A 72,089-nucleotide genomic window follows, 5' to 3' on the forward strand; every position below is an offset into this window, starting at 1 on the left:
GTTTTTAAGGGAAAACAAATATAACTACGATGTCTGGAAATCTGTCTGAGTATGACAATATTCCAACTATCAGGATGATGAAGAAAATATAAAGAGGAGATGTCACAACTTGGTTTCCCTTAAACTTAGTACGTGACACTTTACGGGAAGCGTGGGACGTTAGAAACCACGCCCTCTCTATTTTCCATCACGCAGACGCATACTACATAAACGTTGCCAATCGTCCACATTTTAATGTGCCATTTTCTGGGCGCTTATGACCTATCTACTGTATCTACACCTTTTTTATGGTATTAGCCGGAAAACGAGCAGACGGATCACCTGATGGTAATCAATCGCCGCCGGCCATTGACGCCCAAAACACCAAAGGCTATTAAAAGTGCGTTGCCGGGGATTGGGAAATTGGGCCTCCTGTAACCCCACTCACATAACGTAGCATAATGCAAGTGTTGTTTCACGTCGGTTTTCTGTGAGGCCGCGTTATACAACATTAAGGATATAAACATGCGTGAAGGTTGGCTATGTTTACTAAATGGCATAATAATATATTTCACTACAAAACAAATGTTGTTTTATCATTAGCGTAACAAAGTAATGTAATCTGTCTAGACTGTTGCTAATTTACACTTTGTGTCTGCCAGGAATAGACTCTAATTAATTCTAAATCAATAAGTCTAAATGACAACGTTGTGTCGTACAACCTGGCTAGATTTAAAATAATCAAATACATTAATGAATTTATTAAATTGAGTTATATTTGCTTTACGACAATACCGATATATCCATCAAAGCCATAAAACTTCCTTCACTCAAAAACAAGATACCAACAGCCATATATCAAAAATCTCCACTCACTCCTAAATTCAGGCAATAGGATTTACAACCCTTTGTTACTAAAAAATAAAGAACAATTTTCCTCTTATCAGTGCGGCGATACCGAGAGAATTAACGTTCCCTACGTGACTCGGGTCTCAAAGACCGAATTATACAATTTTTTCCCTCAAAACCCCGGTCTTGTATTTGCGAAGCAAACTGACTGGCCATATCTGATTCGATAGGCTTTTCAATGATATGAACAAACAAGGTTTTTGGGACCGAATTTGTGGAGCGATTTTGCCCGAATATTGTCTTGTTTTGGGGGTTTAGACGACATTTTCACTTGTACGACGAAACATTATATTGCTTTTCGATATATTTTAACTTTCGTGTACAAATCCTTGCAATTTATTTGGTTTTTGTTCAATACAATGTAGTTTAGTTATTGTTGATGAACTAAATTTAGTTTATAACGTCTTTAAATAACCTTTACTGTTACAAAACTTCTCATTGAAGGCCCAATGGTAATGAAGGTCTAGTAAATTGACAACCTTAAAATACTCAATCCCAAAATATCAATGCTTAAAACGTCCCAAGAATTTAAGTTAAAAATCAAGAATGAAAGTGACATCAAAACGTAATTGGTGCCAAAAAATCTGTCAAATCAACTTTCAAAGGATTTTAAATAAAGAAAAAGGTTGAAAATTCATCGCTTTAAAAAGAAGGCTTTAATACAGCTCTTTCAAAAACTTGAGAGCGTAATAAGCAAAGTGATACGTCGTTGTTCTCCCTTGAAAAGGCACCTGCGCGTCACCCCCTTCAATTATTCACAAAATCTTTCTCTTACATTTTGGTTAATGAAAATTTAATCATTTCTCGTTCTTAAGTCAGCACTTCTCAGACTATGTAGATGATTATTTTTTTATGTCCCTCAAAATTTTCGGTGTAACGTGAGACAAAAAAACATGCTATGGATTACGGGTAAAGATTTTTTTAATGTATGCAATTTCTACGTAATTCATTAGTACGCGTCTTGAAGCCACTACGATTAATTTTGAAAGCAAAAAGTGACTTGTAATATCAGCCAGAACTCGTCCTTTTACCTGTTAAATAAATACTCCAAGTGTCTCCAAAAGTATTAATTAATTTCATCTACTTAAACCTACGTCCCTTTGCCCCGATAAAACCTTCTTTTAATTCTAGAATAATTATTAAATTACAAATTGTACCTAGCAACGGGCTAAGTATGTATTAAGCCAGCGCTAGACAGTGCGCCTCAAAGAGCCATCAGACCGCCACAGATGGGGCCCAGTAGGGTTGATGCCTGATTCAGAGCTGCGGACTACCTAGCGGGTTTACCGGAGCTCTGGCTCGAAAAGCAGGAGTAGGAACGGGGTGGTTTTTAGTCAGTATGAGTCTGATACTCCCTCTCACCTCGCCTCAGACGAGAGAAAGCATTGGATGATTTTCCTCCTTAAAAAAAAAGAAAAGCGCTAGACAGTTGTGTACTTCTTTATGCACATAAGTGTTAATAGTGTGTGGCGCCAACATTTTATGCTATGTTGTCTGTGTCACACAATGTGAACACTTATGTGAACGAACAAGTGCGCACACGTCTGGCACCAGCTTTACAAGTTTTAAGCTTCACAATATTTGAAATAGCCAACTACTCTTGCTATGGCTACAGAGGCAGTGTTTTGGGGTTTAATTAGTCCCGCAGAAGACCTGTTGGGTCACGATAAGCAATTTTACGTTTATTTGTCAAACGGGACGGCCTGGACAAATATCCTTCGTATAATATAGCAGCCGTTGGGTTGAATTCCCTTTTGGTTGTATTGGGTCAAAATCAGACAACTTATTATGTATATTTCGTGTTTGTATGACACTCGGCGAGGGTTGAAATGTTGGTCCTTTGATACAAGAAATGCGGAACATCTTATTGAAAGAAATATTTTATGCTTAGAGTATTGAGATGTAAATTTTGATAAGCCAGTGTGAGTATGATATTGTGTTTAACTATTCAAATTCTAACAATGAAGATTTTTGCGTTTTCTATTTTACTGTTCTATAATTTTCTTGAATTATTGTTACGTTTAAAGAACACAAAAATGAACCAGCAATATTTTAACTATTATCAATGAGAAAAACACAATCGTCGCTCTTTCTTAATTTGTCGCCTATATTATTACAAAACCGTATCAGTCCTTAACATGTGTTAAACTATTTGAATACTAGCTTCTGCCAGCGACTTCACTCGTGTTCCCGTGGGATAAAATATATTGTATCCCCCAAGTAAACTCATACTCCAAAATCCGTTCAGTACTTTCAGCGTAATTGACGGACAAACATCCAAACATCAGTGTGTGTGATGAATGTGATACTTAAACCATTTTATTTATTCAAAATTAAACTGGACTGCCTCAAATACTCGGGGTAAGCCATCGCCATCTTTAATATTATGCTAACTGAGCAGAACGATAAATAGTACCTATTTCATTAAAGCAAAGCAAACTTGCTTCGAAAGCCGTACACTACAACTGTACAGAATACTGAAATGTTACAGAGTAGTTCAACTATGGAGGGCTAATCATTACTCTACCTTTCCTTTGCCTTTTCCTTATATTTTTTTGCGGATCACTCTTGGGTTTAAACCGAAGAACATTCAACCATGTTTGGTTAAAACTCAACAGTGATTCGTATTAGTATCTTTTGGATCATTCAACGATCAGAACTACGTTACATGTATTTTATTTCTTCCTTATGGTGCCACTTCATTCTTGAAAGTTGTCCGTCAACTTCCTATATTGGCCCTTGTCATTGGCCAAGCGGAAAAGTTGTTCGACAATGTTGATGATGTTTTATTTAGATACGATACAAGAAATATATAATATTTCAAGATCTCGCCTCGTCCAAGGCAGGAGAAGTCATTGGATGATATTTCCCCCTCAAAAAAAAAAAAAACAAAGATGTCATTATAAGTGTGATGTGGAGATATATTCAGTTTAGAGCCTCAGAGTGTAAAATTTATTACGATATTTTAGCCTACATTGACAATTATAAAGAGAATTTAAATGTAATCCACTCTTAGCTTAAACCTCTGACTTCTCTATCATCTGTGTCCCTAGTACTTGCAATGCACATCGGATTGCAGCAGACTGTTTCGTAAAGGATCATTTGGAAGGATTATCCGCGCTATAGTTCATTTATTTGAAGAGTCCGCGATGTTATGAAAATTTATTTTATTCGTTTTTATCTTTAATGCTTTTTTTTTTTCATTTAGTTAAAGTTAATATAATAGTGTAGCCGATAAATGAACATACGGATTACCTGATGGTAAGCAATTGCTGTCGCCCATAGACACCCGAAACACCAGAGGCGTCACAAATGCGTTGCTGGCCTTTAAGGGGTTGGGAATTTACGGGTTGTCGGGGAATCGGAGTAGGGAAGATTGGGAAGGAGAGTAATTGGCCCTTCGGTAATCTCACTCACACAATAAATCACAAAGCAAGCGTTGTTTCACGACAGTTTTCTGTGAGGCCATGGTATTACTCCGGTCGAGCCGGACAATTCGTGTCAAAGCATGACTCTCCCACACTTAACAAAGATTCCTTAGTAACGATTTTATTCCAAAAACAATTGTTAAGGACTATAGTGGTAAAACAGACTCTTTTAATTTTAGATTTTTTATTCCGTACTAAACAGTTACCATATGAATACGATCCTAATTTCCATAAGAGATACCTGATAAAAGGATCGTAAAATGTACCAGAAAAAGGGCAGGGATGATTTATTTCAACAGTGGAAAGAAGTCAACCATCCCCATGTAAGTCTTACATATGACAAAATTATCATACGAGCCACATTACCTTATAACCGTAGCAGTAACACCACAGGTATTGTTTTGATACCCTTAAAAATATTCAACCTTACTAAATTATTATTATCAATTCAAAATCTTTATCTTTTTACCCTTTGATTAATCGAAGTATTAATGTCCGACAATAAGGTCGCTTAATACACACGTTCCTAAAATAAAAAGCTTGTCACAATGTGAAAGGAAACATTTGGCAAATGAATGAAAAACACATGTTTTAGGGTTCAATTCTCTTTGTTTCAACCTTTTAACCATCTAATGCTGTTACCTGTACCTAATGAGTTTGAACGAAACGAGGTCAGTTTTGAACTCCCAACGAATTCAATGGATAAACTAAGTCTTATCTCCTAAAGGTCTATTGAGATGAGTTTTCTCGACTGACTCATTGACAATTTTGTTCATTTTCCAACCAGAAAATAAAGTTATTGAGTTGCTGTTTTTAATGTGCGGACTGTTTTTTTTTTTTGCCCACAGTCAATTTCTAATAATTTAGTACTGCTTTAACTAGCTCGTTTCAGAAGCTATCTTGTCTTAGATTACTGTATACAAAGCCAATATTTTATATCCTAAGTGAGTCAAATTACCGAGCAAAAAACTACGACGTGTCTTTCAAATGTGGTTACTTTTATTTCAGTCAAACTGCATGCTAATACTGAAAATAATCAAGGAAAATCTTAAAAACAGTTTAACACTTTTAATCTTGAACTTAAGATCCCAACTTCGCTGTCACGTTCAACCTCCCAACTTATCACCAAACAGAATAAAACTTAACACATTAAAATAACATGTTTCTAAAACTATTTTACTAATTTAGTGACTACTCCCCACTAATCGCTATAAAGTGAGTTCCTGTGAGTTCCTCGCTAAAACATGTACTCTAACTTTCTGAGTGGATATTACAATTAGCTTCTAAGAAGTTGTTACGAAACATTATGAATATTGCACCTGTATTGGACGCAGATCGCTACAAATTAGCCTATCTGGAAGTCATTGTATTCAGTGGTCCACACGCGGTCAGTGCGTGGCAAACGTGGGAGTAGCGAGTTGTCAACTAGTGGGCCACCCGTTGTCCACCCGCGGTCAACGCGGTGAGAGAGGTAATCGTCTGTTGATGTAAAGAACGCGTATCCATAGAAGTTCATATAAAGAATACTAACCGCTGAAGGCGAGGCAGTGCTGGTCGGTTGCCAGCCTTTATGTTAAGCACAAGCTCTGTCAAACTGAGTTTGTTAACTACAAGAACGAATTCGGTAAAAAAGGCGTTTATTAAAACTAATTTCCTTGTATAAAGTCATAAATGCGGTAGTTAATTATAACGTCACATGCAAGGAAAATTAGGTAACTGCTAAAGCACTAGAAACCATTAAACTGTCCCACAAAACTAACCACCTATCAACCGACCAAGAGCAGTTTGCTAAAAACTTTAATTCACTAGCAAATAATCTAACTACGTACTTTATTATTCAGACGCCAACGGTGCTACATTTTGACTGTTCAATTCTCCTCAGATCTCATTACAACTTCGCACAGTTTGTTTAATTGGCTACCCACTACACTGAATTGAAGCACCTGGACCAATTTAAATTGATCTCCCCCTCCTCTCCCACAACCCGTTATCATACACGCATAAGGGGGATATGCGCAAAATAAAGAGATCTCAATTAAATGGTTATTTAAATGCAACTGTGTTGGTATAGCTTTTGCAAGTGTAATTGTTGTTTTCAGTGGTTTTCAGCGCATGAAATTGTTGTATGGTCTCCGTGAATAATGGCTTTACAGCCTTTGCTGTGGTTTTGAAATATATTAATATAGAAATAGGATCACAGTCAAATGTTCGTATTTGAATGTTATTTGACCATTGTGGAATTAAGTTTAAATTGCTTTGGATAGGTGTCGGATTTCAAGTAATTCGTTTTGTGAATTATGTGTCGTAATTCTCTATTATGGTTGAATTCAAATTTAATAGGGTAGAAGAAGACTAATTTTTATTTTAATGTCCGTCTTGTAGATTATTTTAAAACATTAAACACGTATTTTTTATTTTGTTATGGAAACAAAACAATACTTTTGAAGTTACTTATCTATTTGAAATATCGTATATAGTCATTTCTAGATACATTTTATACCTAGAAATAACGTATTTGCCCCCACAGGTAATTGCTATCTTATATGTCTAATATTTTTTCATTACCTAAGTGACGGACTAAATAGATTTTTAATTTTCATACCCTATCATCATCCCTATTAATGATAATGATGTCATCAATTCAAATTAAAAAGTATCCTAAAAACATAAGTAATTGTTTAAAAAAAATATTTTATAAAACTAAAAACTTATGGCCTCATCTAGTTATTTAAGACATTGGCGTGTAATTTATAACCTATTTGCAAAAAAATATCATTTATTTATTTAACCCTTAAAAATATAAAAATATACGGTACCGAACTATTTTATTTGACAGAAAGAACAGTCGGTCAGACAGACAGTTTTATTTCTTAAAAAAATTGCTTTAAAAATGTCTTCGACGTTGTCGGATGTAATTCCGTCCAGTAACGCCCAGTTGACGTTTGTCCTATTACCGACCGGTATTAGGATTTAGGATACATCTATATTAAATAATTGAACCACAGACTACTGTGATGATGGCTTGCAGATGGAGTTTATGACAGTTTTTGGATTTATATAAAGCTGCTATTTATTTTTATTTTGTATCTATTACAACGAATTTTATCCTTCAAAAGAGAATAGCATGAGGTTTCAGTTATGTATATTTTATGTATACACAGTTATGTATATACATAATTAGTACAACTAGCCAGACTTATAAAAGAAATCGCACCACAACTACCACCACATCCTACTGAACAAACAATTCAAGAGTATCATAAATACTTCGATGTGTCTCATAAAATATGTACTTATACTTATCATTAAAAATGTATTAATTTTAGGATATTGTATTCCATCATTTATGTTTCTCAATAAAATTAAAAAGGAGTTTAATCTAATATTCGTGATAATAGCACGTAGTACGCAGTAAAAAAAGAAACAAAACACCACTTACTTATTCACGTACGAAAAACATCATCTATTCACGCCACCTTGTACTAAAACATAATTTTCTGAAGCTTGCCTATTCATAAAATATTTTCAAAAAAGAATTGAGTTTCTATTCAACGCGTCTAGCGTTTTTTCATACGTAACATGTAATTATCTTTAACAAGTTTTCTTTTATAACACCGATAATACGTAAACGTAACAATATTGTCTGTCTAGCATTTTATGTGAGTTAATATATCAATAGTATAATAATGATTAAAACCATAAATTTTTATAGAATATGTGGCATGTGGACATTTGACAGAAATTGTACAACAGCGCTTTATGAATAACTTCAACTTTTTAGATTGCTATCTTCAATCCAACATGTACCATGATGCCATAGGTCAATATTGGTATAAGGTATGTTTGAGAATAATATCTTTTAATAATTTCATGGATGTCAGCAAACAAACAAATGCGTTTGATGGTAATTGAGGTGTGCATTACTCCTAAACACCCGCAAAACCAAAGGTTACATAATATGCATTGCCGTTGTTTTAGGAATGGAAAAGATTAGGTGGAGACCTAATCTTACTTGATAACAAGTATCATCAATAGGGATGATGACTGGGTAAGAAAATTAAAAATCTATTTAGTCCGTGAGTTAGGTAATGAGAAAATATTAGAAATGTATTTTTTTATTTTGAGATAAAGATTAGGTGGAGACCTAATCTTTTCTCCACATAGTATCATTCATTACGTAATAAATATTTTTTTCTAAGAACACGGTATTAACATCTCTATAACAATCTCCACTGATTGCCTCTACCCGGGGCGTGTCCGTAGGCGGGACACCACTCAACACATTAGGAAGCAGCCTAGACGGTGATGGAAAGTATGTATTAAGCTGTAAGCAACAACATCGCTCGTTATACATATTATGTTCATTAAAATTGTATTAGCTGTTCCCTGTGACCTCGTTCCCAAAATGTCATGACTCTTCGTCCTTTAGCCTAAAGTAGTGTGTACTAAAGTGAAAGTTAAGTTGATAATTTATAGTTCTTTATTATGTGACCTGAAAAGGCTCTTTTGACTACTTACTACACTGCCTTATTTTTTCCACTATATTTTATGGCTTCTGCGATCTAATGACCGGTAGCATGACTTAAACAATAGGGATGATGATGGTGTATGAAAAATTAGACCGTCAGTTAGGTAATGAAAAAATGTTACATACGTATTTTTTTATTTTGATTATAAGATAACACACAATACTTAGTAAGACCTTGTTAAAGAATAAGTCATTTTTTCGACATCACGTGACATTTCAAATCTTCGAAATATTGTAATATGTATTTGAAAATAATCTACAAGTCGGACATTTACATAAAAAATTGTCATCTACACTATTCTAAGTATTAGGGTAGATGACAATTGTTGTGTTATAAATAACACATCATATCCATGTTGAAATCACGCAACATTCCTTACTCTAATTCAAAATTAGTAATTTTGTCTTGTCTTTTTTACTTACCAAAACAAAGCACCACTAAGAAAATCTAAATAGGTTTCTTGAAAACGGATGGACCAACAATTTGTCCTAAGAAACTCTCAATAACACTTTGTATGTGTTAGTTAGTACGCTACGCTGTACACCCACTAGGGTGACCAGTCAACAAGTTATGTGGAGACACCACAAACAAACTATAGTGCTCTGTAACACAAAGTTTATAACGTCTTTGTACTTCCATAGAGTAAGATTGATGCAGATATGCAATGTATTTGTTTATGTTTGGTAGTTCAGTGTAAACAAAGTCGAGTTGAATAAAAACTTCATTTCAGATCCTAAGTAATATAATTTTATAGATTTAATCTATATATATAAAAATCAATTGCTATTCCTTTGTCTCGCTAAAACTCGAGAACGGCTGGACCGATTTGGCAAATTTTTGTCTTGAATTATTTGTAGAAGTCCAGGGAAGGTTTAAAAGGTGAGAAAATATCAAATAATTGACGGAAAAACCCTAAAAACTGCCCTTTCCTTTATCCCATACAAACGTTTTCTAACTAATACGTAGAGTCAATTTGAGCTTTATTGCTATTGGATAAAGTTCATTGTTGGATAAATGCTATTGGATACTAAAAAACAAATGCTATTGAATAAGTGTGCGTTGGTGACTTGGAGCACAGAATCCCTACTAATATTATAAATGCGAAAGTAACTCTGTCTGTCTGTAATTACGCTTTCAAGCCTAAACCAGTGAACCGATTTTGATGGAATTTAGTACTGAGATAGAATAGACCTTGATACTTTTTATTGCAAAAAAATAGCGGAGAATGGGTAAAAATAAGGGATAAATGGTCATATGGAAATTCGTCATTTTTAAAGCTGTAACAGTGAAATTTTGTATTTAGACACTTAATGAGGAGCGAAAGAACATAGGCTACTTTTTAATAAAAAGGGTAGAAGGCGTAGTATGTTTGATAGAGGAGATTAATGTTTGCTTGAAAATTCGTCATTTTCGTTAATACGTTGCCTGTGCCTTCACTCGCGTTCGATTCTTATTTAAATACACATATACTTATTTAAATCGCCAATATCCCTACTACCATACTAATGTTATGAATGCGAAAGTAATCCTGTTTGTGTTGAGGTTACGCTTGCACGAATGATTTTTTTTTTGGAATATAACAACGAAACAATGTATTTTTTTATTGATAGGCAAAATATAGGAAATTAAAGGAAAATAATATAGATAACCTTGGCTACTTTTCATCATGATTATAAAATGATGAATCGGCGGTCGTGGTTTCTTTGGAATACATATCTTTAAAAATGCTAACAGTAACATATTCTCAAGTAATTCACATTTTAGATGACATACGGCAGCATTTTGACCACTAACACCACTACGCAGACAAAGTCGCGGGCAAAAGCTAGATTCGATAAATTTTCATTTGTACATGTCAAATATTTGTTGTTTCTAAATTCAAATTCTGTAAATAATGATTGACATTTATGCATAAACTATGAAAAGGGTGAATAAACAATTGTCTGTATTTTTTTAATCTATTGAAAATGTTGAAAAGTGCATTAAGCATTAATAGAAATTCCTCAAATATTAATTAATAGCACGCATAATTATGCGTGCGTTCAGAAATAATGACAAATTATCAACAGTTACGCGTGTGTTCAGAAATTTATTTTGTGTAAATTAAAGTTTCTATTCACGTTTTCGAACAAACGATGCTCTTTCAATATAGTCTATTGGTGTGAATGACATTGACATTCGTATTGCGCGTTTTTTAAAATATGCAAAATTAAATGTATATTTTTCAATATTTCTGAGAGATTATCTTAATATTTCTTCGAGTTTTAAAGACTAAGAAGATTTTTATTTGCTAATAAGTGTTTGTTAATCAAGGTAAGTTCACATCTTCATTATTGATTTTTAGTAACTTTTGGTGACTACACAATACTACAATTTGGTATACACGGTTATGCAGAAAATGTATGAGAGCTTTTTATTTTCAGTTGGAATTTCGTTTTTAACAATGCTACCAACCAGACGTACAAGCTTAGGCCGCAGAACTCGAAATACGGCAAGTCAAAGAAATACAAGAGCAAATCAAACTGATGAGCAACGCGAAGCGCGAAATGAACTTGAACTGAATCGATATCAAGATAGAAATGTTGTGTTTAATCCCCACAAAGCTGCATTCAGTTATAATGTGGCAATTGATTACAGTTCAGAGCAAATTGTTGCTATTGGACTAATGAACATTGTGTGTCCACATTGGGATTGAAATTAAAAAATGAAGCCTCTGGATTATGTTGCGCCAGCGGCCAAGTCAAATTGACGCCATTGGTACCGCCACCAGAGCCACTACATTCATTGGTTCATTTTTTGACTCATATCCAGCAGTACAATAATTGCTTTCAAATGACATCATTTGGGGCAACAAAAGTTATACGAGACAATTTTTTGGCTACTTTTAGCAAGTAAGTATAATGGCAAACGTTTTTTTTTAGTTTTAAAACCATGTAGCTGGTGCAAAATATGTCGAGTCAGTGATGTGTTTATTTTGTAAACAATAAATCAAATACATAATAATAGTCTATAATCCGAAGACTTAATCAGCAACATTTATAACATGTTGTATTTTATAGTGGCATGAGCAAGATGTTCTTGGTAAAGCCTACTACCTAAAGCTCCCGTGGAAGGCTGTTTACTGTCGAGGTTAAAAGTAGTTTTAATTTGAAATGATGTAAAGTATTGTGGCAGTATTTTGCGAGCCACATGGTGGTACAATTTGCTATACAATTGCCTATTTATACAGGGTGTCCCTGAAATCGACGTCCAACAGGCACCAGATGATCGGCAAGGTTCCAACTGTTATCAGAAAAATATAAAAAAAAATCTAACTCCTACAGTTTTTAAATTACAGTGACTTATGTGTTATCCACGAAAAAGTACACCCTGTGCCAGTTTTTTGACTGTTTTTGCTACAAATCTTTATTTTTTCGTCTGCAATCTTTCTTACTTTATGCTGAATAGTGTTCCAGTAATATGGAATCATAAATTCTTAGCCAACTGCTTTAGATTGGAAAACATTGTTAGTTTTAGAGGAACCAAGTACTCTGAATAAAATTTTCACCTTACTTTAAGTGACTGTACTGAATAAATTATGTATGGCGCTAGTAGTGGCAAATTTCACCAAAGTTGGCGCATTTAATAAGGATTATAAAATGGTATAGCACTTGGCACATTTTTTCTTAAATTCGACACAAAAAAAGATTTTCCATCGAAACTCCGTTTCGATGAATTTATTTGAACTTACTAAAATTTCTTCTAGTGTACTCAAATCATACGTTACAACCTCGTATGCACTAGACAACACTTTGCACGCGATTTGTTATCATCATGTTGAAAATCAGCGAGGATCTCTTATGATCTTGTCAAACAACATTGTCTGTCTACTCATTATTTCGCTTGCAGCATTCGTCGGCAATATTATCGCTAGAGGAACTGTTGTTATGTATCGTGTTTCACTAAATAATATTGAATGATTGCAATATGATGTTCATAGTGCATCAAACACATTATCAAGTGTGTAGTAAAATCAAAAGGAACGGACGCGGCAGATTCATGTACACAGCATATCGACGCGGTAGTTGTATGGTGTACATGAGGCCTTACGCACAATTGCTCGTCATATCACCATCAAAAAAAAAAAAAAATTTGGGTGAATCCTCCGATTAAGTTACGTGTTCATGCTTTGTGATCAAAGGCGGTATGAAGCATCAAAATGTTCTTTAGTTTGACGAGAATGATTTATTTGCACCGTTACAAGAAATTGCAGGTAAAGTAAAAAATAATTTAAAAATAAAATAATCAACACGGTGCAAAAAAGCCAGTGCTCAGCTAAAATCCCGTAGCCCTAGTACGATGGCTCGAGATGCACAACACCAGTTCCTCTAGCGATAATATTGCCGACGAATGCTGCAAGCGAAATCATGAGTAGACAGACAATGTTGTTTGACAAGATCATAAGAGATCCTCGCTGATTTTCAACATGATGATAACAAATCGCGTGCAAAGTGTTGTCTAGTGCATACGAGGTTGTAACGTATGATTTGAGTACACTAGAAGAAATTTTAGTAAGTTCAAATAAATTCATCGAAACGGAGTTTCGTTGAAAAATCTTTTTTTGTGTCGAATTTAAGAAAAATGTGCAAAGTGCTATACCATTTTATAATCCTTATTAAATGCGCCAACTTTGGTGAAATTTGCCACTACCAGCGCCATACATAATTTATTCAGTACAGTCAATTAAAGTAAGGTGAAAATTTTATTCAGAGTAATTGGTTCCTCTAAAACTAACAATGTTTTCCAATTTAAAGCAGTTGGCTAAGAATTTATGATTCCATATTACTGGAGCACTATTCAGGATAATGTAAGGAAGACTGCAGACGAAAACATAAGGATTTGTAGCAACAAGAGTCAAAAGACTGGCACAGGGATGTAGTTTTTCGTAGATAACATACAAGTCACTGTAATTTTAAAACTGTAGGACTTAGAATTTTTATTATATTTTTCTGATCACAGTTAGAACCTTGCCAATCACCTGGTGCCTGTTGGACGTCGACTTCAGGGACACCCTGTATACATATTTATATTCTTGCAGATTCAGGGATTCAAATATATCATCAAACAGGTTCCTTATTGCCAGTGCCTGTTGAAGACTATACATTTTTGCAAATATATTTTATGGACAATTCAGCAAGAGAAGTCGATCAGCGTTGCGCGCACCACAACTCAGTAAAGAGATCCATTGTGATGAACAACTTCAAACATTTTTCCTTCAACACAATGAATTAGTTGCATTAGACCGATGCATTAGACATTCACAAATGCATTAGACCGCATGCCATCAGATAATCACAAAATTGGCATCAGAGCCGATAAGGCGCCTGCAGGACAGTGAAATGATTGAATCCTATGAAATAAACACTATTATGAAAATATATTTTGTTTTTTTTTTAAATTAGTAAAGTCCTTTTCAGGTAAAGTGAGATCAGGAAATTATGGATTCATTTTTATATGGAGGATATTTATAGATTCCAATTAAAATTGAATAGGGACTCATACATAACTCAGCTATACAAAATAAAGTAGAGCATCATTGCTACGCCAAAGCGGTACGAAGTTCGCTGGGTCAGCTAGTACTTAATACATTTGAATCCAAACAAAAGGCAGATATGTACCTTAGCACTGGGGATCTTTCTAATATTACAAATAGTAATAAGTAGTGTTTGTGTGTATGTATAAATATTGAGCAAAAGAAAAGCTAATAATATAATTTTAAAATTGACACACAACGCACAACGTCACGCCTTTTTTATCCCCGAAGGGGTAGGCAGAGGTGCACATTACGACACGTAATTCCGCTATGTACACCCACTTTTCACCATTTGTGTTATAAGTCCCATGTAATAGGGGGTGAGCCTATTGCCATATCCTGGACACAATTCCAGACTCCGTGCTACCACCGAGAAATTTTCGAAAATCCGAAAAAAGCCCAGTAGTACTTTGCCCGACCCGGGAATCGAACCCGAGACCCCTTGTTCGGCAGTCGCACTTGCGACCACTCGACCAACGAGGCAGTCAATTTTAAAATTGAAATAACATAATTCATCGTAACTCATAGAAACGACATATACCGAAGCCTAAATGTGGCACGACATTTTAATTTTGACTTTTCACATACAACATTTATTCTTTTTTTACGCACTTTCAAAGTAATATCGACTACACAGTTGGCTGCAGTGGAATGGTTCGATTCTCTCACAGAGCAACTCTTTGTGTGTTCCGCAGATTTTTGTTTCAGATCAGGGTGTCATTTAAATGTGACATTGTAAGTTTGTAAACGCACCCACGACACAGGAGAAAATCCTTTTGAGAGATTCTTGTGAGACGATGTATTTCTTTAAGAAATCAAAGAAAAAAGAAAAGAATATTACTCGCAAGTAACAAAAATTCAGAAAACAATTCGTTCCTTATTTAATTCTCTTTTGAGATAAAGACAGTATAATTTAAACGTCATCATGTCATAACCAATTGCATGCAAAAATACTTATTTAATTTTTTACTTAAAAACGAGAAGTCAATTCCAGACTCAAGCATCTGCCTACAAGATCAAAGGCGTTGACCATCTGTATACTTTATACTATGGCACGAGCTGAACCTGACATGCCTCACTTACGAGCCGTAGTAGTTTAGTTGGTAACTTACAGATCGATATGGTGTTTGCCTTGATGCTGTTTATTTTGGACTAATAATGTGTTACTCCATGTCCAACTTAATCTTCATGTAACATTAAGTAGAATTTACTTTGAATATGGATACGGATACATATCCGTACATACTTAATACATACCGTAAATACACTAATACGTACCGTACATATTAATATTTTTTTCGGTGATTTGATACAGATTGATACTGTCATGGTGACCTGGAGGTTTAATACGCTTGATTGTAATGAATGAGAGTGCGGGTTCGAAACCTACCAATGGCAAGAACCAATGTGACTTTTTCCGAGTTATATGTAGGTACTTTCTAAGATTATTTAGACACCACTGACAAACGGTGAAGAAAAACATCGTGGAGAAACCTGGGCTTATAATTTTTAATTATAAGTTTGAAATCGCCAACCCGCATTGAGGAAACGTGATGATTAATGCTCAACCTTCTCCATGTGAGAAGAGGCCTTGGTCAGCAGTGGCCACTTATAGGCTGGTGATGTGTGATATTAGAGAAACATATATCTAACTATAGACTGAAAACTGGGCAGATGATAACATACTTATATTTACTAGGTCTATTACTAGTGCCTTACAGCAAACAATCTTGGGGGATATACGTCAGTTAGCAAAATCAAGAAAAATCTCATAGCGTAACTTACTACAAAATGAGTGCTGACTATAAATACAAATCCACTTACTCTCTCAAAGAATAACCAATGTAATGTTATGTTAATTTTATCAATTAGTATTTAATTAAAAGTAAAACGTATTCTAAGGATGCTTCTGAGAATTCTAAATTAGTCTTCAGTGAACAGCAGGAATCTTGCGTCCTTAAACCTAATTAAAGAAAAGTGGAACTGCTATGTGGGTTTGGCCTTCGCGGAAAATTACACGTGGTATTTTAAAAACTGTATTTAATGGTAAATTAATAAAATTAAGAGGTTTTGCAATGGTCTGGGCGTGTTTTCTTTTTCGTTTAAAAAATGTTTCAGTGTATTTGGAAACCAATTCAATATAGGGTATACCGTCACAGTTATTATGAAATTCTTCCACGCCACTTTCTACGAATCTTACATATATCTTTCGCTTCATCAACAGTCATCAGTATTTTCATGCATGCTCATCAGTTAAGGGTACTTTTAATTTGGCCCTTCTTTAATATATATTTTGAGTGCAATAATATCCCATCCATTTATTAATTTCTATGATTTTTCGATTTCGCTTGCAACAGTGCCGAAATTATAAATGTGTATAAATATCCCGATTCAAGTTCTAATGATAATGTACTCATTATCTTTACAAGGAAGAAATACAAGAGCATGTTATAATCACCCACTTATTATACCAAGTCTAATGTAATGCATACCGTAACAGTGCACTGAAGAAAGTTAATTATGAACGCTTGCATGACTGTGATTGAAAGTGGGTACCATCGGTCCATCGTTCATCGTTTCCACATGCAATCACCAGCCAGGCGTTACAGAGCGAAATTGAGAAAATTAGCCGATTGACCGATATAACTTTATAGGTGCAAAGACATTTGTCTATCTTTTTTTATGTAACCAATTGTGTCATTATAAGCTGCACCATTTTTTTTAATAGGTAATTACTTAGATATTTTAGTTTTGTATTGGGCGTAACATGATTCGTGCTGTGTGTCGCGTTCCGTGTGCGCTTCAAAGAGCCATTAGATCACCACAGATGGGGCCCAGTAGGGCTGATCTCTGATCCGGAGCTGCAGACTGCATAGCTGGTTTACTGGGGCTCTGGCTCGAAAAGCTGGAGTAGGAACGGGGAGTCTGAAACTCCCTCTCGCCTCGCTCAAGATGATTTTCCACCATTAAAAAGAGTTGGTCGGTTGGCATGGATACATTTATCGGGTCGATTTTTACATAATATACATAATGGCTATTGGGTATCTTTAACGAAATAATTTAAGAAAATCGTGTTTATTTCTGAAAATTTTCTTAAATTGGTAACAACAGCTGAGTTGGCAGTAGTATTTTAATTCCGTTCTATTTTTATGGCAAACGACGACACGAATCACAAGAAAACGAAACTTCTACTAAAGGCTCGCAGCATCCGATGAATTAGATGTGTTAGTAGCCTTTTGAGTAAGGGATATTCAAAGAGCCACAAAGAACATGAATGAAAGGTAATATCTTCATCAATATAGTACAAAATCTAACATAATATACTATACAAGATTGGCATTATAACGAACCAACGGATGTGGTACAGACAAGCAGATTACATTGTGTATGTACCATTAATTTATCAGGTTTCAATAATATTACATATCGAGAACTAATGGGTGGTCTGACATCTCGTTAGGATCTAGATTGTAGTTTATTATTATATACTAGCTGTCGCCCGGGACTTCGTCTGCGTGGAATAATGACTTCTATATAATTTCGAATTTTTGAAACTTTTTACGATTTTTCAAATTCTCTAAAAACTAAAAAACGGCCTGTAATACCTTGCACGACCCGGAAATCGAACCCGATACCTTCTGCCGGGCAATCGCACTTAGGACCACTTGAAAAAACGAGGCAGTCAAAGTCTTTTTTTAAAAAGTAAACACGTTAAACCTCATATTACAAAAACTGACGACATTTTGTTGGCTCAAATAATAAAATAAAATTTAATACTTGTTGTTGTTGACGAGTTTGATACATAATTTAACATACAATTATCCTTTAATACGGAAAATGCATTAAAACCGACCACGTGCCGCAATGAATAGCGGTCAAAACTTCGCGGTTAAAACGATTTGAGGTAAGTAATTTTCAATAAGAGCAAAATTCATTTGTTAAAATTGAAAATTCAGAACATTATAAACTCTTCTAATTATTTATGGTTTATGTTTTAATACGGGTTAATCTTATTCTAAACATCGTATTACTAGTAAATTGGAAAAAATTGATGAATAATGCCTATTTTCACCAACCTATGAGTTACAAGTAAGGGGTTTGTTCTACGTCACAATAAATAACTTTTAATTAAGACATATTTTAGGGGTATTTTTGAGGGTGGAAAATCATTTATGCGTTTTCTCGCCTTGGGCGAGTCGAAAGGTACCCCTATGTCAAAATTTTACTGACTAAAAACTACCCCGTTGCTTTAGCAAAAACTTTTTAAGCCGGAGCCCCGGTAAACCCGTTAGGTAGTTCGCAGCTTCGCATCAGGCATCAGCTCTACTGGGCCCCATCTGTGGTGGTCTGATGTCGCTTTGAGCCCACGGATAGGTAGGTCAGGTGGCAAGCTACCCTTACTCGCCGATGGTTTACTACTGGTGGATGAAAATGGAGATTAATAAAGTGATTAATTCTAAACAGAAATCCCTACATTTAAAACTCCTAGATGTCAATTGTCAATCCCAATTAGGAAACACGAAGAACATTTTAAGTATTAATCATCATTAATCACATTATTTTGTAATTCGTCGCTCATTAACAAAAACAGCTTATAAATAATTTAAATTTTACTTAACTTGTACTCCGATGTCATCGTCCCACTTTTCCGACCGACGCGACGAAATCCCGAGCGTAGCTAGAATTATAAAATATGCCTAATTTTGCATGTATAATAAATTACTCGTATATCCTCATAAATTATAATTGTTTAGTGAAGTAGGCGTTGTAAAAATAATGGTAGGTCCCTTCTAAGCCTTGTTGAAACATTGTACTCTGGTTATTTAGCAAGGTAATTTTAATAAAAATACTGAAAATTGAGCCGCTCTTTGAATATTGTGGAATAACCTAATAAATCGTGGTTTTAGTTCTTTTTTTGTCTACTTATCTCTGTCTGGAGGTGAAAAAAGAATGTGTTTGGTTAGGTCGAAAGGTTGTCTATTCATAAAAGTGCTTAGCCATTTCGTAGGTATCGTAGAACTTCATTGAAGATTTGAATACAAGGCTTTCTTTCACGTGAATTTTCTGTGTCGTGCAATTGTGCCAGAACATTTATGCCGAAAGATGGCTTTTTTATGTATATAATTTAAGATACACAATTCTATTGACATCGTAAGGCTATACGGCCCCTCGCCCACGGCGACTTTTTTCGATGCTGTCGCACTTCTGCATGGATACATTCGCAAAGTGCAAATAAAAGTAACATGCGTTAGTAGAAATGCTGTCACGCGACAGCAACGCTGCAAACTATTAGAAGATATATTAGTACTATAATATATCATTCAAATGTAAAATTTAAATTTAAATTCAAACAAACCTATTAATCTTAAAACAATAAAGAAATATACGAAATGTTTATTTCTAGTTAAACTCTTCTATTATTGACAAGTTCAAAAAACAAAGTTACGTAAAACCGCTAAGCAATATAACAATTGAAATACTAAAAAAAGACTTTCGAAACTAATACTAAAACAACAAGAATGACTAGAAAAGTTCCACCGAAAGATTTTTCCCGTTATAATAACACAAACGGACCGACGATTCGTTTTTTTACCCACAAAACTCGTTCACTTAGGTATTTTCGAAATTGCTGAAAACAAATCCAATCGCCAAGTTGGATGCTGAATCCGAATCAATACCGAGTGAAGATTCAATTTGGAAGTCTTTCGTAGGCAGACGCGAACAGTTTCCACTAGTTTATGGAATTTTAAAGGTAAAAATCTGTGGTAAGATTGAAATGTCAGCTGGGTTTCCAATAAGCTTGTACATGTTATGTCGGACGATATAGTAGAAATATAAAAACTCTGAACGTCTTTTATGTCTTGTGTGTTGTATAGAAGGGGAAGGATCACGTCTTTTCTTTCTAAAAAGAAATAGGATTTTAATTATTTTGGGATAAATATGGTCGCAAGTGCTGCTGGGCAAGGGGTTTCAGGTTCGATTCCCAAGTCATGCGAATTTGTGGAATTGAGCACACGCCCTATTATATGGGACTTATAACACAAATGGTGAAAAGTGGGTATACATTATACAGTGACATTACGTGCCGTAATGTGCACCTCTGCCTATCCCTTCGGGGATAAAAGGTGTAACGTTAATGGGTTAAATATATCTCCAAGTATTTTAATTGATTCATTTCTAAAAATAGCACCCAATACGGGTTCTATAGACAACATGTCTGATAAAAGGATAGAAGCCTAATCTCATTCATTGTTTGTTGACGGGATACGCAATACTCCTTATTGTTATTAGTTCCATGTGTCTATAATTTCACGTAATAATATAATTCTGTAGAGTATTGTACGAGTATGAGTACTTATAATTATCACACACTACATGTACATACAATTTTAGACAATTACACTACTAATATTAACTTGTAATTGAAATGCCTTGTTATTATAAACGCCTTATAAACAGGGAGATGCCCTGTATTTGATAATTTGATTTTGATTTTGATCATCACAAATAAGTATAGTATGTGGAGATAATTGCAGAGAAAGCAAGTACAAATATTAGTGGATCCTTGTTTTTAAGGGGGAAAATCATACATTTACTGATTAAAAACCACCTCGTTCCTACGCCTGTTTTTCGAGACAGAGCCCCGGTAATCAGCAGCAGCAGACAGTCCGCAGCTCATTAATAGATACTAGTTCCATTCTTTAATATGATAAATTTTGATATCATACTTCTCCGTAACATCATGTAGTTTAGTATTGGATCTACTCGTTAAATGACAAAAATATGTTTATTCATTAAATAAACGGAATAACTTTGGAGAATAAAAGCAAATAAAAACATTATATTATGGCACATGTAATACAAAACAAGTTTAAAGCCGGAATTAAAATGAAAATAACAAAGTTAATTCATATGAACATTTATAAAGGCAAAACCATATGTGGTTCGGAGAACGGGCGCACGTTAATGAAAACTAAAAGCTGATACAAATATGAATTTAAGTCGATCGGAAAACTCGTCTCGTTTACGTAGCGTATTGGAAAATTTTGCACTACCGTCCAATTGTATTTTACTGGAAATAAATATTTTAATGAATATGTTTTGGTTTGCTCTTAATTACTATTCGTGTTTGTGAAATATTTTCACAATGTTTTATGTATGAATGAGTTCGCAGAATTTTTGTTTTGAATTGTGATTAATTAGTGATAGTTTTGTGCACATGTTGGAATATGCATAGATTAAAATAACTGTATCTACATAAAATATATTAGCATAGTAAGTAATGTTTTCAATTCATTAATGAGTATACATTCTATAGATTTTAATAACTGTTTTAAATTTATTTTCTTTATTGATAAACAACGTCACGCTTTTTATCCCCGACGTATCCATCTATACTCCATACACAACGATAGCACTGCTGACGAAATGCCTCTTGGAGTACGGAGAAGATTTGTACATTATTTATTAATTTCTAATAGTTTCCTCTTTACCGTTTGTCAGTGGTGTCTAAATAGTCTTAGAAATTACATATAACTCATAAAAAAGTTACATTGGTACATGCCGTTAGTAGAAGCGGGCGTCATAAACCTCCGGTCACTCCGATTATTTTGGTCGACATCGGTTGGCTCATTTTAATTCTTCCACCTTTACTCTCACTCTTTATTCTGCACTTAATCATTAGACTAGAGAAACAAGTTATGTGAAATGTACACAGTAACCTAAACATTGCATGTAAACCGTTCTTCACAAAGAGCATGCTTCAAATTTGAATTTCAAATTGGCTCATAATTATACAGGTGAGAATAATGAAGATAAGCGTAACATTTCTATTTCACGATCAAAACTTACCACACAGTCAACCATACATTATTTTTGTAGTACGTTTGTAAATTCTCTTAGTTAAAATTATCGCTCAAGAGGGCGGCAACCCGGCGATTGCTTACCATCAGTTGATCCGTCTGCTCGTTTACCGGCTTATGCCATACAAAAAATCTGAGTACGGCAGTTAGCTTTTCATTATACTTTTAACTTTAAAATGCTTTTTTGCGTTATAGGCCAGCATCGCATCACTATCTTCGAAGATAGTACCTAAACGATGACGTAGCATAATATGTTTGGGTCCTAAAGTTTATAATAAAATACCTAAATCCATACAAGTGCTAAATTAAAATTTGTTTAAAACTAAACTTAAAAAATTGTTATACAAGAAATGTTATTATAGCTTGAAGATTTTTTAAATGTTTTTTGTTGTTTTTTTTTTTTCTTTTTAATAAAAAACGTTGCCCCACACTAGGATTTTCTCCTGTGTCGTGGGTGCGTTTACTAACATACAAGTTCACATACACATGACGCCCAGACCCGAAACAACAATTTGTGGATCACACAAAGAGTTGCTCTGTGCGGGAATCGAACCCACTACAAGTTACGCCGCAGCCAGTTGCCCAGTCACCGCACCAACGCCACCAACCGTGCAGTCTATTATAGTTATAGTATATAAATGATAACCTAGATTTTTAATTATTGATATTTTTTTTTTAATAGTTTTGTAATATAATTTAATAATATAATAATTCTTATTAATTTCTAACTTTTGTTGTTTATGATTACATTGCCATATATTGTGATAACTTATTGTTAGATTATCTTCCATTGTTTTGTTTATTTAAGTTTAATAATTTTATTTTTTTGTATGATTAAGAATTAAAATTACAAATATTTGTACGCCTAGACGGCATAACACGTAGCTCATACCTATTCTGCCACCATTGCATACATTTCTTATGTGTAATATCACTCATTTTAATGCAAATAAAAATATCTTTATCTTTATCTGTAGTTGCCAATGAAACAGACAATAGCCTTGTACCCGCCCTGTAAGAAGGTCGTACTTTCCTAGGTACATCATACAATTATCACACTTGTACCTTTCTATTTAAAGTTGATAATAATTTGTTACAGCGACACATTAAAACATCAAAGAAACTACAAAGATTATTTATAGGACCCAGCCCGAAGATCATACAAGGCTTATAATAATGCACTGCATGCAGCAGAACTTGTCAAGTATAAACAAATTTCAACAACTTCGACGACAAGCTCGCGACGTTGCCAAACTTCTCCGTATGCCATCATTATGAATTTTTCCTCCACTTCATATTGAGAAGTTTTAGTTCTGAAGTTTTGTTTGAAGTATCCGTTCTGTGATTCATTGGATTAGTGACGGATTTATTTCATTTTATATTGAACATTGTTTAGTTATCTATTTAGGTACACACAATGCACACAATTCACACAAACACACTTTTTATCTCGAAGGGGTAGGCAGAGACGCGCATATCGGCATGTAATGCCGCTACACAATGTACACCCACTTTTCACCTGTTGTGTTATAAGTCCCATGTAATAGGGGGTGAGCCTATTGCCATATACTGGACACAGTTCCGGACTCCGAGCTACTACTGAGACATTTTCGAAAAACCGGAAATAGACGAGCAATACTTTGCCCGACCCGAAAATCGAACTCGAGTTCTCTTTACATTGCAGAAATAACTTCAATTACTTGAATCACAAAGTTTAGTATTCAATGAATGTTACCCACTACAACTAAAACAAAGTGAATAAACAACAAACAACCGCATTGACTTAAAGTAGTCCTCGTTTTGCGGAAAGGACCATGTTGGGCCTTGAAACAATACCACCGACCCTCTTCACTAAATGTTTACTTATTTGGTTCACAAATGATTATTATGCGATTGTCTCAACTACCAACATATCCGAGCCACCCGGAAAAAGGTAGGACCTATAAAATCTTCATATCATCGGGGAAATGATACAGGACTTTAAGCAGAAATCCGCCAATAAATAGTAATGCTAGTAATGCTAGCTCAAACAGTTTTGGAAAGGTCTGCAGAAATCGATGAAAAAGTTCGCGGCGCGGCCACTCAAACTGTGGCTATTTACATAACTCGGGATCGGAGAAAGGTCACAAATGGCTTGAGCCATTCATCATTCCAACGTCACTCAATTTTGTTAGCATTATATGTAAATAACGCTATATCCTTCTGAGAAACTAACGTTTACGTAACCTATATCAATTTGGTTACGCTTCGAATGAAATGGACATCTTTATGTTGAACCTTTTTGTGAGCCCACTAACGGAAATAGACTAGCAAGTTTACGTTCACAACTTCGTTTCTGAATTGAAATTACAATTCAACGTATTTTTTATCCGTCAGCTGAATGATTTTATCTAGATTCGATATTTTGTTCTTTATATTATATTCTAAGTCTATATTCATCCGCATTTTTCTTTCAATTTTGCTTCTAAGTGAATTACATTTGACGCAGCATCTTTCAGTACAATTTGAAGATGTTTTCACGTCAGATTTTCCTTCAAGTTATTGGAACTGCTGCTTGTCGCTAGATATTTTGTAAATTCTTTATACTAGAGTAGGAGGTTATATGGCACATTCTATTTTTATTCCAATAGTATCGTGATCTTTTACACATTTTTTGGTAAGGAGAACCTAATGTAGGTTGTGTAGGTTGATACTTTCTGTGAACGAAAATATGGATAAAAAACTATTCTTTAAACTTAAGGGTGAGGACAGTTCCATATCTGTAGCTCCTTGAATAAATTTATGCCCTACAATTCAGGCTATAAGAGTAGTAATATTGTAGGGCATACGGTATAATTTATTATTACTATAATATCAATGCCAGTAGTTCTAAAAAATACAAATTTCAAAAAGCCTCCACTTAGGTTAGTTAGCACTTAAGTCTACAAACCACACCACGCATTTCCATAATGCGTTGCTTTATACGATGACACAGCAATATATTCTATGACGTCATCGTGTTTGAGTGACATAATACTCGTCTAGATAAAACGGTTTCACGCGAGAATAGAATCGCGCGTAGCACCCATATCTAGCGGTAATCCTATGCGCTGCGCACTGGAATATTAAACTCGTGAACTGCAGTTTACAGTTATTCTGTTATTCACTGTTACATATTCGCGTTATATGATTTTGAGGTGGTGTCGTGATTTTTGCCTAGGTTTAAAAATATTATATTACATAGGAAAAGTAATAAAAATTGTTTTTTTTAATGGGGCAACCTCGCCACAAACCCGTAATACCGCTACAACTCCTGTTAAGCCAGAATCTACAGTAGATATAACCATAAAAACACCGGAACAGTGAAGACCAGTGCGTCACAAGGACATGAAAGTTTGTCTTGGATCCTGTAACGAAATAAAAAAATGCTTAGAGCTGAATATTTGCTATTAATGGCAAGCAATGGCTCTGCGTTATTAAAATAAGTGTATGCTTATCCATAATGGAGGTATTGTGGCTGAGATTATGATGATAATATAATAAAACGCTTGGTATTCCGTATACTTTGGAAATTGAACCAGTTCTATTGGTAACCATTTAAATTTAAAAAAGTTCCACATACTTTTAAATATTTGCGCATTATTTCAGCAACCTGATCTGTACACGGTCTTATAGAGAACCCGCAGTGAATGATCCGACCGCAATTTTCCAATGTACTACAACATTTTCTTCTACATAATTAAGCAGTGCAGTGCAATATTCCGAAGTATTAACTTTATTGTAGCGAAAAATTAAGTATTCCAGATTATTTCAGAGGAAAACAGACGTTTATTTTTTGATCTGTATGTTAATGAGAATTGCTTTATAAAAAATACATGCTGTTTGATCTTTAATTTAATGCAAATACATAATTGATTATGCTCAAATATTAAAACTATTAGAATAATAGGCAAGTTCAGAAATTCGTGCTTTTGTGAAGTAAATATTTTTATTTTTTGTGAAATTCTAAAAGACTACTAATAGTTTTTAATTGTAAGTTCCCATGTTATTAACCCATTAACCACCTCATATTCCTTCGTGTCCCTGTCGTTCATATCGTATTACTGCGACAGGGAACATATAATAATGATTGTTCGTTACCTATTCACACAATTGCTCTTTTTTTTTGTAGCCGCATACTAAGGGCACGGTAATTGTTATTTAACTGGGCGCTTAAAAGGTTAGTATTGTAGGGATAATATTGTTTATGCTGATTCCTCCGAGTACAGACTGTTCATCAAAGAAAAATAGGACCAAGTTGTGCTGACCACCTGAAAGCAAGAATAAGAAAATTTAATCATTTAAAGTAACGATATGTCAGGTTTGATTCAAGTATCAAAATCTTATTCAGATCAATTTACATTGGAGGTTCAGTTACTTAAAGGAACTTAAATAATAACAACTCGAATTGACACAAAAAGAATCATTGGCCTGTAAATTGTATTTCGGTGTTCAATACTCACCCTAGTAAACATTTTCATAGAAACTTGAGCATACCTAATAGATGTTAAACAGCAGGGCTTTTGAGACCTGAAACAATAATTAATTCTTAGCTATTACTTATAAAGTAGGATTTTCTCTCGTGTCGTGGGTGCGTTTTCAAAAATACAAGTTTACATACAAATGACACTTAGATCCGAAACAAACATTTGTGGATCACACAAAGAGTTGCTCCGAGCGGGAATCGAACCCGCAACATGTTGCGCGGTAGCCACCACAACAACTGTGTAGTCGAATATGAAAATTATTTTCAAGTCAAGCAAAGAAATATTTAATTTTCCGTAGTTTTTTATAATAAATACTGAAGATTTTGATCAATAATACTAATCTAACGTTAAAAAAGTAGATATATGATGAATATCCAAAGATGTCACTCACTAGACTTCAAAATAAAAATAAAACGAGATATAACGTGCTTTTATTTATTGCTTTTGAAAAACTAAAACAGACATTTAACTTTTTATGATGTCCAAAGGACATCCAACTTCATACAGCGACGATAAATCAATTTTATGGTCTCGTGCACTATAAAAGAGTTCAAGGAACTTTATAAAACGAGACAATTAATTTGATAGCGATATACTTGTGAAACTCCTACTATAAAAATGTGAATGTGTTTTGTTGCGTTTTAATTTCTAAATTAGTGAATCGATTTTGATATAATTCTAACACTATGTTTGAAAAATCCGGCTTCAATACATTTAACACGTGTTAAAATGTAAACCTCAATTTTTTAAGTCGAGTATTATACCTAAGTAATATACCGTCTTCTAATATGCTGAAAAACCGTATCAAAATCAGTTTAGCTATAATCGTGCACAAACATACTTACATACAGATTTTTTATGGAATAGGGAGCAAACGAGTAGACGGGTCATCTGATGGTAAGCGATGAGCGCTGCCCATGGACACCCGCAACATCAGAGGAGTCACAGTTGCGTTATCGGCATTTTAAAAACCTCTTTTCTTGAAGTCGGTAAAAAATGTCTCGTAGGTTGAATGGTTGTAAGTGACACTGCCGATCAATTACAGGTCTCGGGTTTGGGCAGAGCGCCTCTTTTAATTAAATAAGTGAAAAGTGCAAGCTTCATCCAATTTACCTACGTGTATCTCTACTTACTTTTCTTCATACGAATTTTCATTTTGGAACAAATGCATAATTTTACTGACGAACAAACTGACATATTCATTCTGTTTGGACGTTTCAAAAGCCAATGAATGAATTGAAATGAATATTCGAGCATTTGGAATCACAGGACATATTAAAAAATAAAGCTGTGTAATGAGAGAGTGATCGAAATAAAAGCAGGATAATACTCGTATTATGTAGGTATTGAAATATCACCAATATTAATAGTATTATTTTAATCCCGTTTTAGTGAATTGGTTGTATTAATATTTATATAAAGGCTATTTATTCCGTTTTAGCCAATTAAATGACTCTTTTAAACTGTGTATTCATTAATATTATTACAATTAAAGTAATGGTACTTTTAATAAAATTATATATTATATAGGTTTGTATAATTTCTCACCTAACTATTATGCACTATTTAAACGTTTACGTGTTAGTTTCCATTGTTCTATAACTTTTTGTAAATAATCTGTTCTATAACCCCACACTAGATTATGTTCTATAAAAAATCACTCTGTATAAACAACACAAAGGCAAGATGTTGATGTGTGAATGGATTCGTTCATAGGTCATGTGAGTTAGCAATCATTTCGAAATTAATTTCGAATTACAACTGTATAGTGGCATTACGTGCCGTAATGTGCCCTCTGCCTATCCCTTCGGGGATAAAAGGCGTGACGTTGCTGCAGCAGTATTTTCGAATTCTAATCTCGCTTTAAAAAGAATATTTACATTTTAATTATGAAGAATATCGCCATTTTATACCGTCTGCATCCCTCGTACCACAAGTTTTCATACGCCGTGTCACCAATACTGGAACTCTGAAAAAATAAATATAAAAATACATAACATTTTATATATTACCCGAAAACTAAATTTAATTAGAAATTAAATTATAATACAAATGAATTTTAATAAATTACAAAGAGTTACTTCGTATAGTTAGTTTTACAAATTAAATCAAAATAAATTTGCCAACATAATTTGTAATCAAAAATTTTGATTAAAACGTAAATTGCTTTTGAAAATAATAATTTCAAAATTGATTCATTTGGAGATACTAAAAGTAATTTGTATACCTGCAGTGAAATGCACAATGGTCAGTTACTGTTTTGCTCATATCAACACAGATCAACACACAATATTACCGGGAAAACAAATTTCCCCACACAGCGGTTGCAAGCGACTACTATACAGCTATTTCGTTAATATGGATGATGACGGGGTATGATAATTAAAAATCTATTTAGTCCGTCAGTTAGGTAATGAAAATATATTAGATACGTATTTTTTTTAATTTCATCATATAAGATAATAATACTTAAATAAAACGAATCAAAGTTTCTCAGTGTGAGCAAATATGCATTTTCTACGGATAAAATTTACCTAGAAGTGACATCACGCGATATTTCTATAATATATCTTCGAAGGTATTTTCGTAAAATAGTTTCCATAAGACAATAAAAAATACGTGTCTAATGTTTTAAAATAATCTACAAGACGGATCCTAAACTAAAAATATTAGTGATTACGTAATAACTAAGTATTAAAAATTTTACCGCACTTGTGAGCAGCTCGCCATAGTAACACAAATACAAAACGGTGAACATGTTCGAGGCAATGCCTATATAACTGACCAACATGTAACCGGGACCTCGGGCGAACTGGAATGGACACAAAAATACAAAAGGTTAACAATTTAATATCGAAAGACTGCACGGTTGACGCTGTGGCTCGCTGCCGTGCAACCGGTAGCGTGTTCGATACCTTCATGGAGTAACTCTTTGTGTGATCCACAAATTGTTGTTTCGGGTCTGGGTTATGAGTGTGTGAACTCCGAGACACACAAGAAATCCGAGTGTTTTGTGCAATCATTCTAAATTGTATACCAACTGTTTACAATTAGTTTTTTTCTGATTAGGGTCTTCTTTTCAGATCGGGGTCTTTTTGATCTTTTGAGGCCAACAACCTATTCTTAGAGTTAATAGAAGTAAGACAGTAGGGCTGGCATAGATATTACAATAGAGTCTAATTAATTAATACTTTCCAAGGAACTGGAATAAAATCCAGTGTCCCGGTCTGGATTTCATTCCAGTTTTCACCAGACCATTTATAGATCCTAGACCAGAATTAAAGAGGCAGTCGCTTGATCTCATGCATCTAGTCAATGGACCAAAGACCATTCTGCATATCGGGCTTTGAACGTCTGGGCCTATCAGTATATACTTATCGATCAGCTACTTAGAAGACGTTGCACCCCTAGCGAGATTTCGGGGAGATCAGTCACTCTTTATATGTTGATTAGATAACTGAATAGAACTCAGTACCAACCTTTAGTCATGTTTGAAAATGACAGTGCTGTAGATATTTTGCATACTGCAATATAATATTGATAAAGACATTCAAATTTAAAAACGATTGTTATTTCAGATTCATACTGTCTTTGTGATTTTTATTACTATTTGTGTCGAGAGAAAAAGCAAACGTAGTCGCTCGGGTTTTATTTAAATCGCGTACAGGCAGTTCACACTCAAAGGAATTTTAAAATGTTTCACTTTTTCGACTTCACAAGTTTCATTTTTGCAACAAACTATCATAATGCAACTCTTCGCGTAAAGCTTCAAAGTTTGAAACTGCTGTGTCTTTCTGTCGTGTGACGTATTTTACTGACAAAACACAAGCTTTTGTGGAGTTTGTTAAACATTTTTATTCGAGCTCAATTGTTTGGGAATGTTCTTTCACTGTTTTGAGAACAGTTGAGCGTAGCACAAATTGAATACGTTGTAGTACACAAAATACACAAGTTTTTAATAAAGTGCAGATTCCACGAGCGTCCCCATTTTTTCCCCGCTCAAAGTGCCACGAATTGGGTGAAACATTAAACTTTTCGTAATTCCAACAGCTCTTTTAATAAAATGATTGTGGAATCTCAATTTACATACAAACGATTTGAATTGCGATGTCCTCTGAGGCCTGTTAAACTTTGGAATATTTTTCGTAGTTATGTATTTTTATCGATGGCATCCAAAGAGGGGTGAACGAAATTTCATTGTTCAGTTTTGTATTTATTTTACTCTGTATATTTGATTCGAAATTAATTTAATAAAGTTATACAGGGCGTTTCGGCGGTTTCTGTAAATAATTGGCTACATTAACTACAAGGTGGTTGTGTATTGAAACTACTAGGGATTCTGGAAGGAGGGAAACTTTTGAGTTTTAACAATTCATCAAGAAAAAATATATGTCTACTTCAATAATTACTAAAAGTGTTAAACACTTCAAAACTACACTTTATTTACATCTGCAATGTAATCGTTTCATTTACATTTTTACCCAAAAACTTTTCTCACCAAAACATAGACTTGATAAAACTTCAAACAGTTTGATCAAACTTTGCACCATATGGCACCCTCAAGTGAAGCATTAAACATGCAACAATAACTCACCTGTCCCATGAAACTGAAAGCACACGTTGTGATACCAACAAACAAAAGATCTATGAATACCATCCCGTTGAAAACGTTATCCAACTGGCGGGATAACCTGTCAACAAATAAAATACATGTTTTATTTATGTCCACCCCTATGTCGCCTTTGATGGCGTAAGGGGGTTAGACCGGAATACGGTTTAGATGCTAACAACACGTTTTAGAGACAGGAACATTGAATTTTGCTTGAAAAAGTGTTTGTTATATCGCCATGGCTATTAATTTAACTAACATGCCACGTTATAATATATTTTTAAGATAAAATAAAAATAAAGTGTCAGAAAATTCGTGATTCTAAAATAGACACACTTTCTTACATGTTTCCTAGTCATAGTAAGATTAATTATAATTTCAATTTTATTTTTGCAAATCGGACCATTATTGCTATGTTAAAATTCTCCTATCAGATGAAGATTAGACTTTTGAAAGAACCGAAGAAAGAAGGGTAAATATTTTCGTCACATCATAAAATAAGAAGAAGTAGCATCACTTATATTACATAGGCCATTGGTCTCACAGGATGAAGACCTCGTTATGTAGGAAAAACTTTGGATAATGTTGGCTCAGGACCAGAAAAAATGGCAGCTATAATAGAGATCGATTGGATGGGTTTCACCGAACTTGAAGTTGTCACAAACTTACATGTGGTACAAAACTTTGGGTTATACGGCTACTTACGTATTCAGCACAAAAAATATATGTACGTTGTGCTGAGAAAATAGTATGGGAGTTTCGCGAAAACTAGTATATACGAGAAATATTATATGACCAGCCCAAACTTTGTTGTAGTACACCAGTCTTCGTATATTTCGTCTTCGTGAATCCGCTTATTGTTTTCATTTAAGTCACATATTCTCTTTCTATAAAATAAAAACGGATACTAAAATTTTATGTTTTTTTTTACTGTCAAAGATGTTTCTTACCTCAACAGCTTTTGGTGTCTTTTCACAAATTCTTCAATAGTGAACTCAACGGCATTGTCATCATCTTCGTCAACATCGTCACTATTACTTATACCGTTATTGTTAAATGGCTTCACGTGAGCCAAATCATCTTTTAGCATCAAAAACTCTGCTCCCAATAGGGCACAAGACGATATCATTATCAACGCAGCACCAGTGTACATGGAAACTAGAAGGAACACTGAAATCAAAATTGTAGTTGTTCATACATTTATTTTAATTTATTTATTATTTCTTAATGGACTATTTGCTGAGGCATAACCACAAGACACAACAAAGATCTTAACATTAAAACAAGTTGATTGTAAGTAAAGATACTATGAAATTGTTTTCCAAGAAATGTTTTTGACCACCATTTTCTAAGCCATTCTTTGTTTACGTTTTAACTTAGATCCGATAGATTTGTCATAGCAGTACAATCTCATCAGATAGCAGTAGATTTATGTGATGTATACAACATGATCAAGCTACCACTAGGTGAGTGATGGACATCCAGACACAGAACTACGAGCAGCCATTAGCAGTTAGCAAAGTGCATTGACCGATCTTGAATCCGATACAACGTCCTTATCTGGGCATAATTTACCTACCATATATCTATTGAAATTCAAAATAAATGAGGACTCAGTAGATCCGATAAAATTTAATTTTACGATGCAACCCTGAAAGGCCTCACTGGATTCGATTACATTGAATTGTTTCCAAATATTATAAGACTAGTGTTTTGCTTCAGATTTTGTCTGTGTAGAATTCTAGCATGTGCATTTCTTTACGCAAAAGCCGTGCAGCTTTCGTCATATTTATTTGTCATTGAGTATGTTAGCTTGAAGCGTAAGAGTTTTATTTTAAATTTCGCATTCATTATCGTCGCATTCTATCCTTAATATTAAACAGCTCCAAATAAGTCGGTTGGGAGCAAACTACATCCAACAGCCACTTTCATTTAATTTACTATTTTATTTACTAACATAATAAATAATATACAAACAAGCTAATCCTTTCTCTCCATACTACTTAGAAACTTAGCACAATATTTAACTTCCATATTTTCTCAGTAAACTGAAACTAGTAAAATATCAATACAAAGAAATGTATGAGAATGTAAATATGTTTTACTAGCTGATGCCAGAGGCTTTGCTCGCGTGAATTACGGACTTTGTGACTAATAAAAGTAACCTAAGTGTCTCCTTAGTACATCAACTACCTGTGAATAATCCCGTCAAAATCGGTCCAGCTATTTCAGAAATTAGCTATATCAAATAGGCAGACAGACAAAAATTGTAAAGAATATTATTTTGGTGTATGTATCGTATATCCATGCACATGTAACAAAAAGCGGTTATTTCAATATTACAAAAAGACACTCCAATTTTATTTATTAGTCTAGATAAAACTAAACTTTAATAAACATTTCTACTTACTGGAGTATAACTGGAAAATGTATACGAGGATATAGAACATCCAGTTCTCGGTATGGTCAAGTGGAAAATCCGAAGCAAATGGTAGGAGTAGTTTACAATCCTGTTTTAATATAAATCTCCGGAACAAAGTTTCAAATAATGGCGATAGCAAGTATTGCGCTGAACCGCTCAGGCTTACCCAATAGCTGGCTGAAATATAAGAGCATATAAATTTTCTTGGGTACCGAAAATTCAATAATGGTACTGGTATCTTCGAAAATTTTTATAGAAGCATTCCTCATTTTACAAAGACTCAGTTTAAAATTTTAGCTTAGCTAGCCATTTTTGGACTTTGAGGTCGAAATGGTCAATATTGTGAATGAGTTTAACGTTTTTCTAATAAGTGAGCATATAAGGCTCATCCTGTTTTACATAGAATCTATAAAATATATATTTTTGCACAAAAAAACTAAGTATATTTTCTAAATTAACTATAATTTATTATAATGGATAATCTTCTTCATAGAAATCTGTAAATATAAATCTAAATTACCTCTATTGATAAAGTCGAGCCTCCACAATACAGCGTCTTTGTCTTCAAATTGTTTTTCAGTAAATTTAACTCTCCAGAGAGAGCCAAGCTCTGATATAAATGTTGATATTTGTCTCGTCATCGGTATTAGAACCATCGATTTAAGGATGGCTGCAATAAAGAAATGAAACAGGAACAAATATCAAGAAGAACTTTCTATGTATTATGAACATCTAAGCTTTGAAAATACTTTTCGAAATAAACTATAAATCTATCGCTGAGTATCACGTGGTGATTGAGATTAAACAAATATTACTAATGTTAATTTGCTACCAAAATCTGAATATTGGACTAAATATCAAATGTGCAAAACCGCAACAAAAAAAAACTTCCAAACGGTTGACAGACACATTTCGCATCTTGTCTGAAAACAAAAGACAATCAATGTTTGAATAAAGTACATGCCAATTTCAATCTTATTTACCATGAATAGTAACCAGAATAGAAGGTATCAGGTAAGCAAACTGCGTCATTTCGTCGCCTGTCAGCAATTCTGGCATGTGAATGCTCAATGAGAAGACATGAATGAAGATAGTGACGAATATGTAGGAGAAACGCCAGTACTTCTTGGTGAATGGCTGATGGTCTTCTAAATACCTGTGACCAAGGAAAATACTACAAATAATATTTTCACAAAAAAATTCGCATACGGCGACAGCAGAGTAAAATATATGAATCACGACCGCTACTCTTCTCGCGGGTATCTGAAGAGGGAAAAAATTAGACAGACTCTTTGGTTGCAAAATTCTCTGATAAGCCTGAACTTTTTAAACTAAGGTCCAACCATACCAAATGCGGAGATTACGGCAAATGGCTTTTACCTCTAAGAATATTAGTGTTGGGGCTAAATTTCACCGGGACACCATGGTGGTGCAACCAGTCGCGACACCGTAGTGTCTAGATACCATACGTACACCAGAGGCACCATACCACACTGTATCAAAATGGATCTTGATTAGATAACAATGGCGGCTAGACTGGCGGCTGAGTGAGTGACACCCCATACAGTGCTTTAGTATTTAGTATTAGTGGAAACGCGACCAGGGTGAATGCGCGACTAGTAATATTCTACGTTGCCGTCTGAGCTGATTGCGCTACCAGATTGATTGTGCTACCAAACTGACACCAGGTGAGTAACGGTGACTGGTTGCGCTGCCATGGTGTCCTAATGACATGTAGTCCTTATGTTTATAGTTATTATACCTCACGTTAAAATTCTTTAACATTTCAAAACTGGTTGTTAAAGCCTTTGCGAAATCTTCTGGGAAGTCTTTGAGAACCTCCATTGTGACAAAATCTGAGTGTGATCGAGTGTTGAATCTAAAATGATGTATTTTTCCCTGGGTACCTTTATTTTTATCAAACCAAGAAATTGTGTAGGTTTCAATAATTTCTGTCATTATTTTTTTAGGGATCAATAGATACTGCTTTTGTATCCGTAATTTTGAGCATGAAACTCAAGACTATTGTATCAATGAGGAATTGGAATGGTAACATTATTAACAAAACAGCTACAAAACATTTTTCGATCTGCGGACTGCCTTCCGGGGCTCCGGCTCGAACAGCAGGAGAGTCATTGATATTTCTCGCCTCTTCCTAAGACGGGAAAAGTTATTAGATGATTTTACCAACCAAAAAACAAACTTGATCCTGCATGTTTTTATTAAAATACATCTAATTTCTATATTTTAAACGGATTTGCAATAGAATTAAAATAACTTTTTAACTATTTACCCCTACAGAACCAATAGACTTTTCACTAATAAATGTGATAGTAGAAAAATTTGCTATATAATTCCACTAGTCCCCTACGGGGTGCACATTATTTTCTATTACCTTCGTGTCCTAGGCATATTATTTGTTCTAGACGTGTTATCTAAGAAATTGCGTATAAACAGTGTATTATGAACAACATGCTGTATTCTTGCAGCACACTGTAATCAAAATAAACGGTGAAAAGTAATCACTGTGCATATTTTATTAAGGTTGAATTTAAGTTTTATTTTTCTTTGTTTTCTTTACTCAAATCATGTTTGTTTTTAATTTGAGTATCGATGTATATTATGGCGTGTTTTTCTTTTAACGTACGTTTCCGTTTTTTGTTTGTCTTTTTCTGTTCATTTGTTGTAAAATACTCGTACAATTTCATTTCATGGTATTTTTCTCTCGTCGCAAAGAACGTCCTCAATATTAATATACATTTTTCAATTTTCTTAATTACGGTTGAGACTTTGCTGGAAACAAAAACAAACTAAAAAAAATAAAGAATTATTAACATATCGTGCATTGCATCGTTCAATCTTTCATTTCCTAGAATAAAATAATACTTCTAAACACTGGTATAATTATACTACTTTAATCTATACATATTCAACCTCAGAGAGGAATATCAAAAATGGATGTCTTTTGACTGTATGATGATGATGACATTCAAATTGCATTTCTATTAAGAACACAATAGAGTCCAGAACACCTAGCTCTTCAATATAACAATAACATGACGTAGGAGAAGGCACCAGCATAAATATGTACAGATATTTCAAAGCGAGATTCGATCAGAAATGAGATTTGCTGGAGAAATGCCGGACATACATTGTTGGAACAATGGTCTGTGTGACAAAGTTCGGAATTCTGACCGGACATGACATGTAGTATATAGAGGATGGAGGGTATATAACCTCTATTGTAGACAGCTTGTAGCTCGTACCTTGTTGCTAACCTGTAACTTGGGTTTGAAACGCAGTTAAAATGCTGATAAACTGATATAGGAATGATTTTATTCAGACCACCTCATTAAGAGTATAAACGAAACGATGAATTGCCTGATGGTAAGCGATCAGCATCACCAGAGGAGTCACGAGTGCGTTGCCGGAGATTTACAAAGTGGTTCGCTCTTTTTTTAATGTGTGACGGTCGTATCAGTTGGGAAATACCGGTGTCGACAGTTTATTCTAAACTTATTACATCTTAGCCTTAAAGTTTTAAAATTCAAACTTCTGTAACACTTATACCATATACCAAGATATTAAAAGCAAAATTACATTAATCTACCCATAACCTTATTTCGATTTACAGCGTGAAAAAAGCCAGTATATTTCCAGGGATTCGAGCTTGGCACATGACAAACGGGTACAATGTATTTACGATACAAAATGTATGATTTCAGATCAGTTGTTGTTGAAATATCGCCGAGAATCCGCTATTGCCGTTGGTAAATGCTCACTTTGAGGCATTACCGAGAGTTTTATACTTATTTTCCGTTTTATTTGGCAATTCAATAGAAGATAAGTTATCATTTTAGTATGGGGATGTTTGGAAGTGAGAGGTCTTTTTTGGCGAAATATCAATATTTTGGTTTTAGTTCTAATTATTGTAATTGATTTTCTTAATTGCATTTTTGATTGTCAAAAATATTGTTTCAATTATGTTTACCGTGCAAAGTTTACTTTTAGTTGCTAACTTTTTAGTTGCGACAAAGAAACTGAAATCGTATCAGATGAGTAGTCAAATTCCATTAAGCGTTTGTCTACAAATAGAGTAGAAAACGTATGAGATTTGACTTTAATTTTTACACTAGTCAGTGTCACCCCTTAAATTAAGTTATCTACATTCTTTTTAGACAAGCTCTAAACTGGGATTAGGCTAGAAGCTCAGATCACATTTCAAATCAAATCACGTTCATCAGTTATTGTCAATGATACAAGGGAACAGTAACATCATGTACTATAATTACTAGTTTAATTAATTAGTAGCATATTATTAAAAGCGGCTCATTATTTTTTTAGCCCCACAACAGATTATAAATATCTTCATAAGCTTTATATTATATTAAACTAAACACAAATTTCTAAGAAAATGTACTTCACAAATCAAAGACCCTACTAGAAAATTAATTAACACGAATAAATCATTGATTTATTAGCTCAGTCCAAAAACAATTCGTCTTTGCGAACCGTACACCTATTCTTTAGGCATACGCTTCTAAAATAATTTATTGGGTACGGTGTAACGTTGCCGAAATCCATTATGAAAATAATGGGACCCCAGTACGGGGCCTGAGGTAGGGGCCTCGGATGTCCGCCCCGATTAATGGAACGAACAACAAAACTAGTCATGGTTTTGAATAAATTTCTCGTGAATTCTGACCTCCTAGTACAGTAGCCGGCGATAAATACCGCATAGTGAATTTTGGCAAGAGACAATATTGTGTGCATGCACTGTTTGAACAAAAATCTACTAGTTTTACCTCATAAAAGGCTATCTTAAATAAAAAGTTACGTTATTTTTTACCGAGTTCAAGAAAAGAGGTTCTTAGTTTGAGCTGCATGTATGTGCGAATGTTTGTGCGTGCGTTTGTCTAAACCGATTTTGATGCGGTTTTCAGCATAGTATTTTTCAGACATAGGAGAAGGAATGGATATTAACCGCTTTAAAAAAAGTTTTATCATGTTTTAGACCATATCTGTACCGAATTTTATTTAATTAAAATGTTCTTTTTCAATCATTTTTATGAAAGGAGGAGGGTGCTCGATTAGTTTTAACGGCTTATAGATAATCATAAGCAGTATATACGTATATTTATCACCAGATACTGTAGTTTAGTAGTTACCCCTTGTTTATGCCATCTTCAGACTGTTTTATACCGAGTTTTATCTGTACTTTCATAAGTTATTACTTAGAAGACTGTTAGAGGTCAATGATCAGATGTTTATTACATTTTGTCTCGTTCACAACGCTACGGAATATGACGGATGAATATTATTTCTTTATTTATGTTTTAGTCACATTGTAAAACTGAAACTATTGTCAAGAACTGTATGAAGATTGTCAATTTCAAATCATAACTAAGGCCAAATTATAATGATTCAAACTCGGGAATCGTCCTTGTAACCTCATAACCACTAAGGCAAGCAAAACATAACGTTACTCAACTAATTCCCTTGTAATTAAAGGGTGGGCTTATTTACTATACATTGGAGTAAATACATACACCATTAGTCCTGTATAATTGATAGTGAGACTGTTGCTATGCACAAGGATACTATAGAAAACTATAATTTCATTATAACTTTTGTGAGACATACTAAATTAATTATTATGTTATCGGCTTACTCACGTAACTGTTTGACGAGGAAATCAACTAGTTTCAAGCCATGCTAGAGGCTCATATTCATGAGCAGCATTCCGCGACACACCACGCAGCGATTGTTGCGCTGCTACGCAGTAGCAGAAACTCGTTGGGATCCTCCTCAAATAGTCACATAAGTAAGCCGATAACATAATAATTTATACAGAAAACTATTCAGTTATCTTCTAAAATAAAAAGCCTAAAACACTTATTGAATTCAAGATTCACTCTAGTCAGCCGACACTAGAAGTGCCTAAAATATAATCAAAGTCCTCTATAACATAATTCTCGACGGTCCATTGTCTTAAAACTCTTAAACAACTAAACTTCAAATTAAATACTTGTCATTGATAAAATTAATAGCAAATCAAAACAATTAACTGAGAACCAAAAGTTTAGAGGGAAACGGTTAACTTTTCATCCATTCAAAAAGTTTTCAAAGTTATTATTGATATTTTCGCATCACGGACAAAATTGCGCTGAGTGAAACAATGCCTGGATTTTGCATCAATGGCAAAATGGCGCAGATTTATGAAGCGTAAGCCTTCTCCGCTTCAAGTATTGATTTTCAAAACTGTTTTAATTAGAATTAGCGTTGTCATTTTTTGGTTGAAGCAGAAAGCTTGTTTAATGGTAAAATATTTTTTTAAGAGCGAAAAATTTTAGATCAATATGCGACTTAGCTTTCAGGGCGACAGATAAGGGAGTGTAGGATTCCTAACTTACTAAAACCACCTTAGTGGTTACCATCAGTCACATATATAGGTTATTTTATTCAAACGACTTTAAGAAGATGTAAACATTTTCATATATTGATTTTATTGTAACTTTCGTGAGACATACTAAATTAATTATTATGTTATCGAGTTCCTCGTCACCGTGAGTCACCTATGCAAGTTATTTTATTCGAAGTAGTTTATGAAGACCTAAACAATTCAATATGTTAATGTTCAATATATTCGTTGTATTTTGGGAATAATATAAAAAGTTCGGAAATATGACAATAGGAACTCATGGATATGTCACAGCTTAGAAGGATCGGTTATGATGGATGATAGGTATTTGATGGATTGGTATAGTGGACTATCACAATAAAATAAGCGAAGTGTCATATAACCCGTCTCTTGTTGCATATTACTTTTGTAGATATTTTAATATAATACTTATAGCAACATATATATATGAGTCAAGTTTTATCTCAAAAATATTATTAGATTTCAAAGTATTAAAATTTTAACATCGTTAACGTCTTAGGTTTACGACTCAATTTCATTTAGCCATTTCATCTACCTATGTCTATGTATATTCTTTCGTAAGTTAATATAATTATGTCTATTAATATTTAGTCTTATTTCTAAATCAATAACGTTAAAACTTACTTATATGATTTTTTAAGTTAAAATAAATGGGAGTGAAAAATTATCCAATACCGTACATATTTTTCAACGTCCACGTCACACCTTTTTACCCACTGTATCAGGTACAACCACTTTTCACCATTTGTGTTATAAGTCCCATGTAACAGGGGGTAAGCCTATTGCCATTACTGAGCACAATTTTCACACATTTATCACACCCAAAAAATCAAAATGCCTTTCAACAAAGCGTAAATATAGCAAAATAATAATTTGCTTATGCAAATGCCTGCCGTTTTTATAATCGTTAATATAAATGAACAAAAACTGGTACAACTGTGACTGGATTACTAGCTTAAAATAGCGTATATTTTATATTAATAGCGCCACTTTAATAGGTAAAAGGCTTAAAGTTTGAATTTATTGAGGTCATTACGTATAATTTATAATGCTCAACCAATGAGTTTGAAAATTGTACGTAGGAACGTATTAAAGAAAAAAGTACTGAATTTTAATAAAGTTTCGTAGTAAAAGGAAAATTCACTAATACATAACGTAGCTCCATTTTATTTTACGATGGTGGGGGTGAATAGACTTTACATAACATATTTTTTTGTTATTTCTGCTATGATTAATAATTAAATGGGTGGTTGTAATTAGACTGTGCAATTAAGTACCTTCTAATAAACTAATAGGGATGATAACAGGGTATGAAAATTAAAAATCTATTTAGTTCGTCATAACTGACGAACTACTGGTAATGAAAAAATATTAAATAAAACGAATCAAAGTTTGAGAGAGGGAGCAAATAAATACGTTATACGATATTTCAAATCCATCAAAAATCAGATCGACCTATCGTCAGGAAGGGAACGATATTCCAATAACTTAATTTGACCCAAACAAACAAACTAGTCAAGCTTAATAAAAACATTTAATAAAATTAACCTACAAGCAATGAAAAGAAGATATTACGCACAAAATTATCCCAAACCAAAAAAAACATCTCATAATTTCATTAAAGACCCTCCCACTTAGACTAATCTCAATTCATAAACAAAAACATTCACAGCTAAACCGATCAACAAGAATTTCTGTATCTTAACCTCTAGACGAGCGTTTAACAAGATCGGGTACCTTGAAAGAACTTTGTTATCACTTTAACTTGCCAACTTTAGGGGTTCACTTAACGGGCCCTTATCTTCGGGACGCCACATCAATATACGTTACTATAGGTCCAGTGAGTTAATGTTTGGGCACAGCAGTCCAAGGAAATAAATGATAATGATTGTTGTCAATTGATCCTTATATCCTCGTAATAAGGTGTATCTAGTTTGGTGAAGATAGGAGAGGACGGTTTTTCAATTTGGTTGTGTGTCTATATATAGGTTAAACGGGGTTGTTCGGTGTTTTGATCGCAAACTAGTGTAGTGTAAGTTGAGTAAGTTCTAGATTTGGTAAGATTCGAAAGGGGATCATCGATTTTTGGGCGTTCTCAATATAATCAGTGTTTAGGTACATTTAGCTGTATACATATTTTATAGCTAAACGATGTGTGTTATGGCTGAGTACAATATTTTTATTACCAGTCCTACTATTTACATGGAAAATTCTGTTATCCCGAAGCTGCAAAACATGGAGATTATTGTATATTTATCTGTAGTAGATAATTCTACCAGTACATTAATGAAAAGATTTTGAACAAATAAATTTTAAGAAAAATCGCGAAGTAAAAGGAGTTTCTGTTTACGACAAAACATAAACATAAGACTAACGAAGTCCTATTCGGAATGCAAATAAGAATAAAATGAAACAAATAACCGTTCAATAGATTTCATGTGATAGTTGTGGTTATCCCGTACACAAACAAAATGTATTATTCGTCTAGACGCTAGTCAATTGGGACTCCAATCCTAGTCATTATTACTTTACTATTTCACTGGTTTTACGTGTCTAGAGTTTAACTACAGTTCAAAGTACTAGCTTAGGTTAGAGATAACTTTTATGGACCCCATATAAGCTTTAGTTAGTACTAAAATTTCATACGGTTTAGATATAAAGTTAGGTTTTATTTTATCACTTTGTGTGGACCCAGAAAATGGCCTCGTTGTCTGAAGGTCCAACGTGACTGCCCAACAATATGCCTTGAGGTTGACTCCGAAATCTGGTTAAATAATTGATATGGGTTTCAAAATTTTGAGTGCCAATAAATTGTTAAACTACTACTGTCCATTTATTAGAAAGAGACCATGGCACGGTAATCTAAGTTTACCAGAAATTCGTTTCCCATACATTTATTATTTATCAACACTGTGACAGTCCACTGTAGGACTCTAAACACTCCTCTAAGTAAGAGGGTTTGTCATAGAATAACAACTGGTCTAAAAAGATGTTGTAACACAAGAATCTAAGCTACAGTCTGCTTAGCGGGTTTACCGGGGCTCCGGCTCGAAAAGCAGGAGTTAGAACGGGGTGGTTTTTAGTCAGTAAGAGTCTGACACTTCCTCTCGCATCGTCCAAGGCGGGAGAAGTCATTGGATGATTTTCCACCCTTAAAAAAGGACTATAAGACTCCTCTACATAAGACAGTCTATCACCAAAATAATACAACTGGTCTAAAAAGACATTATAACACAAAAATCTAAGCACTATTGCCTCTCTGGGGAAGAAAAATCATTTCGGTCATAGACTTAATATTGATAGAACTTTAAAAAAATAAATCAAGTGAGTAATTGGCCGAGCAAGGGATCGGTCCTTAGTCTGAATGTGACATTAAATTTATCCTTTTAAGGGTCTGATTTTCAATACCTATTTGAAAAAGGTTTTTTATTAGGCATATACTGTCTTAGTGTCTACCTATGTCTGTTTTAGAAGTCTAGTGTAAGTAAATTTAAATGTACTTAATCCCTAGTTCGATGGTATAAGAGACAGTATTGAATTTTTGAGATGTAGGTTGGTGGTTGCTGTAATGAGCTAGGGATTAATGTTGATTTCCATCCTAATTGAAGAGAAGCCAATGCAGAATTGCAATTACACAATTAACAACACAAATATTTCTTAAAAACAATAAAAGTGTAAGCAATAGTCGACTGACTTACATCCACGTCGACTGCCTCATTGCCCGAGTGGTCGCAAATGCGACTGAAGGGCAACAGGTATCAGGTTTGATTCCCGGGTCGGGCAAAGTATTACTGGGCTTTTTTCGGATTTTGGAAAATGTATCAGTAGCACGGAATTTGGAAATGTGGCAATATGCTCACCCCTTATTACATGGGACTTATAACTCAAACGGTGAAAAGTGGGTATACATTTTACGTGCCATAATTTGCCTACCCCTCCAGGGATAAAAGGCGCGACGATACGACAATAATCGCCTAGTAACAAAATCCCTTCGTCCCAACTACACAGTTACACGCTAGTTTATTATGGACACTCCTTCGCTTAGTAACATCCACAAAATGGTAAACAGATTCAAAATTCGCGGAACAGTCCCTCGGTTCGTTCTTAATGGCATTCATACAAAAACTTCGGTGCTAAACACAATAATATAGGAAACGTTGACGGCACAATTTTTGAGGAAAACGCTCCAACTTTGTACATATGTATGCTTATTTAATTTAACGTGACAAGCTGTCTCCAACATGATGAGGGTACTAACAACAAAACCTTCTGGTAAATATCTAAATGTCCGTTCAAAACTCGGATATTACGACACCAAATATCATTTTGTTATGTACGAGTTTTAATGTCGTCGCATCGCCTTTTTTCCGGGGGCTTTGTTTTTTTTAATGACAATGATTTTGTATGGTGTTCACGGTAATGCTTTTGAATATGAGAAGAATGTAGAAATAGGAAAAAGAGATGAATAATGTTGTAATATGTTGTTTTGATGATTCGAATGATTCTTGATATGAGTAAAATTTAAATGTGAAAAGCAATGCTTGCGTTGAGCCGGCTCGACGCATGTAATACCACGGCCTCACAGATTGACGTGAAACAACGTTTGCGTTGTGTTTCAGTAGGCCCAATTATCCCTCCTTGCGAATCTTCTAATCCCCGATTTCCGAACAACCCTTAAATTTCTAACCCCCAAAAGGCTGTAACACATTTGTAACACTTCTAGTATTTCGGTTATCCATGGATGCGTCTGCTTCATTACCGGCTTATATCATAAAAAAGTATTATTTTCAAATTTTTAGCAACCAATTACTTAAAACCTGTATTGAATATTTTAATAAATATAACTAACGAAATGGGCAATACAAGAACAACAACAAACACACATTTCAGCTTCCTTCTTCCGAGATGATAACGATACAAAATCCAGTTTGGAAACAAACACAAACTGAATAAAACCGAGGCCTTATATAAGTTGTATCACCCGCAAATCTTCCAACACAATTTATTAGTAAACGAGGTAAATCTATTACGGTGCTACGAGCTCAGCTGTGGTAAATGGATTACTTCAGGCTTCGCCAGACCATAAAGCAGTACTAAACTACTTATTACTTGATCACACGCTGTGGTTGCCTAGCTAAACTCTGTTATACCGGTCTATTATTTACTCAGATATCTGGAATCAATGGTAAAAAATGAAGTTTTTGAGATTTGTACTTAATTAAAGCGCAAGTTGCATATTTTGGTCGTTGAAATGTTATTAAAATGACACCATAGGCAGATTTGATCGCATTCCTATTTGAAAAGCGTTAAACCTATTAAAAAGCTTGATAAACAGTCTTCAATCAAACACGCATTTTAACTTACTTCTTTATTCGGGAGATTTCCTGAATATTTCCTGATTTACCTGTCTTTCAGATTTCAAAGACAAAGTCAAGATAAAACATTTACATTTTAAATATTGTACACACGGTTCAGAACAAAAAGGTACCGTATTCATCTACCGTTTTTATCCCACTAGCGTTACCTACACCGAAATAATCAATACAAGTCTATTTATAGAATAGTTCAAGTAATCTATCTTTTTGGCACTAACATTTACAACGTAAACCTAGACCTTTTATCAACTTTACTCTCTAAAAAGTCTAACAGATAGACCAATCCACTGATATTTCAACGCGAATACCACTATTTGGTCTAGAAAAACTAAATTTAGTCCATACGTCTCTTGACTACAAAATGCACTAAGAAAGAAAACTTGAAAATCCCATTGGACCGGTCTACAAAATATCCGATGCACGTTTTTCCTTAAAACAAGTTGCTTGGGACGAGAATTTTCTCTATATTTTTCACGAATGACACTCAACCCAGAACAACTACCTGTAGATCATAAAGGCAGGAACCGCACCCGTCACGTACCTCAAGGTTAGCGTTAATCTGACATTGATACGAGTAAAGAAAGTGGTATCATAATTAATAATATTTATATTGAGTAGGGTCTCATTATGTAATCTATTGATGGTCTAATATAATTACTACATACATACATACATACAAACAAACATAATACATACGTACGAAAGGCACTGAGTGAGAGCCCAAGTTCGTTTTAGACGGGGATTAAAAACATAAGTTTTTTTAGAAGCATGGTACATTTCAGCCAGTCAAATTCAATACATTTTTTACGAAATTATGAGTCGCGGCATTTTGTTTTTTGCTTAAATTGAAAATTGGCAGTAATTTCAATGACCATTTGACAAGACATATTATTATTTTATTTTTAATAATTAATAGGAACAGCATATAATTACTTTATTTTTGCAGACTTTTAATACACCACTGATACAAAAGATAGTTTGGTTACATTATAAACTCAACTATACGTGTATTTACATTGTATAATACGTACATTTACTGTCTAAATAACCAAAATACTTCCCTGCACAGGTCCATAGTAGGGGGTATGTGGTCGAGGACTCTCATATGAAGGCACGTTGCTCTGTCGACGGTCAATTGACTTTGAAACTAGAATCCGATCGCTCTCTCCAACTTGGAGATGCTTCGAGTGGACTTCCCGCCCGTTATTTCTTTTGAACCACCATTCTGAAGAGATTTATTTTACGTTTACTCCTTTTTTCGTAATAAGCTTCTGTTATTGTGTTTTTTTTTTTTACCAAGTATATGTAAAAAAATATTAGTAGAACCTAGGCATACTACATTACAGCTGTATTTCGCAATTTTTTAACTATTTGCATTAAGTCTTTAACTGCCAATAGAAAACTGTTGAAGGCAAATCCTCCACTAACGTCGGTCACCGGTGACCACCACGGCGTTCAATGTGTTAAAGCGGCAGTGGATGCAAGTGACGGATTGTGATTCTACGTGGATGACTAAGGGGGAGGCTTTTGTTCAACAGTGAACTTCTCTCGGCTGATGATGATAATTGAGCGTCAGGCTACTTCTGGATTTCCAGGCTCCTTAAGTTATACTTAAAATTAGATAAGGTATGCGAAAATTCAGTAAAACTACGTCATTACTCATGAATGCTTGTATTGTGCCACTTTCTACTAATGTATCATTAGTAGTTCATTAGACAAAAACCCAAAACTACCACACACAATTTAACAAAATTCTGGTATAAATAAAAACCTAAATAAAAACGTAATAGTATTTTCACAATCTCACAGTGACTGTAAGCACTAATGTCTTTCAGTTGTGAATGAACAATAGACGTCATTATTTCGTAATGCCTTCATTGTCTCTCATGCAGATATGAAATGTTCAAGTCATGGCCGACGTAAACGATTTCAAGTAGAATGATTATTACTTTTTTGTTTACAACAATAGGAACTATTTTTGGTTGAATGTAGAATTTTGAAGTATTATTTCAGTAGAATAGAAACTTAGGTTATAGAAAAAAAAACAATGTATACTGACATGGTCACTAACACTAGTATTAGAACTCGAAACGGGAAATTTACCATGTTTTCATGTGTTACAAACTCATAGAAATAGAAAAACATAGGTAGTAAATATCCTGTTTCGAGTTCTAATACTAATGTGATATTATTAGTTTAGTATAAAAATTCTTCTGAATTATCGAGAGGAAAAGTGTTCTTAGAACACAGAACACAGAAAAGTAAATTGTTTGGTGTAACTGTTCGTGCAAATGTTTTCTTAGAAAACATAATACATGTAATAAAATATTTTATTTGTATATACGTAATATCAATAGAAGATAAAAGCAGTACCTTTATACAAAGTTAAACAAATAAAGAAACTTAACTGAGATCATCAACACACCTACCAACCATGAAAACCGTGACAATCATTGGCATCAATTTTTTTAATAAGGTATAAATATCAGTAGGCACACCGCGCACTCTCTACCCTTCTCCATGTTTTCCCTTACAGCATCCATCCAAAGTGTACTAAAAATTTCTGAATGTTTGTCTTTTGTATACAATAAAGAGTTTTCTAAGCTTCACTGGCAGACAGACTAACGGACAATTCAATTTGACGTTTCAAAAGTGCCTAATTTAGGATTAATTGAAGTAAATGCTTTGACTTTGACAATAGCTCATCACCGAGCATAATAACGATAGTGAAAAACCAAAATATTTTTGTTGTATCAAAAACTAATCTGGTCACTACAAACCCTTCACACACAACCACATAGTACAAACTAAAACCCTATTAATTCGAGCAAGATGGAAAGGCTCTCCGACACAAGATGGTATGACACCAGTTTCCTAAACTTTGATTACAACGTGACAGGCGCGTTCAAACTTCCGATAGATTCCACCAGTGAGACGTCGCCATATCTGATTAGCTTGTGAACTTGTTACAGTTTGCCACTACTATTGGTTGGGGATACGTAGTTTGTAACGGGATGAGAGAAAAGTTGTCGAAAATATTCGACATGTTCTTAGATTATGCCGATATTTTTTATAATATTCTATGTCATACTCTAATTTTTTTTCTACTTCTATGTCACAGTTACAGTATATGTACCAAAAATATCTAAAACATAAAAACCCGAAATATTTGCTTAAATATAATTACTTACGTGATAACTTGACTTAGAGGAGTATCAATAATTAAGGTAAATTGATAAAATTTGTGGTTTTGTATGCTACACGCAATATTTTTTAATGGAACGAGATAAAACTATGAACAAATCTCGTACTATTATCGCAAAACAGCAACTCAAATTACAGTTTAAAGGCCTTTATGACTAAACAACTCAAGGACAACAGCCTTAATGACAATATTCATTATTCAAATAAACCGCAGCAACTAAGGGTCAAGCTAACCTCAAATATTGGGCCTCGAGCTTGCAGGTCGAAATATTTCCGGGTGAATAGTCACATTATTTACATAATCCCTGGGATTTCATACTGCCGGCCTTGCTCGAGCTCACTGCAGACCAAACGGTAATACCCTCTTGTGTTTGTGTAATTACATACAAATAATAGTCGTGGATATTTAAAATGTTGTGTGAAGCGCTCTTTTATTTCGCCATTTCCTGGTAAATGAGAATTGCATTATTTAGAGACGCTTAAAATTTTTCTCGTCTGATTTTTTTGTTATGATATAAACCGGTAAACGAACCTACGGATCACCTGATGGTAAGCAAGCGCCGACGCCCAAGGAGATCCGAAACACCAGAGGTGTTACAAGTGCGTTGCCTTTTGGGGGTTAGGAATTTAAGGCTCGTTGGGGAATCGGGGATTGGGAAGGAGGGTAAATGGGTCTCCATTGGTGTGCACAAAAAGGCACTACGTGATCTCCAAGTGGTGAAAGGTATAGATATATTCTAATCCTTTATTTATTTTACGTAAGATCATATTAATTTAGTCTCATCTCCGTTAAAATTCCGCCCTAATATAAAAGGCACATTCCAAAATACTTCCTTATTTTCCCTGAAACATTTCGAAGACAGTTCTCTCTATTAAATTTCTAAACAATAAACGATAAAATGTTAAGTCACCAATTCTATAGCTCGTTCAATTTGTTTTGCTTTGATTCTCGTCTGTTGAACAAACAATATGGCCACGAAAGTTGGCCCATCGCTATTCACAGCACGTATTTGTTGCGCGAGGAAAGCAAACTGATCGCCAATATCGCATTTCAAGGTTCCATATCAAATCTTTACAAGTCATGGTTTGGGGAAACTAAAATATTGTTGTCTCTTACTAAAGAGGTGAATGGGAAAGTAATGGGGTGTATTTTGGGACAAAGAAACTGTTTGTTATATAGAAATCAGTGTTTTAGTAGGGGAAATGACCACTAAGAAAACATATAGGGATGCATAAATAATGAGATAGTGGTATTTGTGCTTCTTGATTATTATTCTTATTCAAATAGAGATTCACATAGTAACAACAACCAATCATACACTTGCCCGTACACTAGTATATAAAGCTGAAGAGTTTGTTTGTTGACGCGCTAGTCTTCGGAACTACTGGTCCATTTATCGATGAAGGTTATAAGTTATTAAACATCATACTACGATCAATAGGAGCAGAGCAGAGTGAAACCGCGCGGAAGTACCTAGAGGCTTACATAAATACATTATAGAGTATATCAGCTAAAAATTAACATTTATACAAACGTACAAAAATTTTAAAATTCAGTCTGCATGGAATCTGAACAGAGTGCTTATTTTTTTCTTATTCATTTGAATTTATTCCGATACTGTGGGGAAGTTTGTTAAGTTTCTCAGTTCGCAGTGGAAACTCGCATTTATTTTTATTATATTATCCGTTGCACATGACATTTTTAAATCGAAAATGGTTAACCAAAGCAACTGGGATGTCTTATATTTGTTATGACTATACAACGACTCTTATAGTACCTACTGTTTGTTCATTTTGTATACTCGTCGTAAGCTCAAGAATGTTACAAAAAAAACTTGAGTAGAAGGCTACTCAATTGTCATTTTGCCTAAATCAGAATTTTTGCACATAATTTAATGTGCTGATACAGAACTCCAAAAGTAACCTAAAAATCCTAATTTAACATTTGCCTGCACTACTCTACTACCAAAAATCACTTGGCAGTAAACCAAAACTACATTTTCCTAATCCAAAAATTCTAATAGAAAATGGATCCTTGCACAAATTTTTGCTCAACAAATAACTTACTAGAAAAAAATACCTTTAAAGAATTGTCAGCGTTTAGAAGTAGTGGATGTACGATTCTGTATTGTGGTATTTCAGACGAATGCACTTGAACTGTTTGACAACCACAATATCGAGGTTGGTAGCGCGCTCGGAATCTTGAAACGTGCCTCTCACAATTTTGACTAATCTCAAGTATCATATTCAGTTACATTTTGGTGCAGTTCCAAGATATTTGAGGAAACGTTGGATTTCTAGCCAGGAGCATCGTTAGTGAACATTGTGGATTTTGACTTGTGAGCTGTGTTATATAAGTATGGATACCACTATGTTTTCTAATTTCTTAATGCCAAAAGAATAAAAGAATAGCAATAGCAACAAGAAGACTAGGTTTGCTTTTCCATCAGAGATGTGCTATGTAACCATTTCCACTGATACTAAGCAATGTAGCTGTGCGTTGAAGATGCACATTTTGAAAATGCGATGTATCGTTAGTAAAGCCACCCATAGCACGCATCCATATCATGCATCTATAGTACGTATTTTTCCATATAAAAACATAGCTTAGCTGAGTCCGTTTTCACAAGTGCTAAGCTATGTGTACCAATGAATGTGATTGGTAAAAGTCAAGCGCATCCACAGCAATGTAGCATAACACATCTCTGGTGAAAAAGCACCCTAAGGGTCGGCCTACTTAAGGTTATGTATGAAATACCTAGATATTATTTATCAGCATTTCTGCCTCTTTACTTTTCACATGATAATCTTAAAAGACACTCTGTTAAAAAACTTTATTACCTACTACACTAACAAACCAAATTACACATCTAAATTTGAAAAAGGACCTTTTATAATATCTAAAAGTGAGTTCCATCAGTAGCACTAGTCCTAGGACATAAGTACGTACTTGGGGGCGTGAAATACACTTTGAAATAACATGTAAGCGAGTTTGTGGGAACAGCTGCGAATTATGCCAAGTGTTCATAATTTTGTTTGGCTGACGACGTGGATCGTGGAAACTTTAGAGATCAAATGACTGGCTTTAGTATGCACAAAATGGGTCTAATGATAAAATTTATGCTGAAAATTATCCGCTTGTAAATTAATGTAGTATGCTAATCTTGTTAATGATTGGCCGTATTAAAATATACTGCTTCGGGAACTGTGATGTTTGATGTTGTCGTTCAAAGTAATTTATTTTTGTTCGTTTATAGAATGAGTATTGATATATAAAAAACGCTTTGAAAGACCAAAGTTAAATACAATCAGGTTTATAAGCATTTTCAAGGTCATATTGGACATTATGATTACAAAATTTTATATAGTCTACACATCATCTTTATTTACTCTAGAACAGAATACTTCCACAACAATAGAAGCATCTGTTAATCTACATGTAATGCGTTTTAGTGCAACCTATTGCTATTGTCTTCCTATAATCCATCAGATACACAATTATGTGGACATGTAGCCATGAATTCAGGTAGTAAATTGATTCCCGGACGTTGATAAAGCCTTTCGTTCGATACGCAAAATAGATTCATTTGACGAGATTTATTCGAACAAGTAAGAGCTTACGCGGCTCTCCGATAATTCTCTCTGACTGTTTTAGTTCCCCAAATGCATTTGGTGGATAAATAAATTCACCTAACGTTATTGTTGTGGCCTTCCAAATGTACTCGTTTTAAGCTACAATAAGACAAAATATGTTCGTAAAATATTTGCTACATTTTTTATTAATCAAAAGTTTGAATCAGTCTAAATTCTTTCAATATTGCCATTCTATGGCAATTCAAATCAGGTCTTTTTGCCATAAGCTGATACAAAAACTGTGATGTTATATAACCATCAATAGATGAACTTAATTAATGTTCCAAATACAGCAAGTTGAATTTCTAAAAATAATTTAAATACAAATATAAACCAAACGTCAGGAAATTAAAAACACGTCATGTTACGTCACTGGTGGCTTCCATTCCGTCCGTAGTTCGTTTTTGAGGCCGTCAACTAAATACTGCGGTCATTTTCTGCTATGTTCGGCCTACACTCTAGTCCTAACGATGTTTGGTGACGACTGTCAGTTTTATTTATTGAAAATATTTGTCCGGCTTTCAATATCCGCACAGTATTGTGGGGTAAATAAAAGACAAATTGTGCAGAGTGTTTTTCTAAAACCAAGGCATGAATACTAAATACACAAAAGGATTCTTGTACGAGTGAACCTTTTGGCAAAAACTTGGCTCAAATCCAGGCTTTTTCCTAATACTCGAAATTTAGGAATCGAAATATGAATTTGCTCTTTGCCTGATTCGGTTCTGAAGACTAAAAACATTAAATACTTACTCAAAAGAGAGACACTATTGGATAATAAACAAAATGATAAAACACTTTTTATAGTCCTACCTGATATCCAAAAGATAATATTGTAAAAATAAAAGCTAATTGAGGTCCTAAACAAATTGCTTAATTCAGGAGATCGTTCTCAGCTCTATAATAATCATTATACGACTCTAGGCTTAAAGACCTGGCAGCAATTGTGACGGTTAGTGGGGAATTACACTAGGTCATTGTCCGTAGTAATCTTGTTTTACAAATACTTTGACGTTTAATGGTGGCTTTGTATCTAACGTTAACTGTCCCTTTGATTAGTAGTTGATACTTACTGTTGGTGATTTCCTCGTTGGTTTAGTTTTGGGAGATCTTGGGTTCTATGTTTATGCTTTTTGAAAGGGGAAAATCATCCAATTACTAATAAAAAGAGTGTCAGACTCTTACTAACTAAAAACCATCCAGTTTCTACTCTTATTTTTCGTGCCGGAACCCTGGTAACCGATACGATCTTCATACCTTCAAGAAAATAGACATATTTCTTTTTAAAAAGGTACGGTAGCAACGCACCTGTGATTCCTCTGGTGTTGCGGCTGTCCATGGGCGGCGCTAATGGCTTACCATAAAAAAGGTATTCCGCATCCATGCTGGAAAAGGGATATACTGGTTTTGGCTCTTAGTAATAGTAGGCTGTCGTAGATTTCTGTCAAGATATACATTCAGATGATAATTTACAATACAATTTAGATGATAATTAGTACCATAATAAGTTTTTTGGATTCTATCTCCCAGCAAGAACTTTCATATCTTCTTTAGAAATTGAAGCACAAGAACTTAGACTCCATATTACAGTCTAGTAACCAAACTAGGGCATCGTACTCAGTAAAAACATTCAAAACAACGAGAGACATAGAATGAGGGAACCTAAATTACATTATTCTTAACTAGCTTCCGCCCGCGACTCCGTCCGCGCGGATGCCTTCGCGTGGAAGTTTTATTTCTCCATTTTAAGTAACTCTGACATTGACATCTTATAAATATCTATTGGACCCAAATACGGCGAGGCCCATAATAATTAGGGAGATTCCTCTATTGGGCTACTGCTGTTGAGCTCGCGTTCTGTAGAATAAAACGTTAGTTTTCACGTAATGCCAGAACATACAGACAGACAGACAAAAAAAATCACATATTTGGGTTTGGTATCGATCCAGTAACACCCCCTGCTATTTATTTTTTCAATATTTTCAATGTACAGAATTGACCCTTCTACAGATTTATTATAATATGAATATGAATGAATGAATGAGAGTGTTATAAACGTAAGAGTAGACAAATATAATCAGAAAGCTCCGAACTGCTAAGCTATCGGGAGTTATACGTGTTATTGTGAGTCAACCATAAGAGATAGACATTTGCTGTCGTGGAATATTTTTTAAACAATTTTAAGGAGAACATTTCCGTCGTACATTATTTCTGTGTAGCTTTAACCATTAAGGCTGCACACGCGACGGAAGCTTAAAAAATGGAGTAAGTTCTCCTGTTTTCCTAACATTTCCCTTCACTGCTCTGCTCCTATTGATCGTAGCGTGATGAAAAGTATACTATAACCTGCCCAGAAGTATGAAGAACAATTGTACCAAGTTTCGTTGAAATCTGTCGAGTGGTTTTTATTTCTATAAAGAACATACAGACAGACAGACAGACAGACAGACAGACAGACAGACAGACAGACAGACAGACAAAAATTTTTCTGATTGCATTTTTGGCGTCAGTATCGATCACTAATCACCCGCTGATAGTTATTTTGGAAATATATTTCATGTACAGAATCGACCTCTCTACAGATTTATTATAAGTATAGATTACCTATTTGTCCCTTTTTGGTTGTTACACTCATTTGGATTTTGATCACGTATTCCTTTTCATTACTGTACATTACTGTTAGGCACTAGGTAGTCATAAATAGGGATATAAATTCGAGGAACGGTGGAAAACGTGCAGGTTATAATAGGAGATAAAGAATTTGTAAGGTGTACTTAAAGGATACTTGACAAGCGAAAGATACTCTTATGATAGGAAGCTACAAGAATTATATTTGTTTATCATCATAATTATCTGTCGCAAGATATTTGATTGTTGCACTTAGATCTCCTCCTCCTTCCAGAAAGGTTGTAAGTTTGTTGCTAAAGATGGCCCATGGAACTATAATTTGAATTCTCATTAACACTTACGGAAAAACAGTATTCAAAGTACATGTTCTCTTATCTTAGTTCACATCAATAATTGAAATACAAATATCTATTTAAATAAGTTTTAATTACAATATCTACAAAATGGCTTCTTACATACTAGTATTAAACTAAACCCCTCTATAATACCTTTACATAAATAATTAAGTCCGCTTTCATATTTCATCTGAAGATTCCTATTGATAGTCGACATTCCTTCAATTCATTTTACCGTGAAACATACCAAAGATGAGTTTGAAACAGGTATTGTAAATTGTTCTCGCGTGAACACTCACGTTTAGTTCAGAATTCATATTGATGTTTTTGCGAGACTTAATTGGATAATCGAATACAGGTCACATAATGGAATGTCGTTACATCATCACAAAACAATTTGTTATTAATTAACTAATGTTCACGATCTGATAAGTTTTATTTGTAATGCACCCAATAATTCTAATTACCTATCATCAATCAGAACCGTATTAGGTAACAGTAATTAGGTGTTACAAAAATACTGAGCGTCCTACCCCACCATCAAATTACAAAAACACTTGGCCTTTTTAACACTAACCAAAAGACTAGAACTCATAAATATATTACAATCCACCCTAAATATTTACTCATGGGACAGTGACAGGCAAAAACATTTGAGGATCACCTAATTTTGGTTCGAAACGAATGTTTACTTTTGTGTCACCATCGCCTACTTCCAAGAAACTGTTCCAGTCAAGCATCCAGTAGAAACCGTTTTTCCTAGGAGGAGGGAGTTCTGAGTCCCCGGGTACTGAAGGCGCTGCTCCTCCGAAGGAATCCTCCAGATCAGCTATCGAAGCTCCTGAGTCATCTGCTGATACTGACGAATCACTTACAGCATTTGTTTTAGGTTCTTCAGTAGTAGTGGTTGTAGTAGTTTCTGCTGAAGAAGTTTCCACTTTCTCAGTTGTTGTTGTTGTACTTGCTTCCTCTGCCTGTCTTTTACTTTGATCATTATTTGTGTTCACTTGTTCATTGATTGGATTAATACCCTTATTCAATGGTATAACTTTAATTGATTCGTAGTCTATTGGTTCGTAATTTGGCACAGGAACTGACTTCGTTTTCCTCACAGGCATATCATATGGAAGGCTGATTTCTTTTGTATCTGAAGATGATGTGTCTAATTCGTATGGTAATTCAGGCCGCAATGGTTCATATAAGAAGTTGTTTGGTGACAAAGAATAAGTGCCGTCGTTCTTAGTTTTTGAATCACTGCTAGGTGCTATCAAATCGTAAGTAAGTAGGATATTTTCTGGTAATTGTACTGTACCATCTACTACTTTAGGAGGTGGTAGAGGTTTGAAGCCTTCAAGAGGTAACAAGAAATGGTCTTGACCTGGTTTTCCCTCTAGACCGTGAGCATCCAGAAAGGCTTGTAGTTCTTCAGGGAAATTGTCTATCAACTTTTCTGGCAAGTTGGTATTTGGCTTTGCAGTATTTTGTTTAGTTTTTGTTGTTTTTGGTCTTGGGGTAGTACTTGGTAACGCTACAACTTCAGTTCGTGGTGGTCTTGTATACAATTCTTGCAATGAAGATCCATCGCGTGGCGTATAAGGTAGAACTACCATCAATGTGGGTTCAGCCTTTTTCGTAGTCGTTTCAACAGTCGTGGGAGGTGATGAAACCTTCTCAGTTTTCTTACTATTCAAAATTTTTGGATTTGATTTCTGCTCTTGAGGATTAATTTCGTTTTCGATTGTACTATAAGGCGTTGTCACTGCTTCTTTCTTAATTTCTTTTGATTCTGTAGATGTCGACGTTGATGTTGATGTTGATTTGGCATCTTCAGCTCTAATATCATTAAGCAGTTGTATTATTTCATCTCTTGTTAGTCTTGGCAATAATTGATTTGATTGTAATATGTTTTGGACTTGTTTCACAGTTTTTTCTACATCCAACGCAGCTCCAGAAACAGTTACTAAAACTGCACAAAAGCACCAAAAGAGCTTCATTTTCTGTAACAAAAAGAAAACAAAATGGTATCAAATATCGTTTAAAGTCGTTAAAAGGTTCAAGGTTCGGGGTATAAATTGGGAGAAACGTTTAAGAGATCAAATATCGGTATTAACTTTGACAGACAGGTCATGGCTTTTGCTGTGAAAAAAAAAACGATAGGACAGCTATTACGAGCTCCAATTACGACCGAGCTCAACTGACTCATAGATTATTTTACTGTTTACGTTTTATATCCCCAGACTAAAGTCAGCGTTAAAAGTCGTAAAATAAAATAACAAATCTTCAATATTTTTTACACATTTGCTCCGTTTCGGGCTCGTATCCATACTATCAGTAAACTTAAAGTAAAACTGTACATATCTCACCATAACAAACAACCGTAAGAAATCATATAATACAAACAACATACATAACAAATTGCATATAAATTTAACAAGAGACCATGACAAATACAGATAAATCAGTCTTCAAGCCTTTCTGTAAAACTCAACCGACAAAACGAACTAAGTATTCATAGTAAAAGTCTGTCTAATCCAAATAAAATAAACGGGACTGTATAAGCTAAGCAGAGTTGGAGTTATCTCTGTAATTACAGTTTGAGTAACATAGCCGTACCATAATCGTAATTCCCAAAGTTGGGAAGGAGGCCAGGATATCGGGAAGTTGTTATCGTTTCAAAAGTTTCAGCTTTCGGATCACTTATAAGACGCTCCACTCACATCTGCGTTCTATAAGAAAAATGTTATGATCTTTATAAGTAACGATCGGGTAAACTGCGCGTTAATGTATCAAATGGGCTTATGGCTCGTTCTTTGAAACTTTTATTGCTCTATTTCGTATTTATTAATTACTTCTGCCTCAGTGGGGGCATTATTTAACGATGTCATTTCTTAATGGGCTTGCTCTTCAAGATGCTTTGTTAAGTGAAATTCAATGGTTAAATTGTGCATTAGAGCATGTAGCCAAATGCCAGTTTAGTGCTTGAATAGAAAACGCAATGCATGGGGATGACAAAATTCTTTTGGTGGCAAAATTTACGTCAATCCCATATTACAATTTAGTTTTCTACTCTCTTTGTAGACAAGCGCTTAAATGCATTTGGCTTGACGCTCACAACGGTTTTTTACGCATCACGGTCGATATAATTGGATAATTCAGTCAAATAATATGTTTATAGATTTTAGCTAATCATTACTTTTAACTGTACCTCTGAAATAAAAACAAATATTTCCATTATCCGAACCAGGCTTACTCTTTTTATTTCAACCGTTTCTTGCCTTTTTAAAAGAAAACTTTTAAACAAAGTTTAGATCGCCTGATACAATCCCCTTAAGTTGAAATCGCAGTCCCAAATGATATTCAGAGATTGCTCGTTGAGATATAAGATCGTCAAGAGCACGATTGTGCAAATCGGAATCTAGTCTTAATAGGCTCAAAGTATGTAAAGTAAAGTATCATTGTTATATTCCTTGGTAAGTAGATAGGTTGAATGAAATAAGATATTCATAAGGACCTATTGAAAGGAATCTTTAGAGACATGGAGAATTTGATTTTCAATTTACTGATATAAAGGCTTTTCAATTTAAAACATTGATTAAAGATAATGATGATAGGGTCATTTTACGTATTAAAACTTTTTCATTCCTACGTATTATTTTATATATCGTTTATTCATAAGAAAACTGATGGCCAAAGTAAACCGATACAAGAGCTCTCTCAAAAAAACTACGCAATAAATATAATATAGTAGACTCTCGTTAATTCGAACTTCAAATATTTCGAACTAACGAATGTTTGAAAAATTAAAAGGTCCAAAATTTGTCTCAAAATGTCGCTACTGAACTTTCACTTTTTCTTTCCAGTAGAACATTTAAAAAGCATATTTTATTTAAAATGACGTGTACTGTTCCTTCTCTCCTTAATGTCAACAGAAAAAAATAGGTTACCAAAGGTTTGTAGGCCAACAACTTGCTGCAATTAGCGACAAGAGTCATAGAGCTTGTCTAGATGAAGCGTTTTACGTGCAATTGCGTAAATAAAATGTTTCTGTGTCTGTTTTTTTTTTTATTATTTCAAAGGACTAAGTTGTAATATACGTCTTGCTTAAATTAGAGGATATTTATTTAGTTAACTATCTTCTCTTACTTTTTTTCAATATTAGGTTACTAAACAAAAATAAAGAATTAAGTATAAACATAACTCTGAGAATTCAGAACGTCAAACTTATAACACCCCTCTTTTTGCGTCGGGGGTTAAAAATCAAAATGAAAATCTCTAAATATTCTTAATAGATCATTTCTCTTTGTACTCAATTTAAAAATATAAAAGGGAGAAAACTAATGTTGTGTTATTGTTTTGACAATGGTAGCATATACTCAATACGTCTGTCTGATTCTATCTGCACCAAATCCTGATTTTAGTAATAGCCCGATCTAATCTTTGTATTAATTACAGCTAATTGTTATCCATTTAACATCATTGTATTTTTATCGATTTTGTATGCGATTCCATGTCATACCCATTTAGTGCAAACCAAACTAATCATGACTTGACATTCGCATGCCAAATGTACTCTCTACCAATAAATGGTCAACTGGGTTATTGTATCATTCCACACAGTCACGAATACAATCGTCATTTTGTTGACAATGAAATTTTAATTGCGTGCCATCATGTTCTGCTTTCAACGTTGAATTAAGAAGTCAGACAACATACCTACTGTGTTACATGAATGCGATATACGAAGTACAATATTATTCTTAGTATTTTATATTAGTTTTAGAATTCTCTGTGTTATAGTTTCTCAGAAAGTCTAAACGTGTGTGATAGGTATTCCAAGTAATTCTAGCTAATCCATGTCATGTTTTTGTGTCGTGTCGAGAAGCACGGGGAGGCAATAGCGGTCTCTCTCGATATATCGAAGGCCTTTGACAGGGTTTGGCACGACAGCCTTATCGGCAAGCTTCCTGCATATGGACTTCCCGCTGATCTGTGCAGATGGATTGCAGACTTCCTGAGGGATCGGTCAATTCGAGTAGTCATTGATGGCTGCTCGTCTGACCAATTTGGCATCAACGCCGGAGTCCCTCAGGGGTCAGTACTTTCAGCAACGCTCTTTTTGCTGCACATCAACGACCTGCTTAAGCCCGGTATCTTTGGGTATGCAGATGACAGCACAGTTGTTGAAAGGTATGTGTCCGATGCGCGGACTAGCGGAACACAGATCCGGTCTCTAAGAGAATCCATGGTCGAACGGTTGAACTCGTCCTTGAAGGCGGTCTCCGATTGGGGTGACGCCAACTTGGTCAAGTTCAACGCTACCAAAACCCAGGCGTGTCTATTCTCTGCCAAACGGAGTCAATTTCCGCTGGCTCCGACTTTCCGAAATGTGTCCGTTCCGGTAGCGGATCATCTTGAGCTTCTGGGCGTAACTCTATCGCCAACGCTTAACTTCGGCTCTTATATAGAGTCGAAGGCGCATCTGGCTGGTAGGAAGTTGGGTATCCTCTCGAAGGTGAGACGGTACTTCACACCAAAACAACTGCTGAGCCTGTACCAAGCGCAGGTTCGGTCATGTATGGAGTACTGTTCTCACCTTTGGGACGGCTCGGCCAAATACCAGCTGGATGCGCTCGAACACATTGAAAGGCGTGCCAAGAAGCTCATCAATGATGATGCGCTTGTGGAGGCCCGGCTTCAAAGCCTTGAACACAGGCGCAAGGTCGCAAGCCTTTCCGTTTTTTACCGGATACATTTCGGAGAGTGTGCGGGGGAATTGCACAACTTGATTCCCCTAGTCCTTTTCATCATCGAACCACAAGACAATCGGCGAGGCGTCACCGCTTCATGGTAGATATCCCACCCACTCGCACGAAGCGCTTCGCTTCAAGCTTCCTTGTGCGAACTGCTAGGGAGTGGAACTCCTTGCCGGAGTCTGTGTTTCCTGATGGGTATAACTTGGGTGTCTTCAAGGCCCGAGTGAATAGGTTGCTTATGGGCAGACGTGCTCCACCGTAGGCCGCATCATCACTTACCATCAGGTGAGATAGCGGCCAAACGTCGACCCATTAAATGTAAAAAAAAAAAAAAAAATGTTTTTGTATGTTTTACATTGAAACCGCTGAATTGCTCCTAATATTATTATGTAAACCATACATCTAGAAAAAACTAATGGTAGTTTTTGCCAATATTATCACCAATTGAAAATGTTAAAAAGATGATGGTTACACTGCTTATGATTATAAGTCTCGCTGTGACGAGAAACTACATAGTAATAAGATTTTCTCCAATGGCTCACGTGAGTGAACCATATATTTTAACTAATCTACCAAAAACAACACACAAATTAACTGCAACAATTAACCGAACATCGTACAACAATAAAACATTAATCTTAAAAGAAAAGATTTCTGCAACACAAACGGGCTTTAACGACATGTGTACGAACCATGACGATTTATCACGAAACACTTTCTATGTATTGCTTCGTTTACATTCGTGATGCAACATCTCTCGTTGGATAATTACAAAGCGTAATGCTTGATAATTATTTACAAAACGTGGAGCGTATTTTAGAAGTGAGCTGTAATTTGGTTTGTACTGGATTTAAACATTACTACGGTACGTGTGGATTTTAAAATGTTATTGTGTGAATATATGTATAAGATAATATTTGGTAGTAGCTACATGACTGATTGAATGATGGACATGGAATCACATAGGTGATCAAGATGGGTGTGATCAATGTCCATCTCAGGTTTAGTACAGGTAATGTTTAAAATGAGTAATATGATAGTTTAACCCAACCCGCATTGAGCAAACGTGGTGATTAATGCTGAAACCTCCGCCGTGTGAGAAGAGGCGTTTGGTCAGTAGTGGCCACTTATAGGCTGTTGATGTGATGATGATGTGAATAGTTTAACCCAATCCCGATACAAAACTGACAATATTTGAAAAACGCATAAATATTTTAAGTATTTTTATTCCCTGTAAATACAAGCTAATATAAAATGTACACATGTAGAAGCAAAACACATAAATTCACGTACTTCAATGAAATGAAAACCATCCCAGAGCAAGATATAGGGCACTGTTTACTACACATAGGAAATTCAGATGTGACCTAAAAATAAATTCCGTTTTTTGCGACAGGCAACCAACGTTTACAACAACAAAGTTGGTCTTGTACCGATGTGTATTTTTTCTTTTTGTTAACTTGGTCTTTTGGTCTTTTTACCACTAACTTTTATTTTACAATTTTTATTTTTTAAGGGAGGAATCATCAAATGACTTCTCTCACCTTGGACGGGGTGAGAGACAATGTCAGACCCTTACTGACTAAAAACCACCGGAACCCCGCTAAGCCGTATAGGTAGTCTTTAGCTCCGTACAATATGTATAGTTACTAGGTACTATAATCACGAGTTTCATTTACTAATAGGTCAGCTACAAATTTCATCATACACAGCTAAAAGATATTATTATGATAATCAATAAGACTTTCCTCAATTTAAGGTACTCTATGCTTAAAGCAGACATTACAACAAGACAAAAATAGTAGTAGTGGTATAGACAGAGTATAAGTCATAAATGCGTGGAACGGAGATTAAGCGATATTCAGATAATAGTTACTAAGAACTTGGTCCTTTGATACAATGTCAAAAGGACCAAAATTTTCAAAACCACTTGAAGCTTATAATTTTATTTTGTAACAAATAATTCTGAGAAACTTATTCCAACCAATTTGTACCTATTATGTACGAGTACAGAGGTAACGCAAATAGAATTCTTCGAAGCAGAGACTGTCAAGAAGAACATGCGAGTAAAATCATTTCGTCTCTATTTACTTTAATGATAAACGTTTCAATATTTTGTATGAACATCCCTGTTCCTTCTTCTTAGAACATCACCTGAGTCAATAGCACTTATTTCCTCGACTTGTGGACTTGTGAAAGCAATTGTGTTTGTGATACAAATAAATAAAACTGAGAATCGTTATAACGCTGCCGAGGTCAGATGGGGATGTTTTATCATAGTAAATGGACGGAGGTCTTGAAATCGTATTTTGTTGTGTTATTTTCTTTTGTCTGTAGGTTTTAAGCCTCTATCCTTGTTAGAAAAATGCACAAACTATAAATATTTAATTATTATCATCACATTCCTGTTTAAACTTTTAAGATAATTTTGTCCAACATTCTATGTGATATGACATTTCAAGCTAAAAGGTTGAAGCTAAATAAATAAAGTAAATAAAAATAAACTTCGAAATTTAAGAGTACCCATAAGTTAATCCCAAAATATCCTCGAATCTTCTCAAGTGACCATATCACATAAATTGACCAGTTCACCGACGTACACACAGAAAAAGGGAATCTAATTTATTGCCAATCCTAAACATCACAAGAAAACCCTTCATCCCACTCTTTTACAATTTGCATGCTACAATAACCGACAGATTTTCTCATGAACATCAAATATAATATTATTATATCAAATGAAATAAGGGACGCAGTTGGAGCTTCCTAGTAGGATATATTATGTTAGAGAGAGCTTGAAACGCCCCAAGATTTACATATGGAAACAATGAGATAGAAAACAGTTTGCGTCTGATTCATGAACGATAACAATAACATTGGTTGGGGTCGCGGAACTGCGGGTTATTGATAGTCAAGATTATGTGGTAACACTTCAGATGTGTTTAATGTTATGGGTTTATATAAATGAGGTGTTTTATTTATACCTTTGAAGGAATGTATCAGTTGTAGCCAGAGGCATAAAATCTTAGTTTACTTGATACGAATTGAAACCTATCGTAACGCAACTTTTTATTCAGTGAATTGGTAGACAGAGATGCACAACTGCCCATGTTAGGTGTATTATGCACTATGCACACTAGTTTACAGTTATGTTATGAGTTCCAAGTAATAACAACTAGTCTTATTACCACACTAGGAATAATTTCACCCATGCTACTGTTACATGAGGCAAAAATCAATCCCGAATTCCATTGTTTAGCAGCTGCTTTAATGACCACTCATTTGACGATGCAGTAAGGAGTTTTTCTACTAAAACTATCTAAGATACTATACGTAGTGTCCATAAACAGACTAAACAAATAAAGACAATATCCGTTGAATCGTGACGTTCAGTTGTTGATACAGTATGTTTGTAAAGCGCAGCTGCTCTATTAAGAGGAAAAATGTAACATTTTTACTGTATAAAAACATTGTAAGTCGATTATACGGTAGATGACCGGAAGGAAGCAAGAAGAGCAACAAGCGTCTCTAAATTATATTAAAAAAGGATGTTACACTTTGCTGATAATACTTAAATATTTTGAAATGTAAGCAAAATGGACTGGAAATCTCCAAGTAGAAATGAAGTTTAGAAATTCTGACTTACTACAGACACCAAAAATGACTCTCAACATATCTGAATCCCGGATCTATGATCACATCACTAGATAATTGCACGCTTTTATGCAGAAATCGCCTGGTCCTAATTTACGTCCCTTAAAGCATAAAGCTGGTCCTTCGATCTTTGCTGCTCTATAACCAGTTTACCTGTCTATCTCCTGGGACTTTGAGCTGTCAGCAACTGTGTGACTAGCACGAAACTAGATTTCCAATTTTCGTGCCACGTTATTAGAACTCCATCCAACCGACACGATCCCTTTGTTGTACTAAGACAGCGTGACAATATTGCTACGCAGACACAAGTCGCTGGGTGTCACGTTATAATATCTCCAATTTTACTGCTCCAAATTGAACTCTTTGACACAAAATAGCCTGAAGATAGACAGATAATAAAATACGTAGGAACCTATTACCTATGCCCGACTAAAGCTAATATATGGCAGCAGGGATAAACCCTTTCAATCTAGTCCTTCGACTCTGATCCAATGTAATTTTAGTTGGATTTCTTGACGACATAAATGACATTTTTCGACGCCATCGTCTGTGAGACATTTTTCTTAGTACCCTTACATTTCTATTCTGTTTGAAGGAAACGTTAATTTTGACGAATGGTCCTTTGATATGGATATACTGTATTCAGCAATATCAAAGTTTATGTCATATAGGAGCACTCTTGTGCGGGAATTTCAGCTTTATATCGAACATGGTTTGGGTTCATTTTTCTCTGATTGTTGTTGCTCAACGTTGTAAGGTATGAAGCACAATATTTTCGTTTTATTGCTTCCGTTTGTCCGTCTATTCACTTACTTAAATTATGTATATTGTGCTGTAACATCCTAATATAATTGCGTTACCCACATTTGGCAAAAGGAATGTACGTGATTGACATTTACCATTTAAATGTGAAATGTATAATATCTTATACAAAGGTTATTTTTTATATTGTAGGGTATCACTTTAGTTTATTAAAGTTTTTCATCTGTATTTTTATTTTAATTTAACGATGAAAATGAACATTAACTTTTTTCGTATAATAGTTGAAATATTAATATTGTCTAACCAGTTTGCTTACTAAGTAAAGTAAAATAATTTTGGAGTACTAAATGTACTGAGCACCTTTTCTTAAAAAAATAACATACAAACAACCATGATCAAAAGAGAATACAATTTCAACCCCAAAAAGACACAACAAGGATTAATCACCACAAAACAAAGTACTACATCATAATTGACCCTGTAAATCCCAAGAGTAAGCATACGCGTAATCTACATCCCTAATCTTACATCATAATACTACTAAAATATGATGCACTGCCAAACACGACGGACATTAGCTGGTCGCTCGTATTCGGCCTACTATAAAGGAGCCTATGTTTATGACGGTCACAGCTATAAACCGGGATGATTCATCGACCAGCCACTAACTTTATTACGCAACCGGTGACCGGATCTGGTGTAAGTGGATAATCTTCATTTCGCCGTATAATCTTGTTAGGTAACAGAAGAATCCGATTGTAATGCATGCAACTGGGACATCGGATAATTGTTGGAGTTGTTCTAGGTCATGTTTGTTGTGGAATACGGAATTTGGTTCGTTTATGTTACGGTTGGATGCGTGTATTTTTTAAGGTTTACTTTACTAGTTGGTATTTCTTCTTCTTTAGTATCATTTTTTTATTTTGTTGCGGAATCCAACACACTTAATAATGTCGCTACGACAAACAGTGCTTAGGTATTTTCACGGTTGTATTTACTGTAGATCCTGTAGCGATTTTGGAAGGTCGTGATAGGCTTGTCCTGATAAAGTATACCAGTTAGCTTGATAACCTTTGATAAAAGACAAGTTTGTCTCCATTAAGACATTCAAATCAACAAATAATATCATATCAAAACTACAGATACTGTTTACAATAAAAAGCCATTTTTTCACAACACTCCACGAATTATCTTCAAAAACACTCATTAAAAATTATGACCCGTAAACAGTTACAATGTTAAGGAAAACTGATTCATAACAGTATCGTCTATTGTCACGTTGTTTGTCCGGAACAAATGTCACGTGGTCTTACACAACAAACAGATTCCTTGGACAAAAGGATCTTAGCGCCCACATATATGAAACAATATGTTAGCCCAAACCAGTGGGCGGTATATGAAGTCACGTTTTACTGAATAGATGACCTATTACTTAGTGCCAGTAGTAGAATAAAGACCACAATGTGTGTAGACAGCCTTTATCTGACATTTAGTTGGGAGTTTGGGACTTGAGAGGCTTTTATTAGAGTTTCAGAATAACAAATTATTGTAGGGTTTTTGTTTAGATACGTTATACTATTCTGTATTGATATCAATCATAATGAATTAAATGTAACCACAAGGAGTACTCGTCCACAGAAGTATTTAAATATTTCAATTTCAATAAAAACCGAAAATTAAAATAAACATTATCTTCAAATAAAATAAAAAAATTAATATATTCAGTTTTAAATTTAATAATTTAAATGCATTAACAGAATCATTATTTTTTATAATAGAATGAACATTTTTTAGACGATCGATCGACAATTCAGTCAACCGTCAATGTGACCGTTAGTTCTGGATCACAGATTAATAAGCTGGTAGAACAATTTAGATTAAATCTGACTTTGAAATAAACAATAATTCATAAAATAAACAAGATTACAATTATTGGCGTAACGAATCTAGTTACAAATCACAATAACATTCATTAAGCCGAGCCGTATATGATTGGATTCCAAAATTAATTACTCACTAAATGGCTAAAGAAAATACCGAAATCCTCACACGACACCTTGGGTGTAAAATGTTTATTTCACTCCAACTTTGAACAAATTGATTAACCTTTACAAGTTTTGGAATGGAATAAATAAGGTCTCCATATCAACCTACACTGATCTGTCAATGTACAAGTCAATTTAAACTTTATTACAAATCTATTAAGTTTAAAGTTCATTGAAGAAATTTGACAGGTTTGGGTAAGGTTAGCTTGCTGTCTGGTACAGCGCTTCATATGTCATTTGTAGTTAGAGGTCGTGACCTCAGTGTCTCGATCACTTTCTCTTTGAAATATATGAATTAGAAATACATACATGGAGAATAATTTGCAAGTATAACGTACTGTGGCAAAAGTCTATTTGAATGTGTCAATGTTTTTCTTTCGTATCAAGTAGTTTTGTTAGTACACGTTGATTGTGAAGAGTTCTTTGTTTAATTTTAAGTTAAAGGTTTGAATTAGGCAATAAGTTGTACAGAGTTTTTGTCAAAGAATTATCGATTAATATGAGGCTTTATTTACCACCAAACTGTAGTGTGTTATTTTGGGTTTTAGATTGGCTAGTAGATTGCCATGGCTTAATACTAGTTCTTAAGCCATATTTTTTTTGCCTAATATCACCGTCAATCCATTCGATATACGTCCACTATCCTACAAAGATGATAGTTTTCATCCAAATTAAAGAAACACTATACAATTATGACTTTTTTAAGGGGGATAATTATCCAATGACGTCTTCACCTTGGGCAAGGCGAGAGGGAGTGTCAGACTCTTACTGACTAAAAGCTACCCCGTTCCTACTCCTGCTTTTCCAGCCAGAGTACCGGTAAACCAGGTAGCCCGCAGCTCCGGAATAAAATTATGACTTGGATTTGGCTTTGTAAGATAAAAAAAAAAGTTTTGAGAACGATAAAGATACACCTAAAGACTCTACTATCAGCAATATTTACCCATATTCACGTTTAAATATAACTTGCCACCGTCATTGTGACTCCAGACTGCTAAAGGCATTTTAATATTTAAGTCATATGCATAAGGTAGGATTTAAATTAAGTGCAGATGCAAAATAAATATGCTTCCTTGGATACTAGTGGCTTTTAAGTCGCCGAGGCCGCAGTAGGAAAGGAACTTGACAAGTTTATAAAGACAATTTTATTTAACTTTGTTTTCTTAATGTAAAGTACGGAAAGATTTATCATTGTTTATTATTGTTTTTATTGCCATTTGTAAAACGAAATGTCTTTCTATGTTGTTTGCATTCGTTCTCCTGACTTCAAAGCCTAGTGATGTTTTTGCTCGAAGATTCAACACGCGATGTCTAAATTCTCACGCATGTGTCTGCATATTTTTTTTTAATTCAATAGATTCATGAATGCTGATGTTAGTCAAATTAACATGTGTTCTTCTAAGTATGTCAAAGTTCCTGTACTAAATGTTTTATCAACAGACGTTAACAAAATAGTATAGGTAAATGTTTTCGTTTTGTTGAAATAGGTTAATGTTTACTGTATTTTTTAAATTGGTACAACCACTTAACGGCACCCAAAACTGTTTTTCTTTCACTACAATATAAACGAATTAATGTAAAGTAGAACATTTGTATTCCACAAAAATGGTAACTAACCACTAATACTAATAACAAAATCTAGAATATTTTACGAAAATTGAATAAAACGCGTACTTTTCCATACATATGAAGCCTAAGCCATGTAGGTATTGTATCTCATCATTTTCCGATTTCACGATCATTCGCCTCTCGCGCCCCCGAACAGTTTCTGGGCCGAAGGCTTTATAAACGGATTCAATTTATTTTTACTGGCGCGTTTCGTGAACCGTGGTGCAACGTACGTTACCAATTTTCTATTATAAGGATTTAAGGAGTTATACAGCGCTGAAATATTATTGATTTAATGCCTTGTGTGTTATGAGGGTGTGTGGAAAGGACCGTGTCGTTTATTTGATGTAATTGATAGAGTTGACGTGTTATTTCACTATTTTAAAGATTGTGATTGGTTGTTTGTAGATTTTGGATCAGACGTTTCAGATCTAACATTGGCTATCGAATATTATATTAGACAAAAAAATAACGGAGGCCCATTACCCACCTTTCCAATGTTCCCAATCCTCGATTTCCTAACAACCAGTTACCGGCCTTCTGGGAGTTTGAAATTGACCCTTCAATTTCAAACTCCTAGAAGGCCGGTAACGCACTTGTAACGCCTCTGGTGTTTCAAGTGTCCATGGGCGGTGGCGATTGCTTACCATTAGGTGAACCGTGCGCTAATTTGCCAGCTTATTCTATAAAAAAAGGCTTGGGGAGCACGTCATGTCTTGGACTCGGTAAGAAAGGAACGACGATAATACACGACTGGCAATCCATAACAGGTGTGACATTTTACGGACACAAACAACCACCCACAGTATCTAAAATCCCACTTTTCACTAACCCTTTTGTTAACCCAAAACACGCCACGCCACGGTACAAACAACCCCTACGCACATTGGAAAGAGCCGTTAGTTCAATGTCATCGATTGACTGGCCCTCATCAATCAGCCTAGTGAACTGACAACGGTTGTCGCTTCACCGACTGCTAACAACTGCTAGTTCTAATTAACACGATCATTTGCTGCAACGTCAGCAGAATAGTTTGTTAGCGTCAATTTGGGGTTGATTGTAACCCAGTTTTGCTTTTTTAGGGTTGATTCCGTGACTTTTTTTATTATTTTAAGTTTATTGTAAAAAAAAAAATTACTGCGTCGTTGGCAAAATGGTCGCAAGTGGTTGCAGGTTCGATTACCAGGTTGGACAAAGTATTACTCTCTATACACAAAGAGTAATATTACTCTCTATACACAAAGAAATCATGATATCTGTCGCTTTTTATAAGAATGATTACACATACCTTTTTGGGGCATAAATATGGTGAAGCTTTTTTATGTTATGAACCGGTAAACAAGCACAGACGGATCACCTGATAGTAAGCAATCACCGTCGGCCATGGACACCCGAAACACCAGAGCCGTTACAAGTGTGTTGCCGGCCTTTTTGTTTAGGAATTTAAAGGTTGTTGTGGAAATGGGGTTTGGGAAGGGGGCTTTAATTGGGCTTCCGGTAAACTTCACATTGGTTTTCTGTGAAGCCATGATATCACTCCGGTCGAGCAGGCCCATTCGTGCCGAAGCATGGCTCTCTCACACTTAACTTAGCTACTAATATTTTTTAATTAATTTGCTTATTATATCTATTAATCTAAAAGAAGTGACTTTAACCAGTAACCTCGTGTTTATGGTCGTTACGTCAAGGCTTTCAGTTCCGCACACTGACTATGAACGTTTATTTATTTTTGCATATTAATTATTACATTGCATTACATTTTGGCATAAATTATATTTTAATTGTAAGTTTATAAAATGTTCTAAGGATTTTTTTTCAGCTGATATTATTTCAACATTTAAATTTATAATCGTATTTTTAATAACACAAGATGAATAGCCATCTGATAGGAAGCAAACAGCATCGCCCATGGACACCCATAGAACTAGAGGAGTCACAAGTGTTACTTCGAATCGATCAGGAAACATTAACCCCAATACAAAAACATTAGGCTAAGTGACACAGAAAATATCTTTATTTAGACATCCCTAGTTTACCAGCACAACCACAGAAATAGCGAAGAAAACGAAAACAAAAACACATAAATAACATTTCCATAATCATAGTAACGATTCGTTGAACTTTGTCCCCCTAACAACCATTGTCTTAAACCCTACATTACGTTGTTGACATAAAAACGAATGCGTGACAAGTAATCTCTGTATCGAAAGTGAAAGGCGTAGCCTCGACTGTATCGCGTGAGAATATTCCAACAAAAACATCAATAAACAACATCATCCAATGCTCAGTTAAACAAGACTTTTTATCGCCCATTCAAACAGACGCGTCAATGGTTCGCGTGCGTACAATTATAGTCGTTACATTGCCTCTCGAGGTAAGCTTCTCAATGAGTACGTGTCCATGTCACAGCATTGGCGAAGAGGATTTATATTACGTGATGTACAACTGTGCTAAATGTAGTTTATTAGCGTCTTATCACAACGAGATAAGGTTGAGATTTGTGGGAGCTGAGAGGTAAGGAGGTTAAGATATGATGCGATTAATGGTCATAAATATTGTAAGTAGACACTCAATCTGTGTGGTAATTTTATTTATAGGGTTTTTTATTCATATTCTGAATGAATTTTGTAATTTCAGAGAAGAATTTTTGGTTGAGTAATATTTTATTGCATATCTAAAGATTGTAACTTTGATGTGATATTCAATTTGGTTTAACTAAAGAATAATAGAGGTGCAATTTTTGTCACAGACAAGTTTATTCCGCACGTGTACCTTTGTACAAAATCAATCTTTAATGATTTATTGATTTTGGTTCTCAATTTCGAAATGCTCAAT

At 34.6% G+C, this 72,089-nt stretch overlaps 2 protein-coding genes across 6 annotated transcripts in view; both read right to left on the bottom strand.

Annotated features, from left to right (window-relative positions):
* Positions 1-26,337: 26,337 nt before the first annotated feature.
* Positions 26,338-35,660, bottom strand: LOC118267894 (odorant receptor 4-like). The gene is made up of 10 exons (XM_050694072.1): positions 35,578-35,660; positions 34,799-34,971; positions 34,336-34,485; positions 33,804-33,992; positions 32,344-32,563; positions 31,379-31,475; positions 29,492-29,596; positions 28,665-28,753; positions 26,761-26,827; positions 26,338-26,568 (listed from the first exon to the last, which is right to left on the bottom strand). The coding sequence occupies exons 1-10, from the start codon at positions 35,658-35,660 to the stop codon at positions 26,503-26,505; spliced, it is 1,239 nt and encodes a 412-aa protein (XP_050550029.1). The 3' UTR covers positions 26,338-26,502.
* A 19,844-nt stretch (positions 35,661-55,504) lies between these two features.
* The window catches only part of LOC118267805 (uncharacterized), a 21,068-nt gene continuing 4,483 nt past the window's right edge, over positions 55,505-72,089 (bottom strand). Inside the window, exons 1-2 of one of the 5 annotated variants that reach the window (XM_035582000.2) lie at positions 58,046-58,065; positions 55,505-57,429 (exon numbers count right to left, since the gene is read on the bottom strand). In XM_035582000.2, coding sequence (XP_035437893.2) covers positions 56,059-57,429; positions 58,046-58,048 — 1,374 coding nt within the window. In that variant the 5' untranslated portion in view covers positions 58,049-58,065 and the 3' untranslated portion in view covers positions 55,505-56,058. The other 4 variants (XM_050694067.1, XM_035582001.2, XM_050694068.1 and 1 more) reach the window with 4 other exon arrangements.

The sequence above is a fragment of the Spodoptera frugiperda genome, chromosome 6, assembly GCF_023101765.2.
Source record: "Spodoptera frugiperda isolate SF20-4 chromosome 6, AGI-APGP_CSIRO_Sfru_2.0, whole genome shotgun sequence".
Classification (NCBI taxonomy): Eukaryota; Metazoa; Arthropoda; class Insecta; order Lepidoptera; family Noctuidae; genus Spodoptera; species Spodoptera frugiperda.

Bases quoted from the DNA above. Each gene is read 5' to 3' on its own strand.
- LOC118267894 (XM_050694072.1), bottom strand. From the start codon at position 35,660: ATGGAGGTTCTCAAAGACTTCCCAGAAGATTTCGCAAAGGCTTTAACA. The intron at 29,597-31,378 runs GTGAGTTATTGT...TGTCCATTCCAG, and splicing joins CTTTCAGTTTCATGGGACAG to TTCGCCCGAGGTCCCGGTTA. The intron at 26,828-28,664 runs GTAAATATTCTT...TTATTGTTTCAG, and splicing joins ATATTCTTCATAATTAAAAT to GTCTCAAAAGCCCTGCTGTT.